This window comes from Musca autumnalis, unplaced genomic scaffold (assembly GCF_047663935.1).
Source record: "Musca autumnalis isolate F117 unplaced genomic scaffold, ASM4766393v1 scaffold_2, whole genome shotgun sequence".
In the NCBI taxonomy this organism is placed as follows: Eukaryota; Metazoa; Arthropoda; class Insecta; order Diptera; family Muscidae; genus Musca; species Musca autumnalis.
In genome coordinates, this window is record NW_027411755.1 from 163,765,557 (window position 1) to 163,826,504 (window position 60,948).

The 60,948-nt window shown below is 35.5% G+C and overlaps 1 protein-coding gene across 1 annotated transcript; it reads left to right on the plus strand.

The window, feature by feature from the left end:
* The first annotated feature begins 27,649 nt into the window (after window positions 1-27,649).
* Window positions 27,650-38,261, plus strand: Ugt301D1 (UDP-glycosyltransferase family 301 member D1). Its single transcript, XM_073969717.1, has 5 exons — window positions 27,650-27,911; window positions 36,411-36,657; window positions 36,724-37,170; window positions 37,231-37,388; window positions 37,456-38,261. The coding sequence occupies exons 2-5, from the start codon at window positions 36,411-36,413 to the stop codon at window positions 38,176-38,178; spliced, it is 1,575 nt and encodes a 524-aa protein (XP_073825818.1). The 5' UTR covers window positions 27,650-27,911; the 3' UTR covers window positions 38,179-38,261.
* Window positions 38,262-60,948: the final 22,687 nt, after the last annotated feature.

Sequence of the window (60,948 nt, forward strand, 5' to 3'; positions counted from 1 at the left end):
GTTTGCTGGTAAACAACTGTTTTGTTGTTGTTTGCAATGCAAATTGTGTCTCAGAGCATGCATATTCTCTCTCTCCTACATGAATATGGGCTCTCTTTTAGAGCATTGCCATATTGAAATACCTAAAAGCTTTGTTCCCGTACTTTTTAATAGAAAAACTCGTAAAAGAGAGAAAGATAAAAAAATTGTTGACACACAAAAGTTTTTTTCAAAACGTTCGGGAACGCAAGAATGGAAAAAAGTCAAACAAGCTGGAACAAATGTCAAAGTCGGCGTACCAGCCAATCAGACTCCGGCATCCATGTTACTATTTTTTACACGCTCAAATTTGTCGAGTAAAAAGTTTTTAAAGAGAGCGTCATTCAGCGCAATTTTTGTTTACAGAGAAGTGAACATTTTACAACTTTTTTGTGTACGGGAACGGGTTTTCGGGTAAAATGTGTAAAAGTCGTAAAAATTGTAAAAACTTTTTAGTTCTGGAGCAAAGCTAAATTCAGTTTAAATTCCCTTTGATTTTGTGCATTAAGAATGTGGATAATGCACGAATTAGTTTAAATTAAGGCAGTTAATGCAAATTAACGCTGCCGTCTGTCTAGGGTATTATTTTAGTTTGTACTTCGAGTACACTCTAACAGTGACCAAATCTAACTTACTTACTTACTTAGCTGGATTTTTACAGAACATTTGTTCCATAAGCCGAACTAAGAAAAAATCTCCAATCCACTCTGTTTGCTGCTGTATTTTCCCAATCTGGGATATGTAGCTTACTGATATCTCGTTTCACTTGTTCGCTCCAACGAAGCTTTGGCCTTCCAGATCTGCGAGAACCTCCATGCGGCCCGTATTTATACGCCTTTTTAGCGGGTTCATCATCACTCATTCTTATAACATGGCCTAGCCATCGCAATCGTTGTATCTAACAGTGAACCTAATAATAAATTTTATAATTACCCTACACAGCAACAGTGACTATAATAGCAAAATTCCGAATTCCACCTTTATTCCTACACCTAATATCAAATTTAATACCTTTTCGTAATTTTCGTACACATAAGCACTAATTTCACAAATATAATTCTTATCTCTAGTCTACACAACAACAGTGATCCTGATACCAAAATTCATTTCAATTCTATATTTTAGCAAATTGTGTACAATGTGCAAGTACGAATATCGAATATCCAGGATAACAGCTCTATCAGTTCACTAAAATCAAATTGTACCAAATTTAGTAACATTTGGTATTTTTCGTACCCGTAAGAACGAATTTCCAAAACAATCTTAGTCCTACACCCCAACAGTTATCATAATCATTTAGTACTTTTCGTACCCATAAGAACGAATTTCCAAAACTACTTAAATCCTACACTCCAACAGTAATCTTAATTCCAAATCTCAGGATTCCTGCTCTGTTCGTTCACTCAAATCCAAATTGTATTAAATTCGGTACCGTTTAGTACTTTTCATACCCATAAGAACGAATTTCTAAAACTACTTCAATCCTACACTCCAACAGCATTCGTAATTCCAAATCTCTGGAGTCCATCTCTATTCGATTACCCGAATCTAAATTGTACCAAATTTAGTACCATTTAGTACTTTTCGAACACAGGAGTTCACATTTCCAAAACCACCTCCTTGTATCAACCTTAATTTTCATTCCAAATGTCAAGCTTTTAGCTCTATCAGTTGATATAATACCAAATGTTACCAAATTAAGTTGCTTTGTACACATAAATACGAATTTCCAAAACTACATCCATATCTCAATCCTTCACTCCAACAGTAATCCTGGTTCCAAATTTCAGGTTTCCTGTTCTATCCGTTCACCCAAATGCGTATTGTACCAAATTTAGTACAATTTAGTACTTTTCGTACACATAAGTACAAATTTCCAAAACTACATCCATATCTCAATTTTATACTCCCACAGTAATCTTAAATCCAAATTTCAGGTTTATAGCTCTATATGTTCATCCGAATCAAAATTGTACCAAATTTAGTACCATTTAGTACTTTTCATACACATAAGTACGAATTTCCAAAACCATTTCTTAATATCAGCATCACTTCCAAACCTTTATTCCCATAACAAATTTAAAGATTCTATCTATACAATTGGTACTAATTTTAGTAACTTTTAGTACTTTTCATACACTTATAGGTCGAATTTCCAAAAACCCTTTGGTACACTTTCTTAACTCTCCATCAGTGACCCTCATTCCGAATTTCAGAATTTAGCTCTACCGGTTCGGCAAATGCAAATGGTACCATATTTAGTGCCTTTTAGTACTTTTCGTACCGTTCTAGTTCGAATTTCCAAAAACCCAGCCTTATCTGACCTACTCGGCCCAAGAGTGACCCTAACCCAAAATTTCAACATTCTAGCTCCAGCCGTTTAGCCTTGGCGTTGATTATCAGTCAGTCAGTGAATCAGTGAGTCATCATTACTCAACTCTTTTATAAGTATAGAAGATTGTACATATCGCTCATTTACTCAAAGAGTGACACATTTCAAAAAATCAAGTTTCGAGAAAAAACGCGTTTTAAGTTATTGATTGAAATTTGACTTCCCAACTTAAAAAGATTATTACACAAAAACTAAAATAACTAGTTGGACCATATTTTGAAGAGAACTAGCCAGATATCAGTGCTAAATTCCTGTGCGAGATCAAGCATGACTTGAAGTGTTTGAAGTGATTTATGCCAAACTCCTAGAAAATAAGCTGTACCAAACATTAAGAGATCCAACGTTTGGACCAATTTGGTTGCCCCGTTCAAGGGATATCGTGCATGCAATTTTAGTGTAATTTTTTATATATTGGAGGAAAGTGCAGGAAGTTTGTTGTCAATCTTCGAACTGAAACTACGTTTGGACACTTTTTGGGCTGTTTTCTCAAGAAGTATGGACTTACCCCTGAAAAAGCATTTACCGTCGTAATTGAGGCAGCGAATGCAAGTTGCTTCAACAGAAATCAAAGTGATTCGAAAACAGGTCTTAAAGTGAACTTATCCGAAATTTTGTGTCTGAGGTACCCGAAGGAGTGAATAAACATGGTCCATATTGAAACCTGATATACGTTCTAGATATATTAGTATGTGTAAAGTATGGACCAAATCGGTCAGTCCCTTCAAGAGTTATCGTGCGCATAATTTTTGAACTTTTGTGGGGCAGGCATCTAAAGGAGGGGACCGATATGCCTTCTCTTCGAACTTATACTAAGTTTGGACAAAATATTACGAAGGTCAAATTTTGGACCTAATCGGTTGATCCGTTCGACAGTTATCTTGCGCTCCAACCACTACACACGGTGTCAGGAAGTATGATCTTGCCCCAGATGAAACTTATACCGTCGTATGGGGGAAGTGAATACAAGTTGTTTCAACAAAAATCAAAGCCATTCGACAGCAGGTAGGTTCCATATTAGAACCTCATCTAAGTCTGGTAGAAGTTGCACGATGTGCAAAGTATGGACCAAATCGATTACTCCATTCAAGAGTTATCGTGCGCTCAATTTTTCAGAACATTTTTGAACTATTGTGGGGGAGGTACCTGAAGGAGTGAACCGATATGGCTTATCTTCGAACTTAAACTTAGTTTGGACAAAATATTATAAAGTATGGACCAAATCGGTTACTCCCTTCAAGAGTTATGGTGCGCACATATTTTCCGCGATATAACCCATCTTCGAACTTAAACTAAGTTTGGACAAAAAATTTTGGACCAAATCTGTTCATCCGTTTGAGAGTTATCGTGCGCACCAGCCAGCCAGACAGACGGACATGGCTAAATCAACTCCAAATTGTCTGATACACATTTCGTCCAAACATACTTGGGGTCTAAAACCATTATTTCGATGAGGCACTTTTTGTCCGCATGAAAGTGTATATGAGGGAAAGTCAAAAAAATTTAACATTGATAAAGCCAAGGTTTGCACTATTATAATACGCGAATTATTCAAGTGTACCACAAAATATGACCATAGTTGGACCAAATTAAGTGTTTTTGATCGAAGTTCAAAAATGTGGCTAAAAAAGTTAATTTGTGCGGAACCTATGACCGCGTAAATGATTAAAAATAGGTAAAAAAACGTTGAAGCAAGCGCGTTTTTTATGATGTTATTCGATTGCTGGTTAAACCGTTTAAATTACTGATATCTACCCAAAGTAAAAATAGAAGAAAACAAAATGAAGATTACACTTCTAATGTATCACTTTTCAAAATTTCCACTGCATCCACATTTTATGGATGCTGACATTTTGAAGCCAGATTTCAGGTGTATTTTGTATATTTTATTTAACAGGGACGCGCATCCGGCTTTTTCTAAGAACCATTAATAGGATTAAAGTATCCGCGATTACGCATAATTTGATATCTATATTGACTATGTAGGCCACACAGCATCATATTAATCCACTGCTAAAGGCCAAAATTTAGTGCGATAGTTTTCCCAAAAACCCAATTTTTTGGGTACAGTATTTACAATATCCTTTTGATTGTGCTGGGACCCCAAGATATTTTAGTTATTTGACGCTCCGGGTCATATAAATCATAGATCGTGAAAATTCATCCACTAGAATGGCGAAAACAGCAACTGCAAAAACCGAAAAATGTGCGAAAAATATTTTTGAAAATATCGCGGATTTAATCGCGTTTTCTGTGGATCGTTTCCTTGTCAATGAAGAAACTGACACATCACACGCGTTTTTGCGAAAACAGCGGTTTAAAAAAATCTGTGGCATGGGAGCTGTATCCGATTTATCCCAAAAATAGTGTGTGATGCTACATCCACGGTTCTTGATGGATTTTATCGAAATAGATTTAGATCGATGTATTTTTTCATGGATGATAGTGAAATCGATTAAAAGAGAAGAGTTTCCCGTATTGATAAACCGCATGCGCATCAAGTTATTTTGAGGATTTCGCGATTTACACTCATTTCAAAATGAACATTTCCCGATACAGTTTTATTTGAAGATTGTACCCATTCAAAGGAACCCAAAATTTATTTGAACGTTACCCATATCTTCCACTAGGTGTTAGCGTGTACTCGAGAAGTGATTGGAATAAAAAATGTGATTTTGTGCGTGAAATTTAACTAAAATAGGAGAACAACTCTGACCCAATCTTTATATATAAAACTCAATTGTCGTTTGTTGGTAATTGAATCAGTTGAAAACGGCTAGAGCGATTTGGATATTTTTTTGTGGAAATGTTAGTCATAGTCCAGTTTAGGTTTTTATGCAAAGAAAAATTGGCCACGCCCACTTTTCCGCCCACTTTTATAAATATGTTATATCTACGGAACTACTCAATCGATTTTCCTGAAATTTGCAGCGAACGTAGAGTGATGGCCCCCGGTTGAAATAGGCTACATATTTGGTTGAATTTCGGATCGGGCGGGGTACCTCTCCTATGCCCTATTTTTGTAAAAATGCAATAATTGCAACAATTACAAATGTATCACCTTGAAAATTAATTTCCGAGTCAATGGCGATTGTGTCTCCGACCTTACGTGCTTATTTGGGGCATTAAGACTGGACAACGCCCACTTATTAAATATGTTATATCTACGAAACTACTAAATCGATTTTTCTGAAACTTTCAGCGAATGTACAGGTTTGGTCTCCGATAAAAATAGGCTACCTATTTTTTTGACTATCGGATCGGGCGGGTACCTCCCCTATGCCCTATTTTAGTAAAAATGCAATATTTGCAACAAATACGAATGTATCGGTTTGGGAATTTATTTGCGAGTCAATGGCGATTGTGTCTCCAACCTTACGTACATATTTTGTGACTTAAGATCCGACCACGCTCACTTTCTAATTAGGTTATATCTACAGGGAATTTTCAAGAAAATCGCGATTTGTCTAAACTTTTAAATCTTTATATATAAAACTCAATTGTCGTTCGTTGGTAATGGCATCAGTTGAGAACGACTGGACCGATTTTGGACTTGGGTTTTTATGCAAAGAAAATTTGACCATGCCCACTTTTACGCCAGGGAATGTACAGAGATGGTCCCCGCTTAAAATAGGCTACAAATTCAGTTGAACTTCGGAAAGGGCGGGGAACTTCCCCTATACCATACTTTTTTAAAAATGTTATATTTACAATAATTACCAATGTATCTATTTGGAAGTTAATTTGCGAGACAATTGTGGTTTTGTCTCCGACCTTACCTACTTTTTTAGGAACCACAGACTTGACCATACCCACTCTTTAAAATATGTTATATCTACAAAACTACTGAACCGATATTCGTAAAAATATCAGGGAATGTACAGGCATATTTTCTTGAATTTTGAAGAGGGCATATTCAAAAAAACGCCTTACCTTTATGAATAAAAATCAAATGCTGTCATAACCCAACTTGGGTTTTTTGGAAAGAAAAGTTTACCACGCCCCCGAAAACAAGTTACATATTTTATTGAATTCCAGAAGGGGCGGGGTACCTCCCCTATGCGATATTTAAAAAAAACGTTATATTTGCAAAAGTTATGTATGTATCGGAATAAAAATTTACGGATTAATCTACAATCTAGGTACTTCTTTCGGGCCTACCAAGCCTGTTTTTTTAGTATGTCATAACTCCAATACTACTGAAGGGATTTTCATAAAATTTGCAGCAAAAGCTCAATGTTTGCCGTTGTTATGTGGGGTACCTTCCCCATGTCTTTCTGTTAAACGCTATATGTATAAGCCAAACTTATGATTATATCGGTTTCAGCATACAATTTGGTAGGCAATGAAGTTGTGTGCACCCTAGGACCGGATCAGGCCCACTTTTTTTAATATGTTATATCTTGAAAACTGATGACCACGCCCACTCTTTTCAAAACATTATTTTTCCAATACTACTGAACCTAATTTTCAGAAAATATTCAGGAATGTCCCGTGGTCCAAAATGCTATATATTTGTAGACGAATTTCGGGGCCTATTATTTTATAATCGGTGCATTTGTTAAACTTATGAGTGCATCAGGTTGCAAATTAGTTTTCGAGACAACGGTGGTTGTCCCCCGATCAAGAAAAACTATATATTTACAAATGTAATTAAATGGTGAGGTTCAACGGTCCATCAACCATGAAAAGCTAAAACATATAGGTCTAAATAAGCGGGAAGATTCGATTTAATAATTTTTTTAACTTTTATTATTAGATCGCTTTAGGATAAAGACAGTGACATGGACGATAATAAATCCTAAAAGGCGCAAATTGGCGAAAAATCCGACAAAGTCCGTAAGGGAAAAGAAAGATTACAGAAAAAATCTGTTGATAAATTTAAAATCCTTCTCGGTTTGACAATGAACCGAAGAAGTGAGGTAGAAAATACCCACTTTTGAATTAAAACTCATTACGACGGGCCAGCAACGCGGACCGGGGTCCTCTAGTTTTCCTATATTTTCTTCAATTAACTCACAAAATAAATTTGAAAAAATATTTTCTCTTACAAAAATTGTATAAATTCCCTCAATATATTTTTTTGTTTTTGCTATAATATGCAAGTAGCTAAACAGATTTGTATATTTTTGGTTTCATTTGAATCTTCGCAAATGTTAGGATTACGTACATACTTTTAAAATATTTTTCCGATGCATTAACAGTTAAAATTTTATTAAAATAAGTTGCAAGCCAGCAATTTTTTTGAATTCTTTCTTAATTTCCGCGAAAATTTACAACTTTTTCACTAAAGTTATGGGAACTCGGTAAACATATAGTATGTAGGAAGCTATAAATTAACCCTGTTTCTCAATATAATGAAAAGCGTTTTTATAAGATTTTTACTTATAATCAGAATTGAAACCGCCATAACTTTTGCGCGCAATAACCAAAATTAGTATCTCGAACAGATTTGAGAATAGGATTTTTTTCTCCATCCATGTACCAAAAATCTTTCATGTAGCTTCAAACAAAGATTTTAATTTTTTTCAGATGGAATATTAAAAAATTTTGACTTTTCCTCATGAGGGTATAAAAAGAAAATATTTTTCAAACGCTTCTACTCTGAAAAATGTCAATATGAGCATTTCAAATCAATATGAGCATTTCAAATTATATGAACACCACCATATACGTCAAATTCCATTCCATCAATTTTCATCTAGAATTAAACAAACTCATCTGTTTATGCTTTTTAACATCATGAGTAATAAAAAATATAACGATAATACAAAGACTTAAGATACAAACTTTGTTAATTTTTATAATCACAATGCACAGTGTCCGATTTTCCGAAAAACCTGGCCAAAGCTCTAAAAATGAATGGATTTTGACCTAACCTTTGGTTCTTATGTTTTTCGGGCCGCTGATTACATTTTTGATATTATTTAACCCTCAGGCGGTTATTTAAGGGGTCTTTTTGGTCCCTCCTCCTAAAAAATGTGATCTTATCTGATCAAAATATTCTACAAATTTCTTCGTTATCAATTTTTACTATAGGTCCTAGAATACACCAAAACTCTATATCTTACCTTAACTCCAGAAATATGCAAATTAGAAAAAAATTTTAGGGTTAATGTCGTACTTCATCAAAGTTTTGGCAAAATTGTCATACAAAGCACACGGTGTGCCTTAACAAATTTAAATGGAAGGTGCTTACACCTCGGAAGTTTTTGCTGATTCTGAAACTACAATGCTCGTAGATGAGAAATATCAAGAAACAAAAAAATCGCCGGAGGGATTTTCAAATAAATCGCGATTTAAGTTCACATTTTTAGGGGTTCTTTAGGTTTTCACGATTTTGCTTGGAAACCGCGAGTTCTATGTAAATGGGTCTAGAGAAAATGTTGTAGTTGTGAAAATTCTCCATAAGATTGCCCTTGATGATACTTTCGTAGGTGTTACCCTTTTTGAGTTATAGAAGTTCAAATTGAGACAATGTACTGACAATGTCATTAGTGCAAATTCCCAAATAAAACTTTTATATCTTGAAAATGGTACAACCTAGTAAAAAATAAATCATCCAGTCTTGTAGAGAATTTTCACAGCTTCAATATTTTCTTTAGTACCATTTTGATATGACTTGCGGTTTTCAAGCAAAATCGTGAAGATTTAAGATAAAAGCCTAAAAATTTGAATTGAACCTCTATATCTCAAAAACGGTAAAACCTACGAAAATATCATAAAGGCCAATCTTGTGGAGAATTTTCACAACTACAACATTTTCTTTAGACCCATTTACATAGAACTCGCGGTTTCCAAGCAAAATCGTGAAAACCTAAAAAAACCCTAAAATTGTGAATTTTGAACGCGATTTATTTAAAAATCCCTCCGGCGATTTTTCCTGTTTTTTTATTTTTCTTATCTATGAACATTGCTGGTTCAGAATCCGCAAAAACATCCCATGTGTAAGCGGTTTCCATTAAAAGTTAGTTAAAGGGCACTGTGCATAATATTGTTTTATAAGGGGACGATACAGTCAGTACATGGTCCCAATCTGATCTTCCATATCTCAAAAACGGTAAAACCTACGAAAATATCATAAAGGGCAATCTTATGGAGAATTTTCACAGCTACAACATTTTCTTTAGACCCATTTACACAGAACTCGCGGTTTCGAAGCAAAATCGTGAAAACCCAAAGAACCCCTAAAAATGTGAACTTAAATCGCGATTTATTTGAAAATCCCTCCGGCGATTTTTTTTTTGTTTCTTGATATTTCTCATCTACGAGCATTGCAGTTTCAGAATCAGCAAAAACTTCCGAGGTGTAAGCACCTTCCATTTAAATTTGTTCAGGCACACCTTGAGCATCATTTTAGGAGAATGGTGTCAAAGACAAAAAATGTTCTCAGCTAAATTTCGCTATAAGTCACCAAAGAAATGAAATCTCTATTTGCATTACATACCAAGGAAATATCGGTATCACTTTTGCCGAAAAACCAAGAAACTAAAATAGGGGTGCAAATTTCCACAATTTCTACAGATTTGGAAATATTTGAGTTAAGATCACTTGGAATCCTTGCACTTTAGGTGTATAATGTCTTTGGCAACTTTACTGACAAGAATGCGAATAATATTTGTCTTAAAAAATTAACCCTCGTGCGAGTCATAAAAGAGGTCCTTTTGGTCCCTTTTTCCATAAATCTTTAAAATCTGCTATAAAATGTGGTCGGATCAGACCAAAATATTCTAGAAATTTGTTCGCCATAAAAGTTTACTATAGGTCTTTAAATATATCAAAACTCTAAATTATGCCCAAACGCCAGAAAGTGACCCTATACTATATTCTGACATTCTGAATGAGAGAAAATCTGTATATCACCAATATTTTTGAAAATTTAACATAGCTGAAGCCAAGGTTTACCCTTTTAGAACACGCGACTCGTGATTGTATATTATACAAATTAAATACTTTTGGATAAAATGAAATGTTTTTGGACGTGGCAAAAAATATTGGCCTTAAAAGATAATTTGCGTGGAAGCTGTGGCTATATTTATGTTAAAAAATTTGTGAAAATGGGTTGAAGCTACCATGTCTTTTTTTGTTTTCTCTGGATTTGTGAGTAAACCACACTTCTCTCGAGTTTCCTGTCAAAGTAAAAGCAAAAGCAAACTAAATAAGGATTATCTCACTAGTGTAGTACTTTTCAAAATTTCGTCTGCTTCTACCATTAAATGATGCTGACATTTTGAAGCCAGATTTACAGTGTTTTTTGAAATTTTCTTCTAATTTCATTCCGCAAACAGGTTTTTCAAAAAACCATATATAGGATTGTAGTACTTGCGATTCTGAGTTATTTGATATGAATATTGTGAATGTAGTCTGCATAGATTCATAGACATCTGCATCCAAATGCGAAAATTTTGTGTGAACATTTTTCTAAAAATCGTATTTTTCGGGCCTAATTTTAACAATTGTCATTCGATTTCTTCGTACTTGATTGCACATTTTAGTTTTTTAAGTTCCTGATCCAATAAATCATTCCCCGTGAAAATCCATCTACTAAAACGCGAGTTACAAGAAATTCCAAAGTAGAAAAATCATATAAAATTGTTTTTGGAAATATCGCGTAGTTTGTCACGTTTTCTACGGTTCGTTTCCCCTGCAATGAAAAAACTAGTACAGCATCTTCGTTTTAGTGGAAACAAAGATTTGAAAACTTCACTGATAAGGGAGCTACATTCATTTTATCCGAAAAAATAGTGTGTGATGCTACATCCACGGTTCTTGATTGATCGCCTTGAAATAGATATATTTCGATATAGATTTTCATGGTGAACACTGAAATCGGATGCGGACAAAAATTGTATGCACTTTGGGCAAATTAGCGATATTTTATAGGTTTTTGAGTGCTTAGATGCAGCCGATGCTACATCTTAGCCTCCAAATTAAATTTCGAAAAATGTATACAAATTAAAAGATATGGTCTTGCTGTACATGAAAATCACATGCGGACGAAATGATTTTGATAATTACGCGATTTACACGTATTTTAAAATTCATATAAATTAAAATGGGTTATTTGACCTCTGTTTCCATTTCAGAAGCTTTGAGATATATCCTCATCAACCCAATTACCTTCCCTAATGGGAAAGCTTTAATATGAATGTCAATAAAGCAAAATCCGTCTATTTTATTGGGAGATTTAAGCAAAATGAAGGAAGTATTCCTATAGATTTTTCCAATATTTTCTACTACATAATTCATGTGAAAAAATATTTTGTCAACTAAAAAAATTCTTTTTTGGCCAAAATATGTGCTTATTTTGGGCTGTAACATCAAAACTATAACACCAATATGTACGATTGTAGTCTCATTTGATTCGCCGTGAAGTTTTGATCCACAACAAATTTTTAGTTAATTTTATGACCACTAAATGGGCCTTAATTTTGAAAAAAGTTGACTTATATTCAATAATTTATCAATTTTATGTACATTCCGCGAATTCTGTGTAACATTTTGCAGGTATTATGTAATCTACTCGCTGAAGTCACTTCGAGAGAACTTTTTTGTAACAATTGTGCTCATTAAAATAATTAGTGTTTTTATAATATTTTCTTTCTTAAAAAGCGAAATAAAAGCGCCATAACTTTTGTCCGCAACAACCAAAATTTGGCTCGCGACCAGATTCATACTGGGAATTTTTTTCTTAACGTACATATCAAAAATCGTCGATGTAGCGCGAAAAAAATTTATCCTTTTTTTCTGAAATGGAATATGAAATATTTGACAATATTCGTGATATACCTGCAAGACAAAATATCACATACAAACGAAAAGTGCAAATATGTGCAGGATGTTTCGATGGAAATTGGCAAAAAACCCTTCCTTTTTTATGAAATGATAAATTACACGGCCTAACTCGATCTTACTCACAACAATTTTCAGAATTTATTGTGAAAATTGAACTTGAAAAAAATTAACAAGTACGAACATCAATTATTAAAGAACGCACAATTCATTGGCGCCACTGAACATCTTAAATACGTTTCACATACCTTTCATTACAATTACAAAAAGAAAATATTTAATAACCGTTGTTTATTTTGCATATTATCATAGATTTATAAACAACTTAAATATTGAAAAAAATAAAAATTCCAAATAGGGTCACTTCGACCTGCTTTTATACCCACTTATTAAACAAAAATGTATATATTTTTTCATAACTACACGCACTGGGATTCTATAAACAATATCTGACCCTTTTTAGTGTAAATTGATAATTTTTTTTTCGATTTTTGGCCAGGTTTTTTGGAAAATCGGACACTGTGCAATGGCCCAATGTTGCCCACAGGCAATATTTGTAACTCCCAAACCACGAGGAATTTTTAAGATTTTTTTGCAGAAGACTTACTTTTGCGACTACTAATCATAATAAATATGAAAAATATTTTTATCTCCACGGAAAAAATGCGGGTTCAAAGGGTTAATAGAAAAAGGGTATAAACAAAATATTAGTCCATTCCGTTCGTATGTTGAACCTGATGCCAGCTGTACCAAACGTAGCACTTTTTATATACTTACAGTAGTTTGAATTTCAAAAACCATCATCGTATCTAAACCTATTAAACATAATATAAATACGTACATTGCATACAGCTGATTTAAAACGTCAATAAACTTTAGAACTGAAACGTGCTATTTACCCAACATACGAGTATTATATTTTATTTATAAAAAAAACATATATAAAAGCGCAGACGTGAAAAAAAAAATTGCGACAGCTATAGATAAGCTATTTATTCTATTGTTTCGGCATGCCTATGTATATACATATAGACCTACAAAGAAAATATGTATTGATATACACATGTGGTTGGTTACTCATTCACACTTAAATATTCTCAAAGCTTAATTAATCACCTAAATTATATGGACATTTAGCATGTTGAGAATTAATGATCAAGCAACGACATAAAGTAGATATCCTTGCATGTGAAACTTGTGTCACGTTTGTTTGAATTATAGAGGAAGTAAACATATGTTAGATAAACAAAACGCACAAGCACTGGAGCATCCGAGAGACAGTAGTCGGGTTTTATATATAGGTGTACACATAACTTTTTTACTCAATAGAATGACGTTCAACATTTAGATCTATTGTTTTTCCCACGGTGCTAACGTTGAGACTTTTGACATGATTGCAAGTTTTAGAGGGACAGACATGGTTGAGGTGAATCCTCTCTTTTGTTAAGAATACAATTAGTTCAATTAGTGATAAGTTCATATTTCAATGATTTTCATGATTTCAATGATTTTTTTTGGGCAAAACCCAACTTATAATACATAGAACTAAATAAAACATAATAAACTAAGTTGGACATTGTCGTCAGATTTTTTATAAAAGATAACAGGAATTTTCCACTATATAAGGTAGGTCTTAAATTTATGACATGATTATAATGTTTAATTATAAACTTTCCAACAGCTCTCTTTATGCCAATACGTAAATGTATTTCGTAATATAAACATAACATTAAAATGCCGCAAAGCCATTAGTTTGCTAACAAACACAACTAAATATTTGTTTTCACTGTCAAGGTCCTAATTGCACGTGCCTTATGTCCACACCCACTGGTTACATGGCATCCGCTGCTGTTTTCAAATGATACAGATTTTAGCTATTCAACAATCTGATGCAAACTCATTTTGTGATTACAAAGATATACAACCCGGTAAAAAGAGCAATGCAAAGATGATTTATATTTTTATGGGAGCATGTAAATATTAATATTTTGAGACGCATTACATTTATCTATGCACTCAAAGAAAAATGTCAATTTAAAATCAACATGTGATCATGTGATACACTACGATTATAAGAATTCTTTAATACAACTTTAGGAAAATAATTATAAACGGGTTCAACAAATCATGTCTAAAACCCCGAAGTAGCAGATTTTTAACTACCCACATTTTAGGGAAGTTTAACATATCTGTCACAATATAGGCAAGTCGATTTGAAAGGTTTTTACAGTGTTTTATTTATCTTGCTTTGGTGTCCGTTTAGTTCAAATCTAACAAAGCTATAACAAAGTTGCAGTTGACCAATCGAACTGAAACTTTGCACACTATTCAGATTTGGATGACAATACATTAAATTAAATCAAAACCACTATGGGTCAATTTTTTCCTATAGCCCCCATTAAGCGGTACCACCCTATTTAGTTCAAATCTAGTAACTCATTTTTAACACAGTTGCAGTTGACCAATCGAACTGAAACCTTGCACACTTCTCAGATTTGGATGACAATACATGAATATGAAACTAAAACCAATATGGATCCATTTTTTCCTATAGCCCCCATATAACGGTACCACTCGATTTAAGGTATTTTGAGGATTTTATCTTCATTCTTAGACCGAATTGGCTGTAACTTGGCATTTGGAGTTCACAATTGTACAGAAACTCCACCAACAAAAATTGTGGCTATGGGTCAGATTTTGGTGTAGCCTCCATGTAACGGTACCCCTCGATTTCAGGCAATTTAATGTTTTTATCTACATTTTTGGCCTAAATTGACTGTAATATGGTTATGTTCAAAACATTTATTTACTAAAAAAGTTAAAAATAAAAAAATAATTAAAAAAATTAAGTTACAGTGTTTTATTTATAAATGCACTTCAAATGAGAAAATAATTTTTCGTGATGGAATCTCTCATTGTCACAATTTCTAATTCAAATGCAATTTTTAATTCAAATGCAAGCGTTTTATTTGAGAGATTCCATCATAAAAAATTATTTTCTAGCATTTATAAATAAAACACTGTAACTTAATTTTTTAATTATTTTTTATTAATTATTAAATTCATTCAAAATATTTTTCATTGGACTGTATTGTTACATAGGGATATGTCAAAACATGGGCCTATACAGATAATTTTTATTATGAAGGTTTTTAATCTTCAAGAAGACAAGGATGTTTTTTACAGCAAATACCAATTCTCTTACACTTTAGGATCAAAAAATGCAAAATTTACATTTTTATACCCTCTACCGGAAACCCTACAAAGTATATATGTTTGATCTGTTGAAATCAGGTGCAGCTTGCGATATTTATGATAGAACTTTAAACTTTGGTACACAGGTTTCTACTACACCTAGGGTATTGGGTATTGAGAATGGGCTATATCGGTCCACGTTCTGATATATCCCCCATAGAACGATAACTCCCGATTTTCGGTATTTTGAAGGTTCTAGCCTCATTCATTATCATACCAAAATGGCTGAAATTCGGTATTAAGTCTTCTTTGGGACTAAGAAACATTCTCTTGGATATTTGTCAGTACAGGTCCACCTTTTGATATAGCTCTATGGAACGGAACCTCCCGATTTTCGATATTTTGAAGGTATTAGCTTCATTTTCACGTCGGAATTTTGAATCTTGGGGCTATGTTTTGATATAACTCCCAGAGAACTTGTGTGTTTTTCATAGTGGGTTCTCAGATTGGAAGGTAAACTATAGCGTCCGATGTGTATTCTTTTAAAGAATTTTTCTATTGAAGTGGGTGACACTTGGTATTTCAGATTTTCAAAGGGTCAGAAAACATCGATGTCTCATGTCTATTAAACCTTATTTAAAAGAAATGGATATTCACCAGGTTCCACTTCTCCTAGGAATAAGCCTTGACGTGACGGAATGGTTCAGTACTTTCATAAACGATAGGATATAAACCGTTCGAAACGGAAATTAACGCAGTTCTTATTTGTTGGTGTTAGAATAATTACCTAAAAACATAACAAAATACCCAAAACGCGGGCCCTATTATTATATGAGGGCTATACCAAATCGTGTTCCTAAGTTTTGGTATCAAAGTTGTTTGACAGATAATTTGGTCAGAAAATGTACATATAAACTCCAATATACCTGATATCAGGCGATATCATTTAAGCCGAAAATGAAAAACACATAAATACCGTTATATGGGGCTAAACAAAAACGTGGACTTATGCTCGTATTTTTATACCCTCAATCATACTATGGATGGTATAATTAAATTTGTCATTACGTTAAAAACACATCGAAATTTTATCGGAGATCCTATAAGGTATGTACATACATGTATTCTTGGTCAGCACAGAACCATGTCCGTCTGTGTTGTGATTTTGCGGAGGCGATGGCTGAAGCAATGCACCAACAAGGTCCATCTTGGAACCGGAAACAATTTTGGGAGTCAGTTGTTCGACCTTATCGTGCCAACCAGCCATTTTAGTTCAACACGGTAGGATTTCTTGAGCTTCTGGGTCATAATGGACGACAGCATGGACTTGCCCACGAAAAAATACATAGCCCTGTTATCAGAATCATGCGGTCTACCTTTGAAGGAATCCACGACGGGCTGCTTAAACTGCATTTAAGCGGAAATTTTGAAATTTTGTGAGGGAGGGATTGCCCGATAAAGACCTTCTGGAAATTGAAAAGTTTTTGAAAAAATTTTACGATATGCAAAGTTTCGACCAAATGGGATAGACAAATCGTAAGTTATCAGGCTCATCAATTGTTGTTGTTGATGTAGCAACGCAAATATGTTCTTGTTCCTCTGTGTCCATAAAGAATCAGGAGATATGTGGGTGGGTTTAGCTGGGCAATTATACAAATGCAGAGTGTCGTACGGTGCCAATCCACATGCAGCGCATGTATTGTTTACTGCGCCGTTAATTCGGGACTAATACGGGCTGCATCGTCCTGATCTTAACTGGACTAAAACCACTTGTATTTGCTTTAGCATCTGGCGTTCTTCTGCGGCGACCAAACTTATCACATTTATTTGCTAGTCTCGTCGCCTCTGATGGTCGCCATTGGGTATTCGACCAGTATGTGGCGATGATGTCCCGCAGCTGTGATGATGTCCCGGAAAACTGTCTCAGCTATCTGAGGGAATGGACAACTCTCTGAAGTGGTGGTTGGTAAATTTTATCAATCCTTGCCAATCAGCTTCAGAAGGTTATGAAGTCGGGTGGTCTGTTAAGGGAGAAAATGAAAGATAGTCTGAGTCAAGGGAAATGACGGATTGCCAGGACACGTTATTTATTAGACAGGGTGCCACAATAGTGATGTCTGGCGAGCTGTGGCAATCTCCTCTTATCCTTTAGGTGTGTATTTATTCAACGTGCAAAATGTGGAGCAATCTAGTTGCTCTGTCAGCGCTTAATCCCTCTGGTGATTGCCCACACTTTACAGGTACCCCATACATTACATAGGTGTGGTTGAAGACTGGTCTATAAGGACGGCTTCTTGTACGATCCTTCCGCAATACGTTGTGATCATCGCAACGTTATAAGCTACAGGTGACGGTGATGTGTGTGACTCATAAAGTCTACAATTCCACTGACTTTGTTGCGGATGCCGTTGCAATTGAACTGCATAAACGATGCATTTTTGGGCGCTGAACAACAACATGATGATGCGCTTGTTATTATTGGGGATACTGTAGGGGTGTCTCGTGTTTCGACGAGGAATTTAGCGACACCCTTATAGATGATCCGGCTCACCAAGCAGACTTTGATGAAGATGAAGTTTGATGAATTTTATGTGTTCGCAATTTTTTTTTTCTTTATGACAGGATACATAACTTTGCCTCGGAAGGGATTGGAAAAATGATACTATTTGATATCAAGTCCTCAAGTCATTGGCGACCCATGACCCCGAAAAGTTACGTGTCTGATTTCTTGGTATTCTATTACGGTGCTAGAATATTATAAATTGTTCATGACTCAAAAAAATAAACACCGTGGAATATATTTTGTTTAAGCAAATCTTAAATATAAAATACCGGCTGTATATTTAAAATGTATTTTATACAAAGTAAAACTGCAATTGTATTGAATGTAAAGTTAAAACAAATTCACCAATTTGCTTAATTACTGATTAATAAGTTTTGTGATACATCTTCTTTTTTGGCTCATGTTCGTCAAATGACGACGTCACAAGTATGTATTTGAATTGCAATAAATCACGTTTTTAAGTAACTATCAATGCCATTGTGCTTATTATATGGGGGGAAATTTAAGGTTTACATCAAGTTCTTTTTTTCTATATTTACACTCGAAGAAATAGTAGAGTACATTAAAAAGTGTACAACTTAATGTGAAACAATCTAAACGTTAATTACGTTAATGACCCAAAATCAAACAACCATAAACCTGATTGATAATTTGATTGATAATTTTATCATAGGCGAGGAGCGAATTATCATATCATCAAATAGTTCGTATAACAAGTAAGAACTAGAGTTGTACAATCTAGTTCATTTAAAAAATCCAGTTCATATAGTTTGGCTCTTTTAACTCAACTAGTTCAGTAATCTAGTTCATATTTCACTATCTAATTCAATCATTCAGATTAGAATCGTTCACCGACTCCTAATCGTTCGCCACGAAATGGTTTGGTCCAACAATTTTTTTTGGGCTACTTTAACCAATTATTACTCTTTCTTCTCTAAAATAATTTTGGTTTTTTGAACCTTCACATGAACATTTATATTGTTTTGAAGGTTCTGTACTGAAAATGTACTTTATTATAAAGTTGTCTAAGAAATATTATTTTTTTTTTAATACTCTTTTTGAGAGACACTTCCAGTGAAACTGAATTACTTCATTATGCAATGCCATTTCATTATCAAATAATAAAGTGTTTTGGAATTCTGTAATGAATACAAAGGTTTTAAAATCATTCTGTATCCAAAAAAAAAAAATAAAAATACAAGTTCAGTATTGTGCGGAGTAGAGGTGCATGAAATGAAATGTCTATTAGACGAAATATACGACATATCAAGGGGTTTTCCTGGAGTATATTTTGAAAACCAATTGGAAAATTGTTTTACAACCTTAATAAAAATTGTGTATTGCGATTTTATATCAACTTGTTGTTAAATAGTAGGAGAAAATAATGGATAAACATTTATTATTGTGCATCATAAAGTGCTAATAATAGCATATCCATCTGATTTTTTTCCTATCAGTAACAAATTTGTAGCTGAAAACAACGGTAAACGATATTAATGCTCAAACATTATCAAAATCTGCTGTAATTGTTATTGTATATTGTATCCTCAGCCTTTAGGCTAACGATAAAAATGTACCTCATCGAAATAATGGTCTTAGACTAATCATATGTTTTGACGGAACCCGCTTCAAACAATTTGGAGTCGATTTAGCTCAGTTCGTCCGTCTGTCTGGCTAGAACAGATCACTAGATTTGTTCCAAATTTTGGATCTCTCAATATTTTGTCCAAACTTTAAATCGTATCGGTCCACTCCTTCGGACACTTCCCCCACAAGACTCCAAAATGTTGCGCACAATAACTCTCGAAAGTGCAAATCGATTTTCTCGAGACATATGTATATTAGGTTCGAAAATGGATTATAACGATTCACTCTTTCAGGTACCTCCAACACAAAATTTCAATTATCCGATTTGACCGAAACTTTGAACATCCTAAAATTACTTCCAGACGTATATCAAGTACCAAGAGGGTCTATATGGGACAACATCTTCGGATACATCCCTTTCAAAAGTTCAACATAAGTGTAGTTTAATGGCTGTTCGAGGAGCCATTGCACATTTTGACCGCAAGTTTTTTTTTACAGCGATATTATATTTTTCGTGGGTAAGTCCATGGTTATGGCAGGAATGGTCCCAAAGCTCTAAATCTTACGGTGACCAACTTAAATGGCGGCTTAACAGCATAACTATTAAAAGGAATGACTTCCAAAATTATGTAGGTCCACTTCCAAAATGGATTATATCGATCTATTCTTTAAGGTATCTTCTGTACAAAAGTGCAAATGTTTGCGCTTTTATCGAAGTCAAATTTTTGAGCGAACATAAACATTCATTCCCGTTTGTCGGAAACTTTATATATCCACAAAAGACAACGAATTCTGAAACTCCCTGACTACACAATTTTTAAGAAAAATATTTTGGATATATAGCCCGTACTCAATCTGTCTACAGATAAAAGTCTCAACTCCCACAGGCTGAGGGTACATCTCTGTCGGCAAACCCGACTGATACGAGTACTTTTTTGTTTTCCAGAAAACAAAAGATAAGTATTTTTATAAGTTTGCCACCGCTGTTCCTAGAGAATTGATTAGTCCTAGGAAAGTTTTTAATGTCATCGAGTCCATAAACATCAACTCGTACAATAAAGATAGAAATAAACGGGAACAACAACCATTGAGGTATCGAGTTGGATTCGGAGTCTATGTAATTTTCTGAATTTTTTGTTGGCTTTCACGAACTATATCACTTTTGGTAAAATAGTAAAGTTTTGGTGTTTTTATGACATAAAATAATATTATTTTCTTACAATAATACAAAACTTTTTAATGGAAGTGAATTTAGTGTGTGATATGTGGATATGCACTTTAATGAAAAGAAAAGGCGTTATGTTCGGGTAGAACTGTTAAACCCTCCACATGAAACCACTGTATATCTCTATTCGAAATATTCTCGAATGTTATCCCTGTATTCGAACGTGGATCTATTTTCCCCACTTTCTGCATGGAGGTTCTCCCAACAAAAGGATTTCCAAAATCCATATTACAGACGATATTTTTAAAAATTAGCAGCTTCGAATTACAGAAAATTTTTCGAAAGCGAAAACATCAGCTATTCTCTGCGGGAGTTAGAACCGAAAATGCCAAAATAAGAGGTAATGTGGTTGAAAATTCTGGGATATACCAAAGTGTAAACCTATATGGGTAATAGTCATTTGAAAGCTTTTTAGTTATTGCTTCAATTGTGTTGGATAATTTGATCAAAAACTTTTGTATGAGGTCGATATTGTCCTCATACAAAAGTTTTTAATCAAATTCTCCAACGTGGTCTGATATGGTTAAATTTTAATTCTAAACATCCAAATTTCAAACTTGTATCTAAAATATTATTATCTCTCCATTGAATGTATATACTTTGTGGCTATATTGCATACAAAATTAACTAACAACATTTTTAACTTTCATGATGTTTGGTCAAGTTGGCCCCACCCGAAATGAAATCCTGTGTACGTCCCTGATTTGGTTACATATATACACCAAACACGAATATACAACAGAACAACATAATTCAATTACTACAAAACAAAAAAAAATATTACATTTAGATTTTATTATTAAATACATAAAGAAAGACTAATTTTGCCATAAGTTAAGAAAAAATGTCATTCGGAAAAAAATTGTAATTAGAAAATCAAAATTAGTGGTTCGCAAAAAATGTGTGTAGAAATTGATATTACGAAGAAAAGATCTTTGTGTGTTTCTTTTTATTTGTTTATTTTTTCAATCCGACGTATTTAAATATGTTATATCAAAAATATTCCTTATGTTTTGGTAGATCTATAGAACTATGTATATCGACTGATCTAGTTCATATGCTCTTTTGACTGAATCATTCATTTGAACTAGTTCGTTCATGATCTATACAACTCTAAAAAGAACGCAACATTTTTGCACCCGAGTGTGTTACTTCCATAGGCAGGTTAAGTTCGTAGATGGGCTATATCGGTCCACGTTTTGTTATAGCCCCTATATTACTATATCTTCGGATTTTAGTATTTTAACGATTTTAGTTGCATTTTTGCCCGAAAAGTTGTAATTTGACATTTGAGGTTCTCTGTATAGACCCCATAAAATATTTCCTCCCGATTTTAGGTATTTTAAGAATTTTTAATTTGTTGAGGTTCTTAGTGGTCGCAAAGCTTCTCCATCAAAAATTGTCAAGATAGGTCCATGTTTTGATATAGCGCCCATATAACTGTACCTCCCCTGAATTTTTCGGTATTTTGGGAATTTCAGCTACATTTTTTTACCGAAAACGGTAATTTGACATTTGAGGTTCCCATTGGTCGCAACACTTCTCCATCAAAAATTGTCAACAGAGGAACATATTTTGGCACAGCCTTCATATAACGGTACCTCCCGATTTCCGGCATTTTGGAGATTTTACCTACATGTTTACCCAACTTGCTGTAATTTTACATTCGAAGTTCTCAGTGATCACATAACTTCTTGACTAAAAATTGTCAACATAGGTCCATGTTTTGGTATAGCCCCGATGTAATGGTACCTCAAATTTTCCGGTATTTTCAGGATTTTAGCTAAATTTCTTAACGGACCTGTCTTCCTAATTTGAGGCTCCCATTGGTCACAACACTTCTTCATCAAAAATTGTCAACAGAGGACCAGATTTTGGTACAGCCCCCATATAACGGGGGGTTTGGTATTTTGAGAATTTTAGTTACATTTTTACCCAAATTGCGGTTATTTAACATTCGAAGTTCTTAGTGGTGACAAAAATTTTTCACTAAAAACTGTCAACATAGATCCATGGTGTGGTATAGCGCCCTTATAACGGAGCCTTCCGTTTGATATTCCCTGCAGTCACAAAACTTCTCCATAAAAAAATTATCAACATCGGTTCATGTATACCACCCATATAACAATATCTCCCGATATTCGGTATTTTCAGGATTTTAGCCATATTTTTGACGGACCTTCCTGTAATTTGAGGTTCCCAGTGGCCAGCAAACTTCTCCACCAAAAACTATAAACATAAGTCCATGCTGTGCTATAGCCCGCATATAACGGTATCTCCGAATTTTCGGTATAGTTGCAAAACTTTTTGATCGAACTACCTGTAATTTGATATTTGAAATTCTCAGTGGTCACCAAACATTGTCAACATCGGTCCACACATTGATAGAGGCCCCATATAAAATTGCCTCCCGATTGAAGACATTTTTAGGTAAATTTTTCTGGTATCTCCCTAAAACAGACTTTGATTTTAGAAAAAACGTATGTCTGTGTTGTTAAGGGGATGGATGACAAACATCCCTATTAATTATTTTAGTACAGGTCCACGATTTATGTATAATAGATCCCATTCCATATAATGGCTCTTTGTGCACAATTTTTAAATGTTTATAAAATTATTGTTATTGTTTTATAGTAAAGCCACAGTGGTGCAGTGGTATGCACACCCGCCTTGCACTCAGAAGGGCTGCGGTTCGATTTCCAGGCCAGCAACATCAAATGTTCAACGTTGGAAAAATACCCCTAAGTAATGCTGGTGACATTTCCTGAGTGGTTCAGACACGTAAATCTTCTCTACAAGTGGGGTCGTAAGACACGCCGCACAGTGGTGCCACTTCCTTGTAAACGTGGACAAAAATAGAAGGAGTTAACCAAGGATGATAAATATTTGTACATGTACTTATGAGGGCATAGGAATATAAAATACCTCCTTTGGTCTATATTGGTCGGTCAATTTTAAAAGATAAACCCTTAAATTAAATATCTGATATTTTCTTAGGCCGCTAATCAGTTTAACCCATTTTTGACAAAAATCAGTTTAAATTCGGATATAGCTATCTTTCCCCGATTTTGAAATAAATCGCTCAATTTTAATTGAGTACCGTTCAAATTTAATATGCGAAGTTTTCTTAGGACGTTGATCAGTTTTACCGATTTTGAGAAAATCTGTTCAGATTTTGATATAGTCCCTATACAGCCGAACCTCGATTATCCGGGAATCGATTATCCGTAAACCATTATCCGGAAAAGGAGAACACATAATTTTTTGTTCATTTTACGCCGATTAACCCTGAAAATCTTTATGATGAGGGATTGTTATGAATTCGACCAAATTTCAATGGTAAACAATTTCAATCTTTTAACCTTCAAATTAAATTCATAACTACCTCTATTTATAAATATTTCCAAGAACGCATATTTTTTTATAAACAAGTAGGAAAAGCGTTAAGTTCGGTCGGGCCGAACTTTTTATACCCTCCACCACAAATTTCAGCCACTTCCGTGGATTAATGTGGCCACAACCTTCAAAATACCGAAAATCGGAAGGTACCGTTCTATGGGGGCTATATGATGGCGTGGACCTATACCTACAAATTTCTGGCGGAAAGTTTTACACCCCCAACGAAGTTTAAATACCAAATTTCAGCCATCTCGGTGTGATAATGAGGCCGAAACCTTCAAAATACCGAAAATCGGGAGATATCGTCCTATGGGGGCTATATCAAAACGTGGACCTATATAAACATTTTATGGTAGAAATGTTTCTTAGCCTCTGGAAACACAAAATACAAAGTTACAACCGATTCTTTGGTCAAATGGGTCTAATACATTCAAAATATATTAAAATGACGCGTACTTTATAAGGGGCCTTATGTGGGGGCTATACCAAAACGTGGACCTATATAACCCAACTTTGGTAGGAATGTTTTCTGGCCTCTGAAGACACAACATACCAAATTACAACCAATTCTGTGGTCAAATGGGTCTAATACATTCAAAATATATTAAAATGACGCGTACTTTATAAGGGGCCTTATGTGGGGGCTATACCAAAAAGTGGACCTATATAACCCAACTTTGGTAGGAATATTTTTTGGCCTCTGGAGACACAAAGTACAAAACTACAACCAATTCGGTGGTAAAATGGGCCAAATATCTTAAAAATTCCTTAAAACGACGACGCATCACGCGTCATTTTGTATGGGGGCTATACGAAAGCGTGGACCAACATAGCCCGCTTTCAATACCAAAAGTCCTACGTAAATATAACATATTTTCCCAAAACTTCATCAACCTACGTGAATCCGTTCGGACGCTAGAGTGATTTCCACAGACGGACAGACGGACGGACATGGCTATATCGATGTAGAATTGCGCGCTGATCAAGAATATATATACTTTGTGAGGTCTACAATGATTATTTCGAGTAGTTACAAACGTAGTGACAAACTTAATATACCCCCATCCTATGGTGGAGGGTATAAAAATATATGGGAAACAGTGTTACTCCCATTATCCGGGAAAATCGATTATCCGTAATGCCTCCGGTCCTAACCATTACGGATAATCGAGGTCCGATTGTATATCATTCTCCTATTTTGCTATAACTCAGTCCATTTTAATTTAATAACGTTCAAATTTAATATGCGATATTTGCTAAGGTCCCTGTTAAATTTTACCAATTTAAACAAAAATTTGTTCAGATTTGGATGTAGTCCCTATATAACGATACTTTGGTTTTTAACATTCCTTCATTGATAATCTGTGTGGAGTTGTCAAGTACTTGGTTTGAATTTGAAATAAATTTAAATAAAACTATAACCCAGATAGCATTTAGAAGACTGTTTTTTCAAAAATCACATTGAGGAGTCTTTTTAGAGTCATTTTGGTGATCAAAAATTGATTAAGTCGCTTGTGTGATCAGAAAGGGACTCCCTGTAATGATTAAAAAGAGTTCAATTTAAAATACAACAACAAATGTGTAGCAATCACAAATAAATCATTGAGGTGTTTAAAATGTGACAATTTTTTGTTATTTATTGTCACATTTTGATCATCTGGAAGATTGAAAAATGCTTAATCAAAAAAGGGTCATATAGGTGTTTGAAAAGTGATTATAATTATGTATATTCTGATCATATTTTGAACAGTTAGGTGATTAAAAACTGATTGTTTTTTTATTTTTGTTTGGTTGTAAATAATTCTCATATACACTTTCTACAAAACTTTGATATAAATGTAACGTATAATATTAAGAGTATAGACAACACAACACATGTTCAGGTTTTGCCAAGTGAAATGAAGAAGCAGTATACTCACCGCGCAACATAAAGAATAATTAAAAGACATAACAAAGCAGAAAAGACAACAAAACAAAGGAAAGAAACAAAAAAGAATAAAGAGAAATTTCTTCTAATTTATTTTGTCTAATAAATGACTCCCTAAAGACTCATAAACGATTATAAACATGACCCAAAAAAGACTCGAAAAAGAGTCCCAAAGTAATCAACAAATCACCAATAAATGATTGAAATACGACTCGAAAAAGACTTTATATACTATCAGAAAATGGGCAAAAATGACTCGAAACTAATGCAGAGGAAGACTCATTTGTGATTTGCTTAGACGAGTCGCCTGAGGTTATGTTTTCCTACCGACAAAGGAGTCATTTGTGATCAGAAAATGAGCTCATATTCCAGCTTTTTAATCGTGCAGTCGGATCAAAAAATACTCGAATTTGATTAAAATTTTAAAGAAATGCTGGCTGGGAACTTGTTTAAATACAGTTCCTTGAACATGTGACCCTTTTTATATAAAAGGCAATATAAGCAACCTGCGAACGATTTTCTATGTTTGAGGAGCTATAACTTTATAGTAACACCATACATATATCGACAAAGTTCTTTCACGATTGTCCTATTTGAAGTGTTCTCAATAAAATAAAACCATAAAATTATAAAAAAGTCGACAACACATTTTGCGATATCTGTCCGCTGAGTCATCATTGTGCGCCGTTCGGACTCGGCGATAAACAGTAGTATCATTGAGCTAATATGATTGATATGAGAGAAGTCTCCCCTGTCCCTTCTGGGATGTTTGTGACCAATTATTATTAAGACTTTAAATTGTACATTTTGTTAAATATTGAAATCTTACATAAATCCTCACACACATTAATAGGTTTATACATTTACTTTAGGATGCTTTTGAAATCTTCTTCTCGATTCTATCTTAATGAATGAAATTGACTACGTTATTACCCGCTCTAGTCTTTCCTGACACACGTGATAGACGTCCATATGTTTTGCTTGTAATTTGACACACCTCTTGATGAGAACTACCCACCTTTCTGAGTTGTACAGCTATTTTTTTTCTTTGCGTATATGTAAGTAAATACGTTCAATTAATCAGTAATTAATAATAATAAATAAAAAAATAATGAATGTTTGCAATTTTGTTGTATTCGAAACATGTTTGCCAAAAACAATGCAAGCAAGGTCATCAAACTTTGATAATTCTCAAATATACAACAATACAATGTCGCCGGTGCACAATATGAGATACATGCATAGGTGGATGGGTGTGCAATCCTCAACCGCCCTCATTTAAAGTCCATAAATACAGGTACGTTATTTTACAACAGTACCATGAATATTGTAATTTTTAATCCGGTTATTTAATTCGTCTTTACATGTCTGCACCCACCAATATTCCTGTTTCATCCAGTCACCACCATCATATGATTGGGAATTGTTTTTCGAGGCTACAATACGAAGAAAGTGGAAAAAAAGAAAATTTGTTTTTGCAAAGAATTTTTTGTTGAAAAAGCTCAATAACCATTTGTTTGGGTGCTTGCATTTGCAATGCCAACGTATTGCCACAGTGCCTTTCTTACATGTGTTTGTAAACAATTGCGGTGAAAAGAACAGAAAAAAAAAACGATTGTGATTGAATGCATTTTTTTTGTGTTGTAAAAAAGGCATTTGATCGCTGGCGAATACTTAGAGCTTAAAGTGGCGCGCAATGCAACGGACGTATTTTATTTGACACTCGAGTCAATTTAAATTAAGCGGTTGAAAAATATATAAAAAAAGTTATTTTATACATAGAATAACAAAGGAAAAATAAAGGAAGAGTGTTAAGGTGGGTGATTGTAAAAAAATGTGCAATAAACATGAAATATTTTAATTATATTTTTTGGTACTTCGTAAAATATTGAATGATTTATGAGAAAGTTTTTATTACCTTTGTGCTGCCGAAAAAAAAACGAAAAAAAGGTTTGTGTAAAAATTGAAAAGTGATTTACCAGAGATTGGTAAAATAATTAAAAATAATTACATTATATTGATGTTACCCATTTTCTGGCGGTGTTAATATCTGTATTACTTTGTAAAGTAAATGAGAAAATTATATAATTGCAAAATATTCAGTTTTAACAATATTAATAAACGGCATTAAATTCGAAAGCGAAAAACTTTCAAACATATAACAGATTAACACATAAAAGAACAAGTAATAAAAGAGGCCCTGCGAATAGTTGCCCCAGAACAAAATCACCCCAAACGTCAAGTTCAAAATTGACCCAAATTTGTGTATACGTGCATTATGAAGTTTGACCCCATTTGTTATGTGCATTTTGGCCCCAAAATAATGCAAAATTAGGCCAATATCAAAAAGAAAAAATCACCCCCCCCCCCCCCAAAATTGGGACAACTTACTGGTTCCCCGCAGTAGGGACGAATGAAGTGTGTTGAATTTAAAAGTTAGATATACAATTGAAGCAGCACTACAGTAATGCAAATGAGCCCAAAGAAAACACAACCTTGAATTTGTATTTTCAAGTTCATTAAAAAACAATTAGGCCAAAAAGAAATGTTGAAAATGTTCTCCAATTTAATTTTTTTGGTGTAATTTTGCATTTTTTTAAGCCAAATATGTTTTGGGGCCACTGTTCGCAGAACCAAAAAAGACTATAGTCGGACGGGCCGACATGTGATACCCGTTACCTCTGATTTCGGGCTTCAATGTTCGAAGGTTAAAAATTAATGTTGTAAAAGATGTTACTTCGGCAAAAAGGAAGTATGTTGGAAAAATTCTCTGATTTTCATACAGTCATCAGTCATCTAGTAAATAATTTTTATCCGAAGGTGTCTGCACTTGAGATTAAAGTTCCGGACGAATTCACTCACATTCAAGCGTTTAAAATTATTTTTTTCTAATTTTTTGTGATGTATGCCCCTTGGAGCATGACGCCTATGTTCCTAAAGTGAACCATTTATTATACCCTCAGCCTTTAGGCTAAAGAGGGTATTTACACTTTGATACGACCAAAAATGTGCCTCATCGAAATAATGGTTTTAGACCCCAAGTATGTTTGTACGATATCCGTTTCAGACAATTTTGAGTAGATCTAGCAATGTCCGTCCGTCTGTCTGTCTGTCGGTCTGTCTGGCTGGCTGGTGCGCACGATAACTCTCGAACGGATCAATCGATTCGGTTCACATTTTGGGTATCGAAATATTTTGTCCAGATTCGATTTAAGTTCGAAGATGGACCATATAGGACCACTCCTTCAGGTACCTCCCCCACAAATGTTCAAAAATTGTCGCAAAACTTGTGCGCACGATAACTCTTGTAGGGAATAACCGATTTGGTCCATACTTTGCACATCGTGTAATTTCTACCGAACTTAGATGAGGTTCCAATATGGACTCAATCGGTCCACTACTTCGGGTACCTCCCACACAAAATTTCGGAAAAGTTCAGTTTAGGACCTGGTCTCCAATCGCTTTGATTTTTGTATACGCAAGTTGTATTCGCTGTCCTCTATATGACGCTGCAAGTTTCATTAGGGGCAAGTCCATACTTCCTGAGAAAATAGCCTGAAAGTTATAAAAAACCCTCTGACACCGTGTGTAATGGTTGGAGCGCAATATAACTCTCGAACGGATCTGCCGATTCGGTCCAAAATTTGGCTTTCGTAATATTTTGTCCAAACTTAGTTCAAGTTCAAAGATGGATTATATCGGTCCACTCCTTCCGGTACCTCCCCCACAAAAGTTCGAAAATGTTCGGAAAATTTGTGCGTACGATAACTCTTGAAGGAAGTAACCGATTTGGTCCATACTTTGCACATTATGAAATTTCTACCAGACTTAGATGAGGTTCCAATATGGACTCAATCGGTAAACTCTTTCGAGTACCTCCTACACAAAATTTCGGAAAAGTTCAGTTTAGGACCTGTTCTCGAATCGCCTTGGTTTTTGTTGTAACATCTTGTATTCATTGTCCCCTATACGAAGGTACAAGTTTCCTCAGGGGCAAGTCCATACTTCCTGAAAAAATAGCCTGAAAGTTGAAAAACAAACCCTATGACACCATGTTTATGGGTGGAAGCGCAAGATAATTCTCGAACGGAAATGCCGATTCCGGCCAAAATTTGGCCTTCGTAATATTGTTTCCAAACATAGTTTAAGTTCGTAGATAAGCCATATCGGTCCACTCCTTCAGGTACCTACCCCACAAAATTCAAAAATATTCGGAAAAATTGTGCGCACGATAACTCTTGATGGGAGTGACCGATTTGGTCCATACTTTACACATTCTCATAATATCTACCAGATATAGATCAGGTTCGAATATGGACTATATTTGTCCACTCCATCCCGTACATCCCACACAAAATTTTGGATAAGTTCACTTTAAGACCTGCTATTGAATCACTTTGATTTTTGTTGAAGCAACTTACATCTGCTGCCTCAATTACGATGGTAAAAGTTGTTTCAGGGGCAAGTCCATACTTCTTGAGAAAACAGCTCGAAGGGTGTAAAAACCCCCTATGGCACACCCATGGTCTATGTCGGTCCATTCCTTTAAGTACCTTTTCCGCAACATTTTTGAACTTTAATCCTAATCAAAATTTTTGTCGGTTCATACGACCAAAACTTTGAAACCCCTAAATACATAAGTTTTTTGTGAAAAAAGTGTTTCAATTTGCACAGGCTGAGGGTATATCTCTGTCGGCAAAGCCGACTGATACTTTTTTACTTGTTTTTTTATACAAGTGAAATAATTGTATTGTATTATAATTTACTTCTTTCTTAAAAAAATGAAAAAAGGACACAAAAAATACCCCATAGATCGGCCCAAAAAATTACAGAATTGTTTTTTTAAACGCCTACCCCCTAAATTTTTTCCATTGGATTAAAAAATCTTATATATGAAATTTTATGGCGATCGGGAAACAACAATGAAACAAAAATATAAAAAATGACGTGTTAAGTTCGGCTGGTTCGAACTTTTTATATTCTCCTCCATAATATATTCTGAACAAAAATATCCTTTCCCGTCCAAAATCTTAGGTGGATACATTTTTCGACCATGCATGCCCCAAATGCCATTATTAAGTCAGAAGAAGGAAGCTACACCAAACCATGGATCCACGTTGAATTTTTTTGGGGAACAATTTTGTGACCATTGGAATGCCAAATTACAGGTAGTTCGGTCAAACAATTTAGCAAAAATACTCAAGAAAAAAACAACTACAATCAGGAGGTACCGTTATATGGGGCTATACCAAAACGTGGACCTAGGTTGACAATTTTTGGTGTAGAAGTTTTGAGACCACTGGGAACCTCAAATGTCAAATTGCGACTATTTCGGTAAAAAAAATTAGATAAAATTTTCCAAATACCGAAAATCAAGAGGTACTGTTATATGGAGCTATGCCAAACATGGATCTATGTCTAAATTTGTGCGCCCGATAACTCTTGAAGGTCCATACTTTGCACATCGTAAAATTTCTACAAGACTTAGATGATGTTCGGACAAGTTCAGTTTAGGTCGAATCGCTTTGATTTTTGTTGTAACAACTTTTATTCACTGCCCCACATACGACGGTACAAGTTTCATAAGGGGCAAGTAAATACTTCCTGAGAAAGTAGTCTGAAAGTTGCAAAAAATCCTACACACCGTGTGTAGTGGTTGGAGCGCAAGATACCTTTCAAACGGATCTGCCGATTCGCTCCAAAAATTTGGCTTTCGTAATTGTTTGTTTAAGTTCGAAGATGAAGCCATATCGGTATACTGCTTCAACTTTCATTCGCTGCCTCAATTACGACGGTAAAAGTTTTTTCAGGGGCAAGTCCATACTTCTTGTAAAAAATATAGCAGCATATGTAGTGGCAGGAGAGCACGATAACTCTCGAGCTAATCAACAGATTTGGTCCAAAATTTGGCCTTCGTCATATTTTGTCCAAACTTTGTTGCAGTTCGAAGATGGGCAATACCGGCCCACAACTTCCGATACTTCCCCCCAATATTTAAAAAATCTCACAAAAATGGTATGCACGGTATTTCTTGAACGGGGCAACCAAGTTGGTCCAAATTTTGGATCGGTCCTCTCCTTAGGGTTCCTCCCCCACAAAAGTTCAACATTTGTGTCTAAGTGCAGTTTGGGGTCTGTTCGAAGATCCTTTGGAAATGTATACCGATGCTGTTCTTTGTGGTCTTGTTAACAACGATATTATGTTTTTCCGTGGACAAGTCCATGCTTCCTGACATATTGGTCCCACTGAAAAGACTAGTGCGCGCGGCATATATCGAAAAAATATGACACCCAAAATAAGATCCACTTTCATAATGGACCAAGTCGGTCCATTCCTTTAAGTACCTCCTTCGCAACACTTTTGAACTTTAATCCTAATCGACAGTTTTGTCGGCAAGTTCAAATGTCCAAAACGGGCCACAAAATTCTGAAAAGACCCTAAATACATTCTATCTGTCGTAGGCTGAGGGTATATCTCTGTCGGCAAAATCGACTGATACTTTTTTTACTTCTTAATTCTCAGTTTAATACAAAAGTACTAGAGTTCCTTCATTAATTAGCCGTTTCAGTAAAGTACAATAACTCAAATATCAATAGATCTTTCGATAATTTTTGATCAAGGCCTTTCATTCACCACACAGTTCAGTCGTTTCCTTAAGTGTCCTGGATTGTCTGGACTCTTTACAGAGTTAATGTACGTTACGCAATGACTGATGTATTTAAAAAGTACAAGATCCACTAAATCGCTTATACATATGTATTTGAAGATGATCTCGAAAAGAAGTTCCTATTAGTTCTATGAATTCACATTGTGTGTAGGGTATAAAAAATGTGTGTACAAATATAAAACATAAATAATGCTTTGTTTTAAAATAAAAATAAAATAATTTTCTTTCGCTCGCAGATAATGTAATGGTCATTAAACTTTGGTTTTCTTGTGGTTTTTAATGTCGACAACAACAATAACAACAAGTGTTGTTTTTGTTGCCTAGTCATCATTCTTTTATTTAGCAATTCAATTGAAGGCATTCGACTGCATTTACTGCGACATTGAAAATTATACAAATGGATGGCTGCCAATTGTTGTCAAACAAATGCTAATCGTTCGTTAAAAAATACAAATCTATGGCACTGCAATTCGCATTTCTGTTAAGCAACAGGTGGTCTGGGAGGGTATCGGGGTTCTCTTCTAGATGTGCTCACCTCATTACCTACGAGAACTTATAAAACAATTCAAATGTGACATTATTGATAACGTCAAATGATAACAGAGCTGCTCGGCAGTAGGCATTTAATCTTAATGAAATTTAATCTAAATAATATAATGTGCAGTGAATGTGATGTGCATGTTCTTCATGATATTTGATATGGTTCCAGTGAAATTAACAAACCGCGCCATTTCTGGAATTTTTTTAATAGTAAAGACGTGTTAAATGTTTTTGTATTTTGATCAACATAGAGTCGAGACACATGACTAAATTTCCCTTATTGTAATTAGCTATTTTGACATCTTGTTCAGTTACGTTTTGCTGGCTTTGTTCATTTACTACATGTCTTGTGTTGAATAGCACACTTTATGGTCCACCATACGCATAAGACGGATGGTTTTAGTTCAGGAACGAACTAGTGCAATTTACACTCTTATGACCTAATGAGCATAAAGTGTTAGGTGCTACATCTGCAAATGTAATATACGACTTTTGAATGATCGTAGAAAAGGCAGGTAAACGGTTGAGCTTAATGACGAACAATTGAACGGCTAAAATAAAAGAATGGCGTAGTTCGCTTAAAACAGCTGAACTAAATGCATCTTTCAGCCAAATAAACTAGAAGTAAAACTTTAATCAGTAGCTCCATAGGCTTCTCATCTGTCTGATCTACCAGTTCGGTTCCAGTCAGTGTTGATTTTGGCCAAATTGGTTCTCCTGGGATTCCAAAAGGATATATATTTTATCGCGACTATACATATTTTGGAAAGCATCATCTTTTCTGATACTCTTCAAATTTAACTTCAAACTCGTCCATATTGGACGACTTAATAAATAAGACTCACAAAGTTTTTGAGATTTTGATCCCTCCAGTGGCAAACGTCCCACTATCCTCGGTTGTTGTTGCATACCCATTAGGCCTCCGTAAACTTGTGCTCAGCGAAAACGCATTGGCTTTTATATCCAAGAGCTTGTCGTTATAACTTGAAGGTGCTTCTGAGAGTCTCGATATCTTTTCAACCTTTTCAGGCTTTTGTCGTTGCCTTCTAGTTCGCTTTTCCAGCTGAGCAGAGGCTACCAACAGTGCAATTGTAAGAATTTCCCCGCTGCTATGAGCTAATATGAATCGGGGTGCACTCATTGATATGAGAGAAGTCTCCCTTGTCCCGTATGGGATGTTTGTGGAACAATTAATTAAGAGCTGTAATGGTAGCTAACGATAATTTCAGGATTTTGCTCAGATACTCGACTCCTGTATCATCAATCTGCTTTAGCATGACCATTGAAATTCCGTCAGTTCCAACAGCTTAGAGTGATTTTATTTTGCACCTTGGATAACATCTGCAACATCACCCATTGTAAACTGTGATGGTTAATTTTCTGAATCCTTGCCAATTGACACTGCCAAGAAAGGATGCTACTATAGACACTGTCTGAAAGAATGAGTCGTACTATAGACATTTTCTAAAAGAAATGGAGATTCTGTAGACCCATTATGAAAGGGTACTTCTATAGACATTTTCTGAAAAAAATGGTGCTACTGGGCTTCGACAGACCGTTTCTGAAAAAAGAGTGCTTCGATAGACCCTTTCTGAAAGAAAGGGTGTTTCGATAGACAATTTCTAAAAGAAAGGGTGCTTCGGTAGACCCTTATTGAAAGAAAGGGTGCTTCGATAGACCCTTTCTGAGTGAGAGGGTGCTTCGATAGACTCTTTCTGAGTGAAAGGGTGCTTCGATAGACCCTTTCTGAGTGAAAGGGTGCTTCGATAGACCCTTTCTGAGTGAAAGGGTGCTTCGATAGACCCTTTCTGTGTGAAAGGGTACTTCGATAGCCCCTTTCTGTGTGAAAGGGTGCTTCGATAGACCCTTTCTGTGTGAAAGGGTGCTTCGATAGACCCTTTCTGTGTGAAAGGGTGCTTCGATAGACCCTTTCTGTGTGAAAGGGTGCTTCGATAGACCCTTTCTGTGTGAAAGGGTGCTTCGATAGACCCTTTCTGTGTGAAAGGGTGCTTCGATAGACCCTTTCAGAAAGCAAGGGTGCTTCGATAGACCCTTTCTTGACGAAAGGGTACTTCGATAAACCTTTTCTGAAACAAAGGGTGCTTCGATAGACCTTTTGTGAAACAAAGGGTGCTTCGATAGACCATGTCAGAAATCAAGGGTGCTTGGATAGACCTTTTGCGAAACAAAGGGTGCTTCGATAGACCATGTCAGAAATCAAGGGTGCTTGGATAGACCCTTTCTGAAACAAAGGGTGCTTCGATAGACCATGTCAGAAATCAAGGGTGCTTGGATAGACCCTTTCTGAAGCAAAGGGTGCTTCGATATACCCTTTCTGAATGAAAGGGTGCTTCGATAGACCCTTTCTGAAACAAAGGGTGCTTCGATAGACCCTTTCTGAAACAAAGGGTGCATCGATAGACCATGTCAGAAATCAAGGGTGCTTGGATAGACCCTTTCAGAAACAAAATGTGCTTCGATAGACCCTTTCTCAAAGAAAGGGTGCTTCGATAGACCCTTTCTCAAAGAACGAGTGATTCGATAGACCCTTTCTCAAGGAAAAAAAGGGCGGGCGATTGGCAATTTTGTTCGTTGTTCGTTGGCAATCCAGGTTGTTGATTGTGGTGCCACTCCTGTCTTCGTATTTCATTGTTTCCTGCCTTAAAATGTATGTCTTACTGTGTTTATTTGACATGGTAACGTCATATACGACCAAATTTTTCAGGTCAGGATCTATTTTGGTTGACAGTGTTCCCCTTTGCTACTTTCTCATCCAGATGTTCCAGATGTCGTCAGGGATGGTCTGCCTGTAGCTAACGCTAAACCTTTTATTATCAATTTCACTAAGGCGTACTTCCCATAGTTGTGTCAGACTCTTCTTTTGGCGTCAAGCAGGAGGTGATTATTATCCCGCCAGTTATTACTTTCTATTCCGTCACACAAGAGCTTATGCTGGGTTGGAAAGCGATGTTAGAGGTAGAGAGGTTAAAGACTCGTATAAAATATGTGGGCCTGTCTTGATTTTGTACAAACCTCACTCTTATAACAGTTAAAGATTTATATAGTGGTTCCGAAATATAAACTTAAATCCGTTCTTTCTTTTTTCAGATGGTGCTGTTTAAGATATGGAAAATAATAAGCGTGATGTTCCTTCTGGATGCCTGTGATGCATACAATATTCTCTTTATGGGACCATTCCCCGCACCTAGTCACTGGATGTGGCTAGAACATTTTCAAAGAGATTTGTTGGAGAAGGGTCATTCCGTAACATCAGTTAATAATCATCCCACAAAACATCCGCATCCCAATTTAACTGAAATTATAATTGATCCGAAATTCGATATACCCTATTATCGTAAGTAAAAGACAAACATACATACCTCTTGATCCTGGTTTATAATGTATTTATTTTTTGGTTTAGTTCCCAAGGAGAATATTTTTAAAATGCATTTCGCCAGTGATTTTCAAAATCTGCAAATGTGGTGGATGGTAGGAGAATGGACAAGTGAACATGCCCTAAATGATCCCAAGGTTAAGGCTTTGATTGCCTCCAAAGATAAGAAATTCGATTTGGTGATTTTGGAGCAATTCTTTCATGAAAGTTTTCTAATGTTTGGTTATAAATTCAAATGTCCTGTGGTGACCATTGGTACCATGGGTTATGCCGATAATATGGATCATGCTATGGGTTTGGTAACACCATGGTCGGTAATACCACATCTCTTGTTGGCACATAGCGATCGGATGACTTTCAAACAACGTTTCTATAATGTTTATTTGTCAGTGTACGATGCTGTCATGAGAAGATGGCACTACATGCCTAGAATGCAGAAAATGGCGGAAAGGCATTTTGGTCCCCACATAAGAGGTACGAGGCGAAAAGAAAATATAATATAATACAAATTGTAATTATGTGCTATTATTCTAGGCCCCTTGCCCAATGTTAGGGATTTGGAGAAGAATATTTCATTGATGCTCATAAATAGCCACAGAAGTACGGACTTACCTAGACCAAGTATGCCTGGTCTAATTAATGTGGGAGGTGCCCACATTAAACCAGCCAAACCTTTGCCCCACGATATCAAGGTAAGTTAAATTTGAATATCTTTTGGAGAAACATCGAATAATATTGCCTCTTTTTCTCGTTCTCTAGAACTTCATTGACAACTCGCCCAACGGTGTTGTTTACTTCTCCTTGGGTTCCTATGTGAAAAGTACAGATGTGCCTGCCGAACGTATTGTTGTCATTTTAAATGCCTTTGGAAAGCTAAAACAAAATGTTTTATGGAAATATGAAAATGAATCGATATCGAATCTTCCACCTAATGTTATGATTCGCAAATGGATGCCCCAAAATGACATCCTGGCCCATCCCAATGTTAAGCTATTCATAACCCATGGTGGCATATTTGGTACCCAGGAAGGCATCTATTGGGCTAAGCCAATGCTTTGTATGCCATTGTATGGTGATCAACATCGAAATACTTTAAAATCGGTACATGCAGGTTATGCACTATCTTTGGATTTTGCCAAAATGACTTCGGACGACTTGCAAGTGAATATTCAAGCATTAGTTTCGGATCCAAAATATAAACGAAAAGCTGTTGAAATCTCAGGAAAATTCCGTGATAATCCCATACATCCACTGGATGAGGCTACCTATTGGATTGAATATATTGCCAAGTATAAAGGAGCTCAATTTTTGAAATCAAATGGTGCCTATATGCCGTTATATCAATATTTGTTGTTGGATATAGTGGGTTGTGTTGTGGCTGGGTTGGCATTGACAATTGTATTGCCATTGTTTGTTTTTAGAAAACTTAAAAGACTGATAACGAAATCTTCCAAAGAAGATAAAGCGAAAAAATTAAAATAAATATTTTTTGTGATGCTAATATTTTGCCCATATTATGTATTAAGTTAAGTAAAAAAATAAATATTTAAAATACTTTAACCAAATAGTTTTTTATTATTCTGAATTAAAAAACAAACTAAAAATAAATAATGACCTTCGTCCTAATAAGACAACAATAAATAAAAATACACATCATAGCCTGTCTGCCCCGGCTGAGGTTTGAACCTGGGTCCTCTCTAACAAACAGACAATGTTGTCGAGGTCTTAGCATTCTAAGCCACTGCCAATCTATCATATCACACTTCCGAAATGGAAGGCATTACAATTCATGAAAGAAACCCCCCTTCGATTTGTACATGTGTATGTATTGAGAAATGATTCTAGACAGGACACTGGATGACTTGATAAGAAAAAGGATTCAAAAATACTTCGTATTTGCAAATTTACAAGAATGTTTGTACAAATAGAAGTTATCAAAATCAGCCTTTGTCTTCTAGCCATTCACATCCGATATGTCTGATGAGCTGAATTAAACCACCAGCGAAACGATCGTAGCATATTGGTTGGGTGTGTGGGACTTCGCTAGAATTCACTTTTTCAAATCAAAACTCCTTAGATCATGTTAGCTCGATTAATTAAAAACTTTCATAAATAATGACCGTCGTCCTAATAAGACAACAATAAATAAAAAACATTAGGTTAGGCTGAGCCGAAATTTGTATACCCTACACCATGAAATATTCTTAACTTAAATGGAAAAAATAGTTTTCTTTCCTGTCCACAATTTTAGTTGGAGATATTTTGTGATCACGGATACCCCAAATACCTAAATTAGGTCATACAAAACAAGTGAGAAAAGGCTATAGTCGGTACGGGGCCGACTATGTGATACCCTACACCACTACCTCTGTGCATAATCTTTTCACTCGAAAAAATTTCTTTTAGGGAGATACGAAAGTTTGATTGCAGAAAAAGGGATGCATTACCGACTATTGCGATATCTATATTATTTGATCACCTACGCCAACCTACTTGCATAATTTTAAAGATGGCTTTGCTTTTAGAAGGTCCCCAACCAAAGGTGTGATATCCGTCATTATTATTAAAATTGCAAAAATGAAAAGTTGGGTTCTATTTGCGACTATTGCGATATCTTCGTTGTTCGACCACCTACGACATTCTACGTTACATCGTTGTAAAGGTGATATTTATGCCTTTTATATACCCCTTATAGGCGCTGAGATATTTGCTTTGGAATAAAATGTTGACTTTTTCTCCAAATAAATTGTTTGCTCATTCCGACCCCTAAATATTATCCGACCATCACCAAAATCAATAGGCTTCTTCCTCTGTGAGACCTTCATTAACCCTCGAAATTTCGTGACGATCCGATCAAAATTGCGACATGTAGCGTGATTTCCAAAAAAATTGAAAAATTGGATGTATTACCGATTATTGCGATATCTCCGTTAGTTGGTCACCTACGCCGACCTAGTTTGCATCATTGTAAAGATGGGATGTTCTACTTTCATAGTCAGGCTTTGCTTTTGGAAAGTCTCCAACCAACGCAGTGATATTCGTCATTATCGCAAAAATGAAAAGTTGCGTTTTATTTGCGACTATTGTGATATCTTCGTTGTTTGATCACCTATGAGAACCCACTTATCATCATTAGAAAGGTGATATTTTCTACTTTCATCGTCATGTTTGCTTTTGGTATACCCCTTATAGAAGCTGAGATATTCGCTTTGGGAAAAAACGTTGTCTTCTTACTCAAATAAGTTTTTTGCCCATTCCGACCCCTAAATATTATCCGACCATCACCAAAATCAATAGGCTTCTTCATCTTTGAGACCCCCATTAACCCTCAAAAGTTCGTGACGATCCGATCAAAATTGCGACCTATAGCGTGATTTCCAAAAAAAGGGTAAATGGGGTGTATCACCGACTATTGCGATATCTCCGTTATTCGGTCACCTACGCCGACCTAGTTTGCATAATTGTAAAGATGGAATCTTCTACTTTCATAGTCAGGCTTTGCTTTTGGAAAGTCTCCAACCAACGCCGTGATATTCGTCATTATAATTAAAATCGTTTTATTTGCGACTATTGTGATATCTTCGTTGTTTGATAACCTATGATAACTTATTTTACATCAATAGAAAGGCGATATTTCCTACTTTCATTGTCAGGTCTTGCTTTTGGTATATCCCATATAGAAGCTGAGATATTCGCTTTGGAAAACAACGGTGTATTTTTATCCAAATAAGTGTTTTGAACATAATGACCCCTAAATATTATCCGACCATCACCAAAATCAATAGGCTTCTTTTCCTCCGGGACCCTCATCAACACTCAAAATTTCGTGACGATCCGATCAAAATTCCGACCTGTAGCGTGATTTCCACAAAAATGGATAAATGGGATGTATTACCGACTATTGCGATATCTCCGTTATTTGGTCACCTACGCCGACCTAGTTTGCGTCATTGTAAAGATGTAATCTTCTACTTTCATAGTCAGGATTTGCTTTTGGAAAGTCCCCAGCCAAAGCTGTGATATTCGTCATTATAATTAAAATCGCAAAAATGAAAATTTGGGTTTTATTTGCGACTATTGTGATATCTTCGTTGTTTGTTCACCTACGAGAACCAACTTTACATCATTAGAAAGGTGATATTTTCTATTTTCATTGTCAGGTTTTGCTTTTGGTATACCCTATATAGATGCTGAGATATTCGCTTTGGAAAAAAACGTTGTCTTTTTATCCACCTAAGTTTTTTGCCCTTTCCGACCCCTAAATATTATCCGACCATTACCAAAATCAATAGGCTTCTTCCCCTCCGTTACCCCCATCAACACCCAAAATTTCGTGACGATCCGAAAATTGCGACCTGTAGCGTGATTACAAGGTTTAGATGGACAGACGGACGGACGGACGGACGGACGGACTGACGGACGGACACACATAGCCAGATCGACTCAGCTCGTCGATACAATCATTTTGGTATATATAAGAATGGGTCTTCGACCATTATTTCGATGCGTTACAAACTTTTTGGGCAAAACCAACTTATAATACCCTCCCCACATAGTGGTGTAGGGTATAAAAAGTAACAGTTGGCTTTGCCGACAGAAATATACCTTCAGCATGTGTGAGTTGAAAGTTTCCTCTACGGACATATCGAGAAGCGGCTACACAACCAATATCCTTTCTCCTAAATATTACGTATTTAGAAGGCTTTCTGAATTTTGTAGCCTTTTTTGCACGTATGAACTTGCCGAAAAAATGGTTCATAATTAAAACTCAAAAGTGTTGCGAAGGTGGTATCATTTCGGATGTGGATCTTATTTTTGGGAGTCATTCCTTTTTGATCTATATCATGCCCACCTATCATTTCAGTTGGTCACCGTATACTCGTATACTTGCGCACAAAAAACATAATATCGCTGCATAGAGGACCACAAGGAGTAGCTTCGGTATAAATTTCCAAAGGAATAAACTGCATATGGACGATTTTCGAATCCGTTCGAGAGTTATTGTGCTCCCCAGCCACTACACATGGTGCCATAGGGGTGTTTACCTCTTTTGGGCCATTTGTTGAGGAAGTATGTCCTTGCCCCTGAAAAAACTTAAACCGTCGTAATGTGGGCGGCGAATATAAGTTATTATACAGAAATCAAAGGTATTCGAGAGGAGGTCTTAAACTGCACTTTTCCGAACATTTCTGTGGGAGTTACCCGTAGTAGTGGACCTACAGAGTTCATATTGAAACCTCATCTCTATCTGGTAGAAATTTTACGATGTGCAAAGTTAGGACTAAATTGATTGTTCCCTTCGAGAGTTATCGTTCACAACCATTTTTTTAGTGGATTAGTGTTGTGGAACACTTGTCCAAATGGAACCTAAAATGACAAATTACTGCTAGTTCGTTTGAATATTGTGGCTAAGATCTTCAAAATACCGAAAATCGGGAGTTGCCGTTATATGGGGACTATACTAAGCATGAACCTATGTTGAACATTTTTGGGAATAAGGGCCTGTTTATGTATGTCGATAAGAAAATTGAATACGCAAGAAAAACTACTAAATTTGAGTGTTCATGCGCACACATTTTCGTTTCGAAATACATTAACTGTTGGTAAGTCTTGCGATCACTGGAAATCTCAAATGTGAAAATACAGCTAGTTCGGTTAAAAAAAGCAGTAGCTAAAATCCTCAAAATACTGAGAAGAAGAAGGTATCGTTATATGGGGGCTATACCAAAACATGGACCCATATACCCTTTCTTCAAACTTGACCTCCTTCCATAAGACTGATGGTTAAAATACATATAAATTGAAACAAGTTAGACATTATCAGTCAGCTGTGCCGGCAGAAATATACTTTCAGCCTCGGACCTAAAGAAAAGAAGCAAACACTAACGTCTATAGGTGTTTTTGAGTTTTTTGGGCAATTTTTCAGGAAGTATGGATTTGCCCCCAAAAATCTGTACAGTCTTAACTGCGGTCCGTTTAAAAACATGTTGCCAACAATTAAAAAAACACAATCCCAGACGACTCCTTAAACTGAGCTCTTTCTAAACATTGTGTGGGAGTTACCCGAAAAAGTGGACCGATGTAGTCGATATTCGGGCATAATTGGAGGGTGTAAGAAATAATATTATGTACAACGTTTGGACCAAATCGGTTACTCCCTTAGAGGGTTATCATACTTACTATGCAGGAAGTATGGACTTTTCCAAAAAAAAAAAAACAAAAAAAAAAATTGCACAGTCGTAACAGGGCCCGCAAGAAGAACTTTTTGGAAACATTTTTGAAATGATCCGGGATGAGCTGTTAAACTACACTTCTCCCAAAATTATGTGTGGGAGGTACCCGAAAGGCAGTGTTTCTTGGAACTTTTAGGGCATTATATCAGGAAGTATGGATTTGTCCCGAAAAAATTGTATCGTTTTAAAGGGGACTGCAAGGACAACCATCTGAAAAAAAACTTTCAAAACGATCCGTGAGGAGCACTTAAACTTCACTTTTTCCGAATTCTGTGTTGGAGGTACCCGAAGAAGTACACCGATATAGTTCATAGCCAAATATATGGCCAATTCGGTTACTAAAGACCAATGGTATAAAAATAACAATAAAACCAACGGCATTTTCCGAAATCTTATAAGGTGCGACCCCACTTGAAATAGGGATACGTAAATTCGATTTCGGTTAATCGATTATTAGTGTAAGGTGGTTTTCTCGTCGGCTGGGGTAATCTGAGTCGCGTCCAAGGTCTCCATAAGGGCCCACTAAACCTTACGAAATGAAAGACTAAAATTCTCCCTTTCCTGGGGGCTAAATCGGGGATTTATTGATTAAACTTTAGTTTACAATCTACTTGTCCTTAAATGCGATAAGAATGAATTCAATGGGTATATGTTTGGATTAATAATAGTATTCAGACTCACTGGGGTTTGGCAGCGGAGGAGCTCGTGTTGGATTAGCGGTTCTTCTTCGGGGATAACAGTGTTGTTTGTGTTCGGGTGTGAATGATGTATTCGGTATTCGGCTGTAGATGACCGGGAAAACGATGGATTAAGTGTTCGGCTGCAGATGGTTGGAAGACGATAAATTCAGTGTTCACGATGGGCTCGGCGTTCGGCTGTTGATGTTCGGGTACACGATCGGTTCGGCGTTCGGCTGTGGATGTTCGTGAATATGATGGGCTCGACAGTCGGATGTTGATGTTCGGGATAGCGGTGTGTTCGGCAGTCGGCTGCTGGTGTTCGGGAGTGCAACGGGTTCGGTGTTCGGTTGGTGATGTTCGGCAACACGATGGGCTCGGCAGTCGGATGTTGATGTTCGGGAGTACCATGCGCTACTGAGTACGAAACAGCTGACCCGAAGGCCCTATGGAACAGCTGGCACGAATGCCCTGTAGAACAGCTGGCACGAATGCCCTGTGGAACAGCTGGCACGAATGCCCTGTGGAACAGCTGACCCGAAGGCCCTGTGAAACAGCTGGCACGAATGCCCTGTGGAACTGCTGACCCGAAGGCCCAGTGGAACAGCTGACCCGAAGGCCCAGTGGAACAGCTGACCCGAAGGTCCTGTGGAACTGCTGACCCGAAGGCCCAGTGGAACAGCTGACCCGAAGGCCCTGTGTATGTATCAGCCACCGCAACTTAATGGGTAGCTCTCAAAAAGTATTCCCAACACTAGGCAGCGAGGCGTAAGTTGGCGGACTTAGAGCAACCTTCTGTTCCAGCCCGTGTAGCAAACTCCCTGCAGTAGTAAGCTCGCCATTTGCCTCCAAAACTGAAATACTTTAATACCCAGCAAAATGTTTGTAGCCAAAAAAGTAGTTGAATCATGAGTGCAAGTGCTTCTGGACTACATCTTTTTACGTGAAAGAAGTCATGATTTTTACAAGGGCATGGTGCAGTGAGGATACTGTCTAATTTGTATCTTCATCACGTATTTTGCATGACTCTGTGGAATTCGATAAAGAAGCATTTCTTAAGAAGTTTTCGAGTATTTTTGAGCAATAAAATCGAATTCTCTACTATAAAAAGTAAAAAATAACCATAACGAATAATGTTTTTTGCTGTTTAAAAGTCGTTTTGCAAAAAACTCATAAATTGTTCATATACAATAAATTCGATGATATGGATACAAATCGGATGTTGTCAATAGATAAAGAATAGACTGTATCTATCATGACTCTCTGTGGACTGCTTCGGAAAGAAGCTATGAAAGTACTACTTCATCATGAAGTAGTTCAATTTTATTTTGCTGGGTAACTATGAGTATGAAGCGAATGAGAATTATTCGCGTACGTAAATTCGATTTCGGTTAATCGATTATTAGCCGTAAAATTTCTAAAAGTCGTAGTCGACTATTGACTGTGCGAAAACTGGATAATCGATAATTCATAATCGACTTTCGAAAGACGGAGGCAACTATTATTCGTAGCCGATCATTAGTCGCAGTCTATTATTATTCCTAGTCGAATATTAATCGCGGTCGACTATTAGACGTCGTTGACTATTGGGTGTGCTAAAACCGCGTAATCGACGGTACTTCCTATACATATATACATCACGGATCGCATCTAAGAAAATGGTCGGTTATATTCCATTATAATCGGTTTTCGACGGTTAACGAATAATCGAAAGACGGCTTTTTAGACTCAAAGAAGACTAAATACCAAATTTACGATATTTTAGTAGGATAATATGGTTAAAACCTAAAAAATACCGTAAATCACGAGGTACGCTTCTAGGGGGAATATAGGAAGTCGTGGACCTATACTGCTTTTCTGGATAATTTTATAACCCCATGAAAGACTAAATAACAAACTTCAGTCATTTCGGTGGGATATTAACGTCACATCCTTCACAATTATGAAAATCGGGAGGTACCGTTTTTTATGGGTCTATATCGACACGTGGACCTATACCGACGAAATTCAGTCGGGAAGGGTTTTACTTCCAACGTAGAGTAAATGCCAAATCTCAGCCATTTCTGTTTGTTGTTGTGGCCACAACCCTCAAAGAAAGGAAAATCGGGAGGTACCGTTCTGTGGGGGCTATATAAAGGCGTGAACCTATACAGATAAATTTCATATGGAAAGTTTTATAACTCAAATGAGAACTAAATACCAAATTTCAGCAATATCGGAGAAATATTGAGGCCACAACCTCCAAAATACCGGAAATCGGGAGGTACCATTCTTTGGGGCTATATGAAGGCGTGGACCCATACCAACAAAATTCTGGGGGAAAATTTTATATTCCCAACGAATGCTAAGTACCAATTTTCAGCCATTTCGGTGTGATAACGAAGCCAAAACCTTAAAGAATACCGAAAATCGGGTGGTACCGTTCTATGGGGGCTGTATTAAGGCGTGGGCCTGTACCATAAATTTCTGTGTGAAAGTTTTATTACCCGAACGAAGACTGAGTACCAAATGTCAGTCACTTTTGATGAATATTGAGGTCACAACCTTCAAAATACCGAAAGTCGGGAGGTACCGTTCTAAGGGGGCTATACGGAGGCGTGGACCTATACCGACAAATTTAGAGTGGAAAGTTGAATACCTCTAACGAAGACTAAATACAAATTTCAGCCATTTTAATGGATTATTGTGGCCATAACCTTCAAAATACCGAAAATCGGGAGGTACCGTTCTATGGGGGCTATATGAAGGCGTGAACCTGTACTGACAAATTTCTGGGGGAAAGTTTCGTACCCCCAACGAAGAATAAATACCAAATTTCAGTCATATCGGAGTAATATTGAGACCACAACCTTCAAAATACCGAAAATCGGGGGGTACCGTTCTATGGGGGCTATATGAAGGCGTGGACCCATACCAACAAAATTCTGGGGGAAAGTTTTATACCACCAACGAACACTTAGTAATAATTTCAGCCATTTCGGCGTGATAATGAAGCTTAAACCTTCAAAACACCACAAATCGGGTGGTACCGTTCCATGGGGGCTATATCAAAACATGGACCGTTGTAGCCCATTTGCAATACCAAACATCCTAGGAGTAATAGAAACTTCTATACCAAATTTCAAAGCTCTATCTCAAAAATTGCGAGCTGTATCTTGATTTCAACAGACGGACGGACAGACGGACATGGTTATATCGACTTAGAATTTTACCCCGATTAAGAATATATATACTTTATAGGGTCTCCGATGGATATTTCGATGTGTTACACATGGAAAGACAAATTTAATTATACCCTTCATATTATGGTGGAGGGTATAAAAAACGACAGTCTTATAAGCCAAAATTTTAAATTTTGACCTACCACTTCCGTAAAACCTAATATTTTTTAACAAGTCGACAAGATCTTTATGTAGTAATTTCCTACAACATAAGATCAGAAAGTATATTAATATGTGATCTTTCAGATGAAAAAAAATCTATTTTGGCAAATCCTTGGCTATATTTTTAAAGCTATATTTCTGTAGCCAAAACCGACAGATATTTTCTTATTTTTGCTCTGATGTTTTATTGTTACATTTTCTACTTAAAGGTATAGCATAACCTTAGGCGCCAAAGTAAATAGCTACAGTACTCTATTGTGATTGATTGAGTTGCGACACAAACCGAACAAATAAATACAGCTTTTATACATATTTATCTTTCAAATAGAAATTATCTAATTGAGTTGATAAGAGATAATTTCGCCGATTCTCACTATTATACTTTATACAATATTGGAAAAATTAGAACAAAATCAAAATATACAATATATATACATACATATATGGGGATTTCTGAGTGAAATTAGGCACTTTTTCAAAATAAGGTTTTTGATTTCCTTTATTTTTTGCTGTGGTAATGCTGCTCATTAGCAAAGCATTTCAATATATTTTTAGTTTTTTTTTTTGATTAACGGTTTTTGACTAACGGTTCGCATTTAGAAAAAGTCGAATTCTGTAAAAACTATTTGCAAAGAAATACTCATAACTTCTTTAATATTGGTCCAAATAGAAAAAATGTTTTTTTTTTGTATTTTTTGTTGTTTTAATAAAAAGTAGAAAAATGTTCCACAGTGGTCTTCGATGCAATTTTCGCGATTTAATATTTAAAATAAAATTTTATCAATGATTGTATTCTTCGATTTTCTTGATTTTTTTTTTTTGTATTTGCATTTTTTAAATGATACATTGTCCCATGTTCTGCACGGTGCTCTTGAACCAACTTTAAATGAGCGCTTTTTAAATAAATCGTGATCAAAGTTCATATTTTTAGGATTTTTTGTGTTTTCACGATTTTAATTGAAAAACGCAAGTCCTATCGAAATAAGATTAGAGAAAATATTGTAGCTTTGAAAATTCTCTACCGGATTAACTAACTTTAAATAAAAACCGCTTACACCTGTGAAGTTTTTGCGGATTCTGAAACAGCAATGTTCATAGATGAGAAAAGACCAAAAACAAGAAAAATTAGCTGGAGGGATTTTAAAATAAATCGCAGTCAAGTTCACATTTTTAGGTTTATTTTAGTTTTTCGCAATTTTGCTTTGAAACCTCAAGTCCTATCAAGTCCTTAAGAAAATTTTGTAGCTGTGAAAATTCTCTTATGATTTGTTCCTAAGTTTTACCATTTTTGAGATATAGAAGTTCAGGTCACATTATTAGATTTTTTTGTTAGGTTTTCACGATTAGCTTTCGTAATTTTTTCCTAGGTTGCACTATTTTTGAGACATATATAAGTTTAAGTTTGGAAATTGCAGTCGTGACATTGTTTGGAAATTGCAGTTAGTGAATTGTCCCAATATGAACTTCTATATCTCAAAAATGTTAAAACCTACGAAAATATCATAAATGTCAATCTTATAGAGAATTTTTGCAGCTACAATATCCTCTCTAATCCCAATTCGATAGGACTTGCGGTTTCCAAGCAAAATCGTGAACCGATTTATTTAAAAAGCGCTCCGGCGATTTTTGTTGTTTTTGATTTTTCTCATCAAGGAACAATATAGTTTCAGAATCCGCAAAACCTTCCCAGGTGTAAGCTCCTTTCATTTAAAGTTGGTTCAACAGCACCGTGTTTGTCTTTATGCTTAAGATTCTTAATTTTTCTGCCCATATTTTTTTATGTTATTCTTAAATAAAAGCTACTATTAATTCGTTTTTTTATGAGAAAGGGAGCTTTTGCTCTGAAATCGTCAAAATATTTACTTTTTCCATCGGTATAATGTTTTCTTTTTTGATACGATGGATACTACAAAACCTTCTAAATAAAAAATTCGACACTGCGTGTTGCCGGTCGTCATTTGACATTTTTTGGAAAGTTTGACAGTTTTTAGCCTAAGCGTACTCAGTGGCTTGATATAGACACATCCAAAACATGTTTTTTGAACGCTTCTTCTGGCGACGAAAATCGTTGACCACGCCTTTTTTCATGATGTGCTGGAATCAAATGAAGTTATCATCTCCATCATCAATTTCACGTTTTGTTCGATCAAATAGGCGCTGGTTTGAATCGATGTGTGAGAGCTCGCATTGTCATGATGCAGAACGATTCGTCATCTGTTGTTCGTTTTTCGAATTCCTCAGGAGACTTCAGTGTACCAGTACCACTAGAATTAACCCTCCTACATTTCTCAAGCCGTATAGTCGCCACACGGTCAGTTTTGCCTAAGAAACAGGCGACCATTTGCTTCGATGGTCTTCTTCCATGAACAACTATCTTTGCATTTGGCTCGCTTTCGATTTCTGTTTTGTTTCGGGCCCCTAAGCATAGATCCAAGATTCGTCGCCTGTGATGATGTTATAAATGTCGTTTGAAGCACCGCGATTGTTTTATTCATAATTTCTATGCACCAATCCACAAGAGCCTTTTTTTGAGCGATTTGCCAATTTTACTGGATCTAACGAAAAAAATCATTTTTGCGGCCAGGTGTTCATGAAAAATTAAATGCCATTTGGTGGAAGGAATACCCAAGGATGTCTCTATCTGACGGTATATAACATGGCGATCTTAATATGTTCACGAGCTCTTTAAATTTTTTGGCTCAAGGTCCTATTTTGGTCGACCCTCACGACTTTTGTTTTTTACGAGTGTCGGCCACGATTGAATTCATTAAACCAGTTTTTCATAGTGGTATAGGATGGTCCTTTATCGAAACACAAAGATTTAATTTGACGAACGAAAATGTTCAGAAGTAAATTCCATTTTTTTTTTTGCAAAAAAAAAAAACTAAAAACTGTCAACTAAAAACTGTCAAACTTTCTAAACAAATGTCATATGACGCCTGGTGACACTGTGCGAAAGTTTTCGAGTTCCCCTCGTAGTTTTTGGAAAGGAATGTAGAATGTGGACGAATAAATATTTTTAAATAAGTAATTTGCCCAATAAAAGTTATTGAATATTTTGATGGGAAATATTTTTATACCTCAGAGTTTATACCACAGAGGTTACACTCTCTTTATAGGACGAAATTTGCCTTATCGAAATAATGGTTTTAGATCCCAAGTATGCACGATGGGGCCAATGACAGGTTTTCGAGGCAACAAATCACTGGGGCAAGCTAGACCTTCCAAATTTTGTACAGATGTTTATAATGGGCTTAGAAACTAATATGCCAAATTTAGTTCATATCGGTTCATATATACATATAGCTGCCGTATATATGTTCGCCCGATTTCAAGCAATTGATGGACCAAACACGCAAATTCTGCCTAATTTTTATGCGATTTGGAAAATACCACGGAATTAGGACTACAAATAAGTTTGCCAAGTTATATTGAAATCGGTTTAGATTTTGATATTGCTCCCATATATATTTTCGCCCGATTTTAGGTATTTGGTGCACCAATCCCGCTATGTATGTGCAATCTTGATGAAATTTGAAATGTGTGACGGATTTTGGTCTAAGAACCATTTTTGGCAAATCATATTGAAATCGGTTCAGAATTGGATATAGCTCCCATATATATGTTCGCCCGATTTCAGGAAAATGATTGACCAAGCATGCAAATTCCATCAAATTACAATAAAATTTGGAAAATGTTACGGAATTCGGACTACAAATAAGTTTGTCAAGTTATATTGAAAACGGTTCGGATATAGAAATAGCTGCCCTATCTATATATATAAAAATGGTGTAAAAAATGTATAGTAATTCATAAAATGAGAACGGCTAGGCCGATTTCTGTAAAATTTTTTGTCAGTTATTCGTATTTTCGAGGAGAAGGTCTTTACGGAAGAAAATTTTGGAAAATCTATCTGGAAAAGTCGTAAAATTGGAAAAATCGAAAATTGAGTTTTTGTATGAAATTTTATTCCTTAATAGCGAGACGAAGTTCGCCGGGTCCGCTAGTATACTATATATTATTATTATTATTATTATTATTATTATTATTATTATTATTATTATTATTATTATTATTATTATTATTATTATTATTATTATTATTATTATTATTATTATTATTATTATTATTATTATTATTATTATTATTATTATTATTATTATTATTATTATTATTATTATTATTATTATTATTATTATTATTATTATTATTATTATTATTATTATTATTATTATTATTATTATTATTATTATTATTATTATTATTATTATTATTATTATTATTATTATTATTATTATTATTATTATTATTATTATTATTATTATTATTATTATTATTATTATTATTATTATTATTATTATTATTATTATTATTATTATTATTATTATTATTATTATTATTATTATTATTATTATTATTATTATTATTATTATTATTATTATTATTATTATTATTATTATTATTATTATTATTATTATTATTATTATTATTATTATTATTATTATTATTATTATTATTATTATTATTATTATTATTATTATTATTATTATTATTATTATTATTATTATTATTATTATTATTATTATTATTATTATTATTATTATTATTATTATTATTATTATTATTATTATTATTATTATTATTATTATTATTATTATTATTTATTATTTATTATTATTATTTATTATATTTTATTATTATTATTATTATTATTATTATTATTATTATTATTATTATTATTATTATTATTATTATTATTATTATTATTATTATTATTATTATTATTATTATTATTATTATTATTATTATTATTATTATTATTATTATTATTATTATTATTATTATTATTATTATTATTATTATTATTATTATTATTATTATTATTATTATTATTATTATTTATTATTTATTATTATTATTTATTATATTTTATTATTATTATTATTATTATTATTATTATTATTATTATTATTATTATTATTATTATTATTATTATTATTATTATTATATACGTCTATTAAATTTTTCCGAAATCCAATTGGTAACATTAATGGGTTTCCGATTATTCGCCAACCAAAACATAAACATGTCCATATTTTTAAGTATTACGACATCTGAAATCAGATTTTTATGAAAAGGCGCAGATAGGCGCAGCTAATTTTTTCACAAAATGATAGTACACATTAATACCTTCCACCACATATATATAATATCCTAGATCTACCTAGATCTCAAAAGTTATACTCCAGAGAACACATGGATAACAAAGCAAAATACTCCAAAAAAGACATAACATCTTAACTCAAAAATACATTTACCACACATAACATTTTTATTATTTGTTAACACTATCTTTTTTAACATACCCATTGAAGAGTTTCCATGTTTAAAAAATATAAAAATGTTGAAATGTTCTTTTTGGCGCCTAAAATGCTTTCACTACTTATTTATAATGAATGTCGGAAAATGATGCATAAGAAAATATGTCACCATTGCCAGATCAGTATGTCGCTATTTGATGTTACCAGATTGATTTATTTTTTTATTTTTAGTGATTCAGAGTGTTGGCAATCGAAATCCGTTATTATTTTTTTCAAATTGTTCACTTGAAAAATTGACTTTTTGCCTCGAAAACCTGCTATTGGCCCCATCGTGGTATGTTTGGACGAAATTCGTTTCAGACAATTTGGAGTCGATTAATCAATGTCTGTCTGTCTCGCGGGAGCGCACGATAACTTTCGAACGAATGAACCGATTTTGTCCAAAATTTGGCCTTTGTAATATTTTGTCCAATCTTAGTTTAAATTCGAAGGTGGCCATATCGACTCACAACATAAGGTACCTCTCTCACAAAAGTTAAAAAATGTTTGGAAACAAGTAAAAAAGTATCAGTCGGCTTTGCCGACAGAGATATACCCTCAGCCTGTGTATAATGAAACAATTTTTTTTTTCAAAAAAAAAAAAACGTATGTATTTAGGGGGTTTTAAACATTTTGGGCGTTTGAACTGACAAAAATGTTGATTAGGATTAAAGATCAAAAGTTTTACAGAGGAGATACTAAAAGGCATGGAATCTCCAGCCACTACATATGGTGCTATAGGGGGTTTTTACACCCTTCGGGCTGTTTCCTCAAGAAGTATGGACTTGCCTCTGAAAAAAACTTTAGCATCGTAATTGAGGCAGCGAATGCAAGTTGCTTCAAAAAATCAAAGTGATTCGATACCATGTCTTAAAGTGAACTTATCCGAAATTTTGTGTGGGAGATACCCGAAGGAGTGGACCGATTGAGTCCATATTGAAACCTTATCTAAGTCTGGTAAAAATTTCACGATGTGCAAAGTATGGACCAAATCGGTTATTCCCTTCAAGAGTTATCGTGCACACAAATTTTTCCAACATTTTCGAACTTTTGTGTGGGAGGTACCGGAAGGAGTGGACCGATATAGCCCATCTTCGAACTTAAACTAAGTTTGACAAAATTTGAACCGAATCGGTTCATCCCTTCGAGAGTTATCGTGCGCTCCAGCCAGCCAGACAGACAGACGGACATTGCCCAATCGACTCCAAATTGTCTGAAACACATTTCGTCCAAACATACTTGGGGTCTAAAACCATTATTTCGGCGAAGCACATTTTGCCCGTATGAAAGTGTATATACTCTCGTTAGAATAAATGCTGAGGGTATAAAAAATGCAGTTTAAGGTCTGCTTTCGAATGGCTTTGATATTTGCAACTACTTGTTTTTTCTGAAATTGTCTGGGAATACACAGGGATGCTCCCGGTTAAAATGGGCTACAACTTTTGTTGAATTTCGGAGGAGCGGGGTACTTCTCCTATATCCTATTTCTTTAAAAATTCTATATCTATATAAATAAAAATCAAATATCGTTCATTGGTAATGGCATCAGTTGAGAACGGCTGGATCGATATGGATAATTCTTTTTTGAAATGTTTTCCATAACACAACTTAGGTTTTTATGCAAATAAAATTTGACCACGCCCACTTTTTTAAATTTTTATCTTTTCTACAAAAACTATTGAATTGATTTTCCTGAAATTGTCAGGGAATGTATAGCGATGGCCCCCGGTAAATATAGGCTATATCGTTTGTTGAATTTCTTTAAAAATGCTATATCTATATAAACAAAAATCATATCGTTCATTGGTAATGGCATCAGTTGAGAAATTTCACTTTAAATTGTATCTGCAAAAAGTACTGAACCGATTATCCTAAAATTGTCAGGGGATGTACAGGGATGGCTCCCGCAACAGGCTACATAATTTATTGAGTTCCAGTGGTGGCGGGGTACCTCCTCTATGCTTTTTTATAAAAAAAAGCTATATTTGCAAAAATTGCATGTATCGCACTGTGGTCGAAACCACTGATCTAGCGGCGCGAAATTAATAAATTAAAAACGAATTACTGAAATTTTGTACAAACACAGCCTGTGTCTGTGGGTAATAACGTGTCAAATATAAACAATATTGGCTAATGTTTTGGTATAGCCTCCATATAACGGTACCTTCCGATTTTCCGTATTTGGAGGACTTAAGCCACATTTTCGTTGCGAAATAGTTAGGGTTTTTAGTGGTCACAAAACATTTTCACCAAAAATTATGGACATAGGTGCACGTTTTGATATTGTCCCCATGTAACCGTACCTCCCGATTTAAGGTATTTTGAATATCATGACCTCATTTTTTAACCGACTTGGCTGTTATTTTTTCATTCCGTGTTATCACTGCATGTAAAATCTTCTTACAAAACATTTTCAATGTGGATTTATGTTTTGATGTAGCCTCCTTTTATGGTACCCCCCGATTCACGGAATTTTTACTTGTTATCCCATATTTATTACCGGATTTAGCTATAATATGGTATTTTTGGGTCTCCGGGGGTAGAACTCCTCCTTGCAAAAATTTCTCATGATAGGTTCATATTTTGAAATAACTCTCATACAAATGCCAAGCTAAATTAGTATTAATTTCAAGCAAAATCCCAAATATTTGCAGCCCTAATGTGGTTATTCGGTATCCAAAGAGTCCAATTCGGCCAAGTTTACAAAATGCACTCTATGGATAAAGTGCGTAAAACCATTAATACCCTAAAAAATTTTAAAAAATATTATTTAAAACTTACGAACTACAAGACCCAACCACTCTACTTTCGTAAACATGTTACAAATCAATGGAAATACCAGATGTTATGCATAATACCAGATGTTATGTTATGTTATTGGAAAGCAAGTTTTTAGATTAGAAAGAAGCATATCGATAGCTTTAGCTTCATCAGGTATATAAGATACATTATAAGAAGGTTGAAGGACGACACAGTCGGCCCCAGTCCATGAATGCCACTGGACATTCATTTGATTGCAGGGCACACATGCAATATATAAAAGAAGTTATCATCTGGAACGAATGTATGATAGCACATAAAAATTCCCTAGAAGCTTTAGATCGATTCATGAAGGATTTAAGAAGCAATTCACGTTTAGATTTCAGACAAACACTTCCAGTTATACTATTCCAGCATATGAAAAAAAATGCATGCCTCAAGCATCAGTTCTTTGGCGGCATGTTAAAATTGCATATCTACACCAACATTTTTGAAAATGTTATATTTTATTTTATGCAGATCCCGGCAAATTAGCGAAGCAAGAAAATATAATTGACTTAAGTAAAGGTAACATAAAAATGTTTCAAGGGCCAGCAACGCGGACGGGTGGGCTAGTTTTTATTATGAAAATCATTTGAGAGTGCTAACAATAGGGATACCACGTGTATGTGGACAATTGGCAAACACAACCAATGGCCATAACGTGGAACAATTGTGTTTGCAGCGAAACAGCTTTGATTTTGTGTCGTTTCATCACATTTTTGTGATAGGGTGTCAGATAATCGACCGCACCAACTATATCCCTTTTATTTACTTTACTATTTTGCTTCATCAAATCACGACTGGAAATAAAACAAAAACAACACTAACAACAATAAAACCTTCTAAGAACACCTACGCAAGTGCACGTTTCTTCAACTTCCAAACAAAGTTTGTTGCTATTTTCAAAACTTCTTAAATTAATAAAAAAGAATTATAAAAAAACATACGAACAGACACACGAGCAAAAATCTTCAAAACAAAAACCATATTTTGAGAATTTTATGCGGATGAAGTTATGAAAACCAGTCTTAATCGCTGATCGTTTTCTTGTGATTTGTGGTGTCAAATTTGTGTCTAGCTTAGAATAATGCGAGTAGGCGCAGTTTTATTATTGTTATTGTTGTTGGTTTTGAACTACACACAATAAGAATAAATCAAAAAATCAAAATAAAGAAACAAAGTATCCCTCATTAAGTCTACACAGCAACAAAGAACAATTTTTAAAGTGGAGGGATTTTTTTTAGAGACAATGTGTAAATTAAATTATACGAGGAGTCGCTACCACATGTGCCAATCAAAAACATCCGGCTTAGAACAAAGTGAGTTTTGATTTGAACGCCAGGTTATTAGATGCGCTGTTATAAATTCGCAAATGAGAATTGAATACAAATAAAAAGACTGTTACCAGTAATACAAACTAGCAAATTTGTTTACAAATTCTTCGTAGATCTTTTGCCTACGATGGTGATGTAGGTCCACGTTCTAATCGGGTATAACGAGTCTAAGATTTATATTGGATCTGATGAAATTCTGAGTCGATATATACATGTCCGTCTGTTGTAATCACTCTAGCGTCCACAACAGTTGAGCAAGAACGGTATATTTTTGCACCAGAGTGTCTTTTTGCCATAGGAAGGTTAAGTTCGAAGATGGGTTATATCGGCCTACGTTTTGCCTACGGCCTACGGTACCTCATGATTTTCGGTATTTTAAATTTTAACCAAACCAGCTCTAATTAAACAGTTAAGGTTCTTGGTGGTTCCAACACTTTGCCACCAAAAATTTTCCATATGGGTCTATGTTTTGGTATAGCTCCTATATTACGGTACCTCCCGATTTTTGGGATTCTGAGGGTTTTAGCTACAATTTTTAACAAAACTAGATGTTATTTGCCATTTAAGGTTCTTGGTGGTTCCAACACTGTTCCACCAAAAATTCTCAACATTGGTCCATGTTTTGGTTTAGCCCCTATATAACAGTACCTCCCAATTTTCGATATTTTGACGGTTTTAACTACAATTTTTAACCAAACTAGCTGATATTTCACAATTGAAGTTTTCTGTGGCCACGAGACTTATCCGCCAAAAATCGTTAACATAGGTTTACGTTTTTATATAGCCCCCGTATGACGATACCTCCCGATTTTCAGTATTTTGAGGATTTAAGCTACAATTCTTAACCGAGCTATGTGATTTGACATTTGAGTATCTCTCTGGTCACGAAACCTCTCCACCAAAAATCTTAACATAGGTCCACTTTTTATATAGCCCGCATATAGCGGTACCTCCCGAGTATGGGTATTTTGAGAATTTTATCTAAAATTTTTAACCGAAATAGCTGTAATTTGACATTTGAGGTTCTCAGTGGTGACGAAACTTCTGCACTAAACATCGTCAACATTGGTCCATGTTTTGGTATAGCCCCCATATGACGGTACCTCTGTGGTCACGAAACCTCTCCACCTAAAATCGTCATCATAACCCCCATATAACAGTACCTCCCAATTTTGGGAATTTTGAGGATTTTAGCTAAAAATTTTAACCGAATTTGACATTTAGGTTCTCAGTGGTGACGAAACTTCTGCACTAAACATCGTCAACATTGGTCCATGTTTTGGTATAGCCCCCATATGACGGTACCTCCCGATTTTCGGTTTTTTTTAGGGTCTTAGCTACATTTTTGGAAAATACCCGAAAATACCCGTAATGTGGCATTGGAGGTTCCTCGCAGTTACAAAACTTTTGCACCAAAAATTTGCAAGATAGGTCCACACTTTTATGTAGCCCCATATAACTCTACCTCCCGACATATAACGGCACCTCACGATTTTGGGTATTTTGAGGGTCTTAGCTAGATAGTTCGGCAGAACTACCCGTAGATTAGATTAAAATAGTTTGGATTAGACTAGATAATTTAGGCATCTGGGGTATCCGTGGTCGAAAAATTTTTGCACCTAAAATAGTGGACAGGAATGGAAACTCATTATTTAATTTTAGATAAGGTATTTTATGGTGGAGGGTATAATCAGTCGGCTCGTTGGCAATCGTCGACAATGTTGATCGGCTCTGGGTGATCGAATGTTGTTGGTTCGTTGGCAATCGTGTGTGTTGCTCGACTCAGTGTGGTCGGATGCGGTCGGGATCGGCTGTTCTACTCTACAAAGAAAATAGTCGAGAATGGTCAGACAACGGAGCGAACGAATCGCAAGGAACGAACGAATCGGCAGGAGCGAACGAATCGGCAGGAGCGAACAAGTCGGCCGGAGCGAACGAATCGCAAGGATCCATCGAATCGCAAGGAGCGAACGAGGAGGCAGGTGCGAACTAATCGCAGGCTGACGGCTGTTGTTATATTCGGCAATCACTTGGGTCAATGCCACTCAACATATTTTCCGTCTGAGTTTACGGAGTGAATGAGAATTATTTGTAAGGCGAGCCAACCAGAAAATACACTGAAGTCAACTTATCTACAAGTGATATTTGTTATGTATGTAGTGTTGTTGTCTCTACTGCTGTAATGAGACTGACCGAACGTCAGGGTGGGTAGTATTTTAATAGGTGGGACCATATGTGACAGACACGTTACACACTATAAACATCAGTCACGTGTTTTACAATCTTCGGAATTCATTCCGGTTCCTATACATCAACACCGATTTCTTGTCTTTATTAGCTCTATGACACTTCGGATCGTGCCATGGACTTTTAGGTGGGGATTTTTTGTGCCTAATATGGATTTTGCATCATTATGAAGAAAGTGTCTGCCAGTATATGGACAGGTTGGCCCCAATCTGTTGTGTTTGTAGCTTCTCGACATTCATCTTTCGTCACGTGTGGCTTAAGTTGCCGACCATTGTACAAAAGACATTTTCTCCCCAAACTTCAGAATTAAAATCGTCTAGAACAATCTTAATACCGTGACCAGTGGAGTGGTCATACGCTATCTCCAGGTTCGTAGAATATATCCTTGGTTTGTTCATGTTCCTCTTCGGTAAGGGCTTAAGTGCAATTCACACTAATGTAAAACATATTTGCTTTTACACGTATTGTGACAATGCTCTTATCTACAGGAGTGAATCTGTACTCAGTGATGTCAAATTTCATAGTGACTTTTGATAATGAATATCAATCATTCCGTTGTATCAGTTACCTAAATACATATATCGAAAAAATACAGGACGGAAACTGAACGTTGAAATACCGAATGGAAACTGAACGTGAACACCCAACTTGCATATCTGTGAAAGTGCAATGTTGAATTACAGGTCGCTCGCCTTAAACTGCAGCAAAATCTATACTCAATAACAAATTAACTGCTAGAGAAGATAAAACGGTTTTTTATTTAAAAAAGTCGTCGTTGGAAAACACTAAAGAAGGGCTTCTATTTACAGAAGAAACCTTTATGTGGTTCTTTTTGTAGAATACATATATTTGTGGACGACTCCCTTCCAGTGAATTTATAGGAAACATCTTTAGGTGTATTTCTAACTATGGATCCGATGAAATGTGCGAGGAGAACTACATTTAAAAAATATAACGAACAAACGTAAGTGTGAGAAAATCGAGACATAAAGGAGTCGGAATGAAGTCAGAATGGAGTGCGAGATTATATTATAATTTTAATAGTGGAATCAATTCCCAATGATCTCGTCCAGTAATTCGAATTTTCGGCTTTCCTTTTTCACTTGCAAAAATCTTCGATCATTAAGCTCGACTCCAATGAGAAATTAATGAAGGTGTGGCTTTGTTTTTAAATTCCTTACTTACGTCTTCTTCTTATTTCACAACTAATGTTTGTTCTGTTTATGGCGGTGTCGAGGTAGACGAAGTCTTTAACTAGTTCAAATTTATATGAACCGACTTCCGCAGTTGGTCCGAGTTGTAGGGGCAGATTTCGCATCGATACCATCAGCTTGGTCTTATCGCCGTTTACTGTCATACCGGCGTGGTTTGAAATACTTTTGAAGGTAAGGGGCTACGGAAGGCTGCTCTATAATCGACAAAAATATGGTAAGTGTTGATCTAAAACCGCATTGATGGATGACGTAGGGGATGAAAAATACCAAGGAACGGTCCTGATCGGCTTTAACCTGGCAAAGCCCAGGATTTATCTTGGTCCCTCTTTCATCTCAGATGGATACTGACCTCCCCGGGGTGTCACTTGAGGAGCTGCCTTTAACACCCTAACATGTGCCGCGCCTTCTCCCATAAGAACGTCAAAAACTTGGGTTTGGGCGTCGGGTTAGTGAAAAAACGAAAGAAAAGAAAAAGTACCATGATCTGCGAATGTGAAGCTGGAATGTTCATACTCTTTATAGAGAAGGTGCAGTTTACGTATTGACAGATGTACTTGAAAAGCACAAGTCTGACGTCATTACCATACAGGAAATACGATGGATTGGGAAAAGCGTCACAACAACATATAAAAGTGATGCACTATATTATAACTGCCATGACACAAAGCATGAGTTTGGTTGCGGATTTGTAGTTGGTCGGGCCTGTGGAAGGTTGGTCTATAATCGACAAAAAGATGGTAAGTGTCGATCTGCATATCTTGGGTCCTCCACAGTATTTGCCGCAGGTTAAATATCTGGTCAATGGTGGATTTTCTAGGTCTAAAACCGCGTTGATATGTCTCAATTATTTCGTTGACCATAGGCATCAGTCGTTCGCACAATGTCCTTGACACTATCTTGTACGCAATAGGAAGCCTTGTACGCAACAGGAAGCCGGAAGCAGGATGCACAGACTCCAATTGTCGGGTACGCGTTTTTCGTGCGAGATTGTGCTAACCAGCT

Excerpts from the sequence above, each read along its gene's own strand:
- Ugt301D1 (XM_073969717.1), top strand. The coding sequence starts at position 36,411 with ATGGTGCTGTTTAAGATATGGAAAATAATAAGCGTGATGTTCCTTCTG. Across the intron at positions 36,658-36,723 it reads ATTCGATATACCCTATTATC|TTCCCAAGGAGAATATTTTT; the intron begins GTAAGTAAAAGA and ends TTTTTGGTTTAG. Across the intron at positions 37,171-37,230 it reads TTTTGGTCCCCACATAAGAG|GCCCCTTGCCCAATGTTAGG; the intron begins GTACGAGGCGAA and ends CTATTATTCTAG.